The sequence below is a fragment of the Oncorhynchus keta genome, chromosome 21 (genome assembly GCF_023373465.1).
Source record: "Oncorhynchus keta strain PuntledgeMale-10-30-2019 chromosome 21, Oket_V2, whole genome shotgun sequence".
NCBI lineage: Eukaryota > Metazoa > Chordata > Actinopteri > Salmoniformes > Salmonidae > Oncorhynchus > Oncorhynchus keta.
In genome coordinates, this window is record NC_068441.1 from 23,441,557 (window position 1) to 23,512,742 (window position 71,186).

Genomic DNA, 71,186 nt, shown 5'->3' on the forward strand with positions numbered 1-71,186 from the left:
TTTCGATTTACCTGATATAGTCAGATGGCTAACATTCGATGTCTGCGGAGGCTTTGTCTTCAAGCCAAGATATGAAATGCAAACATAATTGACTGTAGCGCATATAATGCACACACAACAGCTACCAGTGGTTTCATGATGACTGAAAACACAACCGTGGGATGAACGAGTGACACATTTATGGGCAAGAAAATGTCAAATTCATTCATTCTTTCCTCGCCCCTTGCCCTGCAATTGTCAACTTGTCAGAAGTCATGCATGATATGTCATCAGAGGTGTCCACTTAATTTGAGGGCTGAGGGGAGAGGTTGTGTCTTTCAAGAGTTTGGAATGCAACCTAACTTCCACAAGTTAATCTAACTCTGGGGAAGTGAATAACGGGCCTCATTGCCAAAATCCCAAGTATCCCTTCAATCTTTTTTATCCTTGAACGTTAGGCCAGTAACCGAAGTTGACAAGGTACAAATCTGTTATGCCCCTGAAGAAGGCAGTTAACCCACTGTTCCCTGGTAGGCCGTCATTGTAAATAAGAATTTGTTCTTAACTGACTTGCCTTGTTAAATAAAGGTTCAATAAAAAATAAAAAACAGGGAGACCACAAGATGGACATCTCTTTTTCAAGTGAGCCCTGGCGAAATACAACTCGGAGACAGAACTGCTATAATAGTGAGCAAGCACATTTGGGTAATGAGAGCAGAATGTCTGAAACCTAAAGAACCTAATTAAATAGCAATAAATACCAGGCATATATAATGCTTGTTTTTATGTAGAAAATATATATTTATAATGTGGTAATGATTTCTCTCATCCCATGTCAAAACATAATTTAGAAAGGTAGGCCTACATTACATTCAATGTGCACTCTCTGGTGTCCGTGTTTAAAACGATGCAGTTATTTTTACGCACTGCATTATCTTTATGCAATGACGCCACCTATTGTATATTTACTGCAACTACAGTGGCAGTAATGGGCCCACCGACTGCAGTATCTTCTTTCCACCACCAGGTCGCTGTCATTCTGCAGACAAAGATGGCGGTGCGGAAGAAAGACGGCGGCCCGAACGTAAAATATTTCGAAACGTCTGATACCGTCTCGCAATTCGACAATGTCCGCGTTTGGTTGGGCAAGAATTATAAAAAGGTACTGCCTGTTTTTTTTGCTAAAGTAATAAATACACGCATTCATATTATCATAAATGAAGGAGAGCAACCCTAACAGCAAAACGAGTGAGCAAAGAGAAAGGAGAAGGAGGGTGTGAGATGAGATGGGTTGCAGGATAGTTCAGCGGTTTAATCCACACATTCACGAGACTGAAACAAAAGGATGCTGCGAAAACGTCTTGGGGAAATTCCGCGTTGCAAATTATGAACATAAATCCATGTTTACTACCCCCTTTTAGTAGAGGGGAATGAATGGCCTGTGTTGCAGGTTTTTGTTCAAGGGGAGGAAACCCAACTGGCTATCTAACGGTAATTTCATTGATTGCAGATGTCTATACTCCAGCTCCCGCACCGGCAGCGCAAGTGCACAAATCCAGATGTTGAGCTGTCCTTTTACCGGCGCTTTCGGTTTTATGTTTCACCCCATTGCACGCCATGTTCTTTTAGGGCAATATATGCGCCTTGAGTTTTAATGATCCGCCCCCTTTTACCCCTTCCCAGATGGTGTGCAGAATTTTCTCATTATAGTGTTGCCAAAAAGCCCTGTCTATTGTCTCAGAGCATGCGCTCAGCTCTACCATTCTCAACCTGGCCCAGACAGAAAGAATGCAAAGATTCACGTAAAGAAACCTGTTGTTTCTTTGACCATCAAATGAATTCTGCTTTTGTTAATTGTAGTGTTCAAACTGTCAAAGTTCTATGGTGGATATAGAAAAAAAAATCAAATTCTCTCTCTCGCTGTCGCACATGCACACACAAACTACACTTAAGTTACAATGTCTATTTATTCTGACAATTCCATGTTAATCCTCTCTCTCTCTCTCATCCCTCAGTACATCCAGGCGGAGCCCCCCACCAACAAGTCTCTGTCCAGCCTGGTGGTCCAGCTACTGCAGTTTCAGGAGGAGGTGTTCGGACGACATGTCAGCAACCCACCTCTCACCAGGCTGCCGGTACAAACATACACACACAATTGGGTATTGTGCTTCCCCTATTACACTATTCTAGGGCTCGCGAGTGGTTCAGCGGTCTAAGGCACTGTATCTCAGTGCTAGAAGCGTCACTACAGACCCTGGTTTGATTCCAGGCTGTATCACAACCGCCCGTGATTGGGAGTCCCATAGGGTGGCGCACAATTGGCCCAGCGTCGTCCGGGTTAGGGTTTGGCGGGGTAGGCCATCATTGTAAATAAGAATTTGTTCTTAACTGACTTACCTAGTTAAATAAAGGTTACATATATATATTTTAAAGAATATTGTATCTAACCCTCTGTCTTTCTGTTCAGATGAAGAGTTTCCTGGACTTTAAGTCTGGTGGGGCTCTCTGCCACATTCTGGCAGCAGCCTACAAGTTCAAGAGTGATCAGGGCTGGTAAGAGTTTCAGTAACATCATTAGATTTTGTTTGACTCACTGCACATACATTCCCTTCAAATGAATTGAACCCAGTTGTATAGTTGAAAAGTTCTGTTTAAGATTAAACAAAATAGATTGATCCTTGAGATGTTTTCATTTTAACAATGATGTATTTGTATTGAAATATTTGACGAGGTTCTTTGAGATTTTTTACTCCTGTCTGTCTTCATGGCAGGCGCAGGTTTGACTTTCAGAATCCTTCTCGGATGGACCGCAATGTGGAGATGTTCATGACTATCGAGAAATCCCTGGTACAGGTCAGTCTGCCGTGTTCTTCTTTGGAAAACTATTTATTTATCTATTGTTCTGTGTCCCTCTCTTTCTTATTCACTCTCTTTCTTATTCACTCTCTCTTTCTTATTCACTCTCTCTTTCTTATTCACCCTCTCTTTCTTATTCACTCTCTCTTTCTTATTCACTCTCTCTTTCTTATTCACCCTCTCTTTCTTATTCACCCTCTCTTTCTTATTCACTCTCTCTTTCTTATTCACTCTCTCTTTCTTATTTGCTCTTTCTTTCTTATTCACTCTCTCTTTCTTATTCACCCTCTCTTTCTTATTCACTCTCTCTTTCTTATTCACTCTCTCTTTCTTATTCACTCTCTCTTTCTTATTCACCCTCTCTTTCTTATTCACTCTCTCTTTCTTATTCACCCTCTCTTTCTTATTCACTCTCTCTTTCTTATTCACTCTCTCTTTCTTATTCGCTCTCTCTTTCTTATTCACTCTCTCTTTCTTATTCGCTCTTTCTTTCTTATTCACTCTCTCTTTCTTATTCACCCTCTCTTTCTTATTCACTCTCTCTTTCTTATTCACTCTCTCTTTCTTATTCACTCTCTCTTTCTTATTCACTCTCTCTTTCTTATTCGCTCTCTCTTTCTTATTCACTCTCTCTTTCTTATTCACTCTTTCTTATTCACTCTCTCTTTCTTATTCACTCTCTCTTTCTTATTCACTCTCTCTTTCTTATTCACTCTCTCTTTCTTATTCGCTCTCTCTTTCTTATTCACTCTCTCTTTCTTATTCACTCTTTCTTATTCACTCTCTCTTATTCACTCTCTCTTTCTTATTCACTCTCTCTTTCTTATTCACCCTCTCTTATTCACTCTCTCTTTCTTATTCACTCTCTCTTTCTTATTCACTCTCTCTTATTCACTCTCTCTTTCTTATTCACTCTCCCTTATTCACTCTCTCCTTCTTATTCACTCTCTCTTTCTTATTCACCCTATCTTTCTTATTCACCCTCTCTTTCTTGTTCACTCTCTTATTCACTCTCTCTTTCTTATTCACTCTCTCTTTCTTATGCACTCTCTCTTATTCACTCTCTCTCTTATTCACTCTCTCTTTCTTATTCACTCTCTCTTATTCGCTCTCTCTTTCTTATTCACTCTCTCTTTCTTATTCACTCTCTCTTTCTTATTCACTCTCTCTTATTTACTCTCTCTTTCTTATTCACTCTCTCTTATTCACTCTCTCTTTCTTATTCACTCTTTCTTATTCACTCTCTCTTTCTTAGTCACTCTCTCTTTCTTATTCACTCTTTCTTATTCACTCTCTCTTTCTTATTCACCCTCTCTTTCTTATTCACTCTCTCTTTCTTATTCACTCTCTCTTTCTTATTCACTCTCTCTTTCTTATTCACTCTCTCTTTCCTATTCACTCTCTCTTTCTTATTCACTCTCTCTTTCTTATTCACTCTCTCTTTCCTATTCACTCTCTCTTTCTTATTCACTCTCTCTTTCTTATTCACTCTCTCTTTCTTATTCACTCTCTCTTTCCTATTCACTCTCTCTTTCTTATTCACTCTCTCTTTCTTATTCACTCTCTCTCTCTTTCTTGCCATCTGTCGATTAGAATAACTGTCTGAGTCGACCAGTGATCTACCTGAGCTCTGACATTGAGGCCAAGCTGCTGGGGAAACTGAAGGACATAATCAAGAGGCACCAGGTAGGCTTGTCTTCACTGACCTAGTGACGAAACTGTATATGGAGTACACATACAGTGCAATACAATACAACACAACATACAAACACAGTTAAGCAGAGTTTGTTTGCTGCCAGCAGGGCTCAGTGACTGAAGACAAGACATGCAGCTCCCATGTGGTGGTTCCCATCCCTGCCAGTCTTGAGGATGGTGAGTCAGTCTAACATTATGGATCAACCGTGCCCTTGAGCAAGGCACTTAACCTTAATTGCTCTGTATAAGAGCATCTACTAAATGACAAAAATGTAGTGGCTTGAAAATGAGGCCCCTCCCTCTCTCTCTCTCACCAATCCCCTGGTTGGTTCAGAGGAGTGGGTGCGTCCGGTGATGAAGAGAGACAAGCAGGTGCTGCTCCACTGGGGATACTCTCCTGACAGGTAGGTACTGTCCATACTGGGGCCTCAGCCTGACACAGTCAACTCAATCTTAGCCTTTAGCAGCACAGCATGCTTTAACACCTGTGATACTGACACTATTGAGTAAAGTCAAACAGTGAATGTACACGAACATACCCACAAACCCATACCCACATCTCCTTTACCTATTCATACACCACGACAAAAGCAAACAGTTCCACACTGTTTTTCTCATCCTGTGTCATAGCACCATGTTGTGACATGTAGTGCACTAGGCTGACACTAGTCTCTGACCTCCATCTGACCTCTGTCCCCTGCTGCTCAGCTATGACACCTGGATCTCAGCCAGTGAGGTGGAGGCAGCTGTGGAAGATCCGCCCAGCCCAGAGAAACCCAGGAAGGTCAGCACACATAGCTTTCTTCCTCTCTTTCTGTGTGTAAGGGCTGTGCCCAAAATGGCTCTCTCTGTGTGTAAGGGCTGTGCCCAAAATCGCTCTTTCTGTGTGTAAGGGCTGTGCCCAAAATTGCTCTTTCTGTGTGTAAGGGCTGTGCCCAAAATCGCTCTTTCTGTGTGTAAGGGCTGTGCCCAAAATCGCTCTTTCTGTGTGTAAGGGCTGTGCCCAAAATGGCTCTTTGCTACTAATTACAAACATTCTCTACTATGTACTAACCATACTACGTAGCCTACTATTTAGAACATCCTGATAGTACCCGTCATTCATTCTCTACTATATACTAACCATACTACGTAGCCTACTATTTAGAACATCCTGATAGTACCCGTCATTCATTCTCTACTATATACTAACCATACTACGTAGCCTACTATTTAGAACATCCTGATAGTACCCGTCATTCATTCTCTACTATATACTAACCATACTACGTAGCCTACTATTTAGAACATCCTGATAGTACCCGCCATTCATTCTCTACTATATACTAACCATACTACGTAGCCTACTATTTAGAACATCCTGATAGTACCCGTCATTCATTCTCTACTTTGTACTAACCATACTACGTAGCCTACTATTTAGAACATCCTGATAGTACCCGTCATTCATTCTCTACTATGTACTAACCATACTACGTAGCCTACTATTTAGAACATCCTGATAGTACCCGTCATTCATTCTCTACTATGTACTAACCATACTACGTAGCCTACTATTTAGAACATCCTGATAGTACCCGTCATTCATTCTCTACTTTGTACTAACCATACTACGTAGCCTACTATTTAGAACATCCTGATAGTACCCGTCATTCATTCTCTACTATGTACTAACCATACTACGTAGCCTACTATTTAGAACATCCTGATAGTACCCGTTATTCATTCTCTACTATATACTAACCATACTACGTAGCCTACTATTTAGAACATCCTGATAGTACCCGCCATTCATTCTCTACTATGTACTAACCATACTACGTAGCCTACTATTTAGAACATCCTGATAGTACCCGTCATTCATTCTCTACTATGTACTAACCATACTACGTAGCCTACTATTTAGAACATCCTGATAGTACCCGTCATTCATTCTCTACTATGTACTAACCATACTACGTAGCCTACTATTTAGAACATCCTGATAGTACCCGTCATTCATTCGTTTTGGACAGCTTGCCTCGTCCCCTTGTCAAACACACTTGGGTCTGAAATAGACGATTCTCGTCCTCAATAGCATGCAGCTAATTCGTATTAGATGAAGAGCAGAAATTCATATGACATCCTTACATTTAAAGCATACAACATTTTTGAAATCTCATATACCATAAAACTTTCTATTCGCATACATACAGTAATCAACGTACTATTTATTATGCCGTACTATTTATTATGCAAGTACCGGTATCCGGACACGGCTCTCTCTGTCTCTCATATATACATGTAAGAAATTATTAACATATATACATGTTTATGACCAGAGTGCGAATTACACCGTGATATTCAGGGGGGTCTATATTAATTTGTTTTATGGGCCTAATAATAAAGATATCATTTAATGGTAGAAATGAATTACCTTTCAATGTGGCATGGGCACAACCAGTCATAGTGTTTCCATCTGTTTGTCAAACAAATTACTTCAAAAAGTATGCATGTTCAACCACTCCAAAACAATCCAAACAGTGCATCGCATGTACACTTACGCCATTACAAAACACCAAACAGTGTGCCTAATGACATTCAGCCATTGATAAGACCTACAATTGATGCATCTTGCTGATAAATTAAACTTTTTTGTAGGCTGAAAAGTTGGGACGCTGAAACTGTTCCGGGGAAAACGGGAAGGATCACCCAAATACACACGCTCAATTTACTACTCTTAGGCTACAAATTGTAGGCCTGTTACCATGAACTTCAAATAGGCCTACCGGTAGCCAGTGTTGTAGTGGTATTTGGACACTTTTATTGTAATATTTACCACTGTAAAACATATTTACAACTACATTTTAAGCAAATAGTATAATATTAAATTAGCATTATTTAGAGACCCCTCCAAAGTTGGACTTTTGTTGCATTTAGGAGAGCTAATGTCTCATTCAGAAGAGCTGAGCCCCTCCTGGCTCCCCTGTAATTCACACCCTGTTTATGACATCATATTAAAAACTGTGTTTCTTCAGGTCCATGCCAAGTGGATCCTGGACCTGGACCAGTTTAATGAGTGGATGAATGAGGAGGACTATGAGGTCGGAGAGGGGGGCCCCAAGAGGAAGAGGATCTCAGCCAAGACCCTGACAGACGAGGTGACCACCCCAGGGGACGAGCGCCGGGACAAGAAGCCCGGCAGCGCCAAGAAGAGGAAGCGCTCCCCCTCCCCCTCGCCCACTCCAACATCCCAGGAGATCAAGAAGAAGAACACCAAGAAAGGGTATGTGTGTGTGTGTGTGTGTGTGTGTGTGTGTGTGTGTGTGTGTGTGTGTGTGTGTGTGTGTGTGTGCGTGTGCGTGTGCGTGTGCGTGCGCGTGCGCGTGCGTGCGCGTGCGCGTGCGTGTGCGTGTGTGTGTGTGTGTGTGTGAGTGCTACCCTATTACCCTTTGTTTACTACTGTATAGGCCAGCCCAGGATGATGCCCTTTGTAGAGGTGTCATTGGGAGATCTGTAGATTGCTGACACACACTATGACTAAGAAATACTAGCCTTTAGATGCTATACACTATGACTGACTTTGTGTGTGTGTGTGTGTGTGTGTGTGTGTGTGCGTGCGTGCGTGCGTGCGTGCGTGCGTGTGTGTGTGTTTGTGTAGGCCCACCACCCCGTACACTAAGTCTAAGCGAGGCCAGAGAGAGGAGGAGCCAGAGGATCTGACTAAAGATCTGGATGAACCATCACCTGTACCTGCTGTAGAGGAGGTCACCCTACCTAAGACAGGTACACAACACACACACATGTACATTACATATGACATTTTGTTAGTGAACATTCTAACTCACACATACACTTTATTATGTACGATTTTGACTTATCCTCCTGATATTTATGCTGGTTGAAACATCAGTATTATCATTGTGACTGAAGGTCAGGGGTTGAACTAAAGTCACAGGAAATGCAACCCCCCCCTCTCCCTCTCTGTCTCTGTCTCTCTGTAGCCAACACTAAGAAAGACTCTGAGTTGACACCAGTGAAAGGAGGTACCATGACAGACCTGGGTGAGTTCCCTGAACTACTTCATCAATACAATACTTTCTATATTTGTCCATATGTACAGATTATTTAAATGTTTTGCTGTCACAGTATCCAACCTGATGCACAACACACACATCACATCATAACTTTACATCTCAGTGTATACACTGTCTGCAGGGAGAGGTCACTATATTTTAGCTTAATCTATCCTTTCTGTCCCCCTATGTTCATTATCTCCTCTTTTATCTCTTGAACAGATGAGCAAGAGGATGAATCCATGGAAACTGCAGAAAAGGAGGAGGAGGAGGGCTCTCCGAGTGTGAAAGGAGAGCCAGTGAAAGGGTCGGACCTCCATGAGGACAACGTGACTGAGCAGACCCACCACATCATAATTCCCAGCTACGCTGCATGGTTTGACTACAACAGGTAGGCTAGACATCCCCCCCCCATCCCCGGATCATCAGCCTTATAGTGTTACGCTTTAGAGTTTGTTTCGTGCAATTCTACACATTTGGCCATGGGGTGTTGAGAAGATTTTACAATTTTATAACTAACTTCATGCAATTCTACTCATTGTACCATGGAGTAGAGAGGACAATGAGCTGGTTTAAAGCACATTTCCTACAGTTCTACACATTTTGCCATAGAGTGGAGAGAAATATTTGCAGTTTATAATATAATATCTGAGTGAGACTAACTAAATCAATGTGGGTCCCCTGGGCGGTAATTCGACCATAACAAGTTTAGATAGCTGTCCGCTAAACTAACTTAGCAATCTTAGAACTGTTAGCTGACATGGTTAACTATCAGTGACTGACATAACAAGAAAAAAGCTGCTGATGAAATTGAACCTTGTGTATTCGACTATTCCCTAACTGGGGGGGATTGATCCGAGGGTGGGAGCTGCCAGTTGCCCATCCCTGTTCTAGAGAGATGCTCTTAAATGGTATAGCTAGTCTACTGTATGTTAACCTCGTTCTCTCTTTCCCAGTGTCCATGCTATTGAGCGCAGAGCCCTCCCAGAGTTTTTCAATGGCAAGAACAAATCCAAAACCCCTGAGATGTGAGTAAACCCATGCTAACATGTTATTATATTACATGCCTAGCTTATGCACTCCTCTGTGTTATGCATAAAACAACATCTTTCACACAGCTTTGAGGTTTAGAGTGACTTAACTGTATATTCACTGACAATAATCTCTATCTCTTCTCTATCTCTCCACAGTTACCTGGCCTACAGGAACTTCATGATTGACACGTACAGGCTGAACCCGCAGGAGTACCTCACCTCCACCGCCTGTCGTAGGAACCTGGCCGGAGACGTGTGTGCCATCATGAGGTTAGGAGGACTCGCTGCACACAGGACATTTACAACAGTCACATTACAGTTTACTCCGTTTTGTAATTCTTATAAGAAGAGTATAATACTAGCTTCATGAAACCAGACCGCTGCGCTCAGATCAGGCTGGTTTAACACTGTAGAACAAGGGTGTCAAACAAATTTTGCCCCGGGGGCCACATTCGGTCTTCAACGAGGTCTAGAGGGCCGCACTGAAAATGGATTATATTTCCTTGCCGTCAAAATGTGCAAAAATTAGTCCTCTGGTCATCATGGAATTTTCGATGCTGCCTGACTGTCTAGCTTTCATTTGGTTGATTAGAGAGATGGACACGGTCAAGAAACTGTATGAATGTAGCTCCATTATCATTTCTACACAGTTTCTTGACCGTGTCCATCTCTCTAATCAACCAAATGAAAGCTAGACAGTCAGGCACATTTTAAAGTTTATTGAGTAAAAAAAAAAAAAACTTTAGACCAGATTTGACACCCCTGCTGTAGTACATTGTGTACACACTGTCATTGTTGTGTATTCTTTTCTTTTCATCTACTTCCTGCAGTAACATTTACCTCCTCCTCTCCTCAGGGTGCATGCATTCCTGGAGCAGTGGGGTCTGATCAACTACCAGGTGGACTCAGAGAGCCGGCCCACCCCCATGGGCCCCCCGCCCACCTCCCACTTCCACGTCCTGGCTGACACCCCTTCCAGCCTGGTGCCCCTGCAGCCCAAGGCATCTCAGGTACACACACACACACACACACACACACACACACACACACACACACACACACACACACACACACACACACACACACACACACACACACACACACACACACACACACACACACACACACACACACACACACACACACACATGTGCACGCACAAACACAAATTGTATCTATATTTTGGTTCTAGATGTCTCTATTTGACTGTAGCTTCACTCCACTTACCTTCTCTCTCTGTCCCCTCTAGACTCCGGCAGCCCAGCAGATTCTGTCATTCCCAGATAAGGTGAAGGAAAAGCAGCCAGTCGACCTGCAGAACTTTGGCCTGAGGACAGACATGTACAGCAAGAAGACTGGGCCTCCTAAGGTATGGCTCACAACACTGCAGGACTGATGAGGATCATAATGCACTGTATAGCTAACTATTAAAGAGTAGTGATGTGTTTCAGTGATGTTACTTCTTCCTGTCTACAGAGTAAGACTGCTGCCAATGCCATGCGAGACTGGACCGAACAGGAGACACTACTGCTGCTAGAGGTAACTAACAGCTGTCTCCTCCACTTTATTACCATTCAACAGAATGGTTCAACAAAAGGCCCTTTAAATCCAAATAAACTTAAAATTGAAAACATGTTGAGAGGAACAAAAACACACAAAGCACTTATCCGAAAACAAAATCTAAGGGTTAATATAACATAATTATTAATATCAATCATATCATCCCTCCCCTTTCAGGGTCTGGAGATGTACAAGGATGACTGGAACAAGGTGTCAGAGCACGTGGGCTCACGTACCCAGGACGAGTGTATCCTGCACTTCCTGCGTCTGCCCATTGAGGACCCATACCTGGAGGACATGTCCTCGTCCCTGGGCCCCCTGGCCTACCAGCCCGTCCCCTTCAGCCAGGCAGGCAACCCCGTCATGAGCACCGTGGCCTTCCTGGCCTCCGTGGTGGACCCCCGCGTGGCCTCCGCAGCCGCCAAGTCTGCCCTGGGTGAGGGGTCAACTCACTAACTAACCGTCGGTCAGATCACACAGTAAAGACTGGCCTGATTTGTGTCAGATAACTGTTTCGTTAACCATTATTTACCAGGAGGTGTCTTGAAGTAAAAAAAAAACTAAAAAAAACTTCTCTCAAGAGAGACATTTTAGAGATGGATTGTGTATTGGGTGTAGCGTTCAGCTGTTTCTCTCTTCTCTCTCTCTCTCTCTCTCTCAGAGGAGTTTTCCCGTATGAAGGAGGAGGTCCCAGCAGCACTGGTGGAGGCCCATGTGAGGAGGGTGGAGGAGGCGGCGAGGGCCAGTGGCAGACAGGACCCCCTCTACGGCCTGGAGGGCAGCGGCATCGCAGGCACCAGCCTGGAGGAAGGAGACAAACCTGGTACAGCTTCCATCTACTATTATCTAAAACTATAGTCGTCTTTGGTCATGTTTCCACATAAGTATGTATGTCAATAGTTTATCAATCTGAATTGAAAAACGAGTTGCAGGTGGGGTAGACGTAAGGCTGGCTGACAACTCATCTGTCTTTTCTCTGCCTCCAGAAGAGAGCAGTGAGGAGAGTAAGAGTGACAGCCAATCCAGTGAGGAGAAGAGGGAGACCAAGGTATGGTGTCTGTTTGGACTTCAACTGTACCTGTGTTTGCGTGGTCGAGTCTTCTGGCAAACAGTTCTGAATTGTCTATGTTGTGATGATCGATACTCAAGTATCAGTAAGGACGGCCTCCCGAGTGGCACGGCCTTCCGGGTTAGGGGAGGGTTTGGCCGGCAGGGATGTTCTTGTCCCATCACGCACTATCGACTCCTGTGGCGGGCCGGACGCAATGCACGCTGACACGGTCGCCAGATGCACAGTGTTTCCTCTGACACTCCTCTGACACATTGGTGTGGCTGGCTTCCGGGTTAAGTGGGCATTGTGTCAAGAAGCAGTGCGGCTTGGCTGGGTTGTGTTTCGGTGGACGCACGACTCTCAAACTTCGCCTCTCCCGAATCCTTACGGGACTTGCAGCAATGAGACAAGACTGTAACTACCAATTGGATACCACGAAAAAGGGGTAAAAAAAATCAAGTATCAGTAAAGAGCTGACCTTGATGTCCTTATCCCCATGGTGATAACAGGAGAATAAAGATGGAGCCATGGAAGAGGATGAGAAGCAAGGAGAAAACGGGAAGAAGGAGGAGGAGAGAGGGAGAGAGGGAGAAGGAGAGAGAGACCGAGAGTCTGAGAAGACAGAGACAGAGATGGGTAATGTTTATGTCTGTGACTGAATTTGAATGTCTCTGTAATCTCTGTAAAATAGTGGATTCTGTCTCTCTTTCTTAGATACTAAATTAAGTGTGATTTATATGTTTCCCACTCTGCATTAGGTGAGAGAGAGAAGGAGAAGGAAGGGAAGGAGGCTTTGGAGGAGGGCCAGAGAGAAGGAGAGAGCGAGGGCGAAAGGAAGGCGAAGGTGGAACGGGATGTGGGAGAGGGGAACCTGGCTACCGCTGCTGCCTCTGCTCTGGCTGCTGCTGCCGTCAAAGCCAAGGTCTGACCTCTGACCCTTGTTTAGCATGATGCCCCTAAACATAGATCTAGGATCAGATACTGTATGTATCAAGCTTCTCAGAGTAGGAGTGCTGATCTACGATCAGTTTTGCCATAGTTCATACAATTACATTAGGAGGCACCTGATTCAAAATCAGCTATTATACAGTCGGAAAGTATTCAGTCACCTTGACTTTTTCCACATTTTGTTACGTTACAGCCTTATTCTAAAATGTATTAAATTGTTGTATTTTTCATCAATATACACACAGTACCCCATATTGACAAAGAAAAAACAGTTTTTTAAGGAAATGTAACATCATATTGACATAAGTATTCAGACCCTTTACTCAATAAATCAAATTTATTTATATAGCCCTTCGTACATCAGCTGATATCTCAAAGTGCTGTACAGAAACCCAGCCTAAAACCCCAAACAGCAAGCAATGCAGGTGTAGAAGCACGGTGGCTAGGAAAAACTCTCTAGAAAGGCCAAAACCTAGGAAGAAACCTAGAGAGGAACCAGGCTATGTGGGGTGGCCAGTCCTCTTCTGGCTGCACAGTCAGGTGGACTGGGGACAGCAAGGAGTCATCATGTCAGTTCGTCCTGGGGCACGGTCCTTGGGCTCAGGTCCTCCGAGAGAGAGAAAGAGAGAATTAGAGAGAGCATATGTGGGGTGGCCAGTCCTCTTCTGGCTGTGCCGGGTAGAGATTATAACAGAACATGGCCAAGATGTTCTTGTGAGAGAAGAGGTCCTAATCCAGGCACTTGTCATCTCCCGTCTGGATTACTGCAACTCGCTGTTGGCTGGGCTCCCTGCCTGTGCCATTAAACCCCTACAACTCATCCAGAATGCCGCAGCCCGTCTGGTGTTCAACCTTCCCAAGTTCTCTCACGTCACCCCGCTCCTCCGCTCTCTCCACTGGCTTCCAGTTGAAGCTCGCATCCGCTACAAGACCATGGTGCTTGCCTACGGAGCTGTGAGGGGAACGGCACCTCAGTACCTCCAGGCTCTGATCAGGCCCTACACCCAAACAAGGGCACTGCGTTCATCTACCTCTGGCCTGCTCGCCTCTCTACCACTGAGGAAGTACAGTTCCCGCTCAGCCCAGTCAAAACTGTTCGCTGCTCTGGCTCCCCAATGGTGGAACACACTCCCTCACGACGCCAGGACAGCGGAGTCAATCACCACCTTCCGGAGACACCTGAAACCCCACCTCTTTAAGGAATACCTAGGATAGGATAAAGTAATCCTTCTCACCCCCTCCCCTTAAAAGATTTAGATGCACTATTGTAAAGTGGCTGTTCCACTGGATGTCATAAGGTGAATGCACCAATTTGTAAGTCGCTCTGGATAAGAGCGTCTGCTAAATGACTTAAATGTAAATGTAATGTTCAAATGTTCATAAATGACCAGCATGGTCAAATAATAGTACGGCAGTACAGTTGAAACTGGAGCAGCAGCATGGCCAGGTGGACTGGGGACAGCAAGGAGTCATCATGTCAGGTAGTCCTGGGGCATGGTCCTAGGGCTCAGGTCAGATGAAACTGGAGCAGCAGCATGGCCAGGTGGACTGGGGACAGCAAGGAGTCATCATGTCAGGTAGTCCTGGGGCATGGTCCTAGGGCTCAGGTCCTCCGAGAGAGAGAAAGAAAGAAGGAGAGAATTAGAGAACGCACACTTAGATTCACACAGGACACCGAATAGGACAGGAGAAGTACTCCAGATATAACAAACTGACCCTAGCCCCCCGACACAAACTACTGCAGCATAAATACTGGAGGCTGAGACAGGAGGGGTCAGGAGACACTGTGGCCCCATCCGAGGACACCCCCGGACAGGGCCAAACAGGAAGGATATAACCCCACCCACTTTGCCAAAGCACAGCCCCCACACCACTGGAGGGATATCTTCAACCACCAACTTACCATCCTGAGACAAGGCTGAGTATAGCCCACAAAGATCTCCGCCACGGCACAACCCAAGGGGGGGGGGGGGCAACCCAGACTCAATACTTTGTTGAAACACCTTTGGCAGCGATTACAGCCTTGAGGCTTCTTAGGTATGACGCTACAAGCTTGGCACACCTTTATGGTTAGGATCCAGGCTGTGTCACATCCGACGGTGATTGGGTGTCCCATAGGGCGGCACAATTGGCCCAGCGTTGGCCGGGGTAGGCCGTCATTGTAAATAGTAATTTGTTTTTAACTGACTTGCCTAGTTAAATAAAGGTTACATTTCTCTTCAGATCCTCTCAAGCTCTGTCAGGTTGGATGGAAGCGTTGCTGCACAGCTATTTTCATATCTCTCCAGAGATGTTCCATTGGGTTCAAGTCCGGGCTCTGGTTGGGCCACTCAAGGACATTAAGACTTGTCCCGATGCCACTCCTGCTTTGTCTTGGCTGTGTGCTTATGGTCGTTGTCCAGTTGGAAGGTGAACCTTCACACCAGTCCTTTAGGTGCCTTTTGGCGAACTCCAAGCGGGCTCTCATGTGCCTTTTACTGAAGAGTGGCTTCCGTCTGGCCACTCTACAATATAGGCCTGATTGGTGGAGTGCTGCAGATGGTTAGCCTTCTGTAAGTTTCTCCCATCTCCACAGAGGAACTCTGGAGCTCTGTCAGAGTGAACATTGGGTTCTTGGTCAACCTTTTCCCCCGACTGCTCAGTTTGGTCGGGCAGCCAGCTCTAGGAAGAGTTTGGTGCTTCCAAAATTCTTCCATTTAAGAATGATGGAGGCCACTGTGTTCTTGGGGACCTTCAATGCTGCAGAAATGTTTTAGTACCCTTCCCCAGATCTGCGCCACGGACAATTCCTTCGACCTCATGGCTTGGTTTTTGCTCTGACATGCACTGTCAACTGTGGGACCTTATATAGACAGGTATGTGCCTTTCCAAATCATGTCCAATCAATTGAATATTCCACAGGTGGACTCTAATCAAGTTGTCAAAACATCAAGGATGATCAATGGAAACAGGATGCACCTGAGCTCAATTTCGAGTTTCATATCAAAGGGTCTCAATACTTATGTAAATAATGTTTTTTTGTTTAGTATATTTTTTTCACCGTGCAAGAAAATACAAAAAACAGTATGTTCAGTTCAGTATATGTCTGTGCTATTTTCACATACTAAAGATTATTTTCTCTACCCTTTCTCTCCCCTATGCTTCTTCTCTCTCTCTTCCTCTCCACCCCCCCTCTCCCTCCCTCCCTCTCTGTCTTTCTCTCTCCATAGCACCTGGCTGCGGTGGAGGAGAGAAAGATCAAGTCTCTGGTGGCTCTGCTGGTGGAGACTCAGATGAAGAAGCTGGAGATCAAACTGAGACACTTTGAAGAGCTGGAGACTATCATGGACCGAGAGAGGGAGGCTGTGAGTCAGGCAGTAGCGAAGCATTATGGGGGATCTAGTTTAAGTGGACTAGTTGGTTTTGCTTTGTTGGTTAGACTGCGCATTTACGTGTGTGTGTGTGTGTGTGTGTGTGTGTGTGTGTGTGTGTGTGTGTGTGTGTGTGTGTGTGTGTGTGTGTGTGTGTGTGTGTGTGTGTGTGTGTGTGTGTGTAGTTGGAGTACCAGAGGCAGCAGCTGCTGGCAGACCGTCAGTCGTTCCACATGGAGCAGTTGAAGTATGCAGAGATGAGGGCGCGTCAGCAGCACTTCCAACAGATCCAGCACCAGCAGCATAACCAGACTGGAGGCCCACACCCCTCCCCGGCTCCCACGGGCCCCCCACCCCAGGGCCCCTCAGCCACCCAGTCCCAGCCGGCCCCCAGTATCCCTGCACCACAACCAGCTCCCAGCCCAGCACCCTCTGCCTCCTCCGTCCCCATGACTGGCCCTTCCTCTGCCCAGGCCCAGCCCACTGAGCCCCAGCCGACCCCCAGTGGTCCTCACTCCTCACCTCCCCGCCCGCCAGGCCATTCCAGCACCAACACCACCCCAACACTCCACGGTGAGTCACATTTTGTATTGACCAACTGTGAATTTTCAGTAATTACCTAATACTGTATGAAGGTGATCATGTGACCCATTGGAATTAACTTGAACTGTACTGTTGAATGTTTTTGCACTATGTTTGTGTTACACATCTCAAATTCTTCTCCTCTTTTTGAACCCAGAGTCCAGCGCCCCTGGGGATACACTCCACTCCTCAACTGCTGCTCCCACTCCACAGTGAAAAGAGAGAGAGGTCGGGAGAGAGAGGAGGGAAGAAGTGAGAGAGGTAGGGAGAGAGAGGAGGGAAAGAGAGGAGGGAAAGAGAGAGGGAAGAAGAGAGGGAGACAGGAAAAAGGTCTTGGCAAACTGAATGACATTGACCACTTTGTACCTATGAATTCTGCCTGTATCATCTGAAAAGTCAAACTGAAGGAGATACAACAAACTTTGATCATTTTTAACATTTGGACTGGACGATTGACATGCGAAAGAAAAACAAAACAAAAACATTCCCTACCGGAATGAATATTAGGTGGAAACAACCCCCTTAAAATTACTCCCAACTAAAAAGAAAATGCAAATGAAGAGTTTTCAAACGAACAGTCTTCTTTTAACAGACATAAGTTGCTTAATTACTTTCACCCTTCACATCGGACCCAAGGTTAAACCAAGAGAGTATTGTCATGTAAATACGCCACCTGACCTGAGGATATGAAGAGAACTAAAGGACTCTTGTCTTAGCAGTCCTCTGAATAGTGGTGCTTTTGTTTTCTTCTATAGTGTACTGAGGGTCAGATGTTCCCAGCCATGTTCACAGACATACCTACCTACCTATTCTCCCAAGGTACCCTAGTAGGTACTTAGAATTGAAAGAAGATTTTTTTTTTTTTTTTTTTTTTTAAGATAAAAGATTTGCACTTTGAAAATATGTTTCTCCGGCGGCCATATCTGAAGAGAAATCATTATCAACTAAGGGCTCTATTCAATCAGATCCGCTTTAGACAACATCCGCAAAGCTGTTGTTGTGGCTGTGTCAGAGGTGGAACTGCGTTAGAGCTGTCAAATAACACAAGCGGCTCCTGGCATTATACCTAAAGCGTACATTGCCATTGGCTGCATGAAGTAGCATTAAGGGCTTTATTCAATCCGCACCGCAGAAGTCCAGGTTTACACCATGATTGAAATTTAAAGGCAGTGTTCCCGCATTAGCAGAGACTGTGTTCATGGTAAACACTGCATATGTCGGCTCAATCGGAAAATACCATTACATTTCTATCCTGGAATCTGTAACACTTCAGCTTTACAGATTGAATAGAGCCCTACAAGAATACCATGCAGCGTTGTTTACCAGTTAGAATTCTGGAATGTGTGATGTAATCTACAACTCGATTAGGCTGATAGAAATCCTCATTATTTAGTTGAATGATTTTCAATTTGAGCGTCATTATTTCTATATAGCCCACATTTTCTCGTTCTGAACTTGTAATGTGAGACGGGTATGACTACCTGACAACGATCAAGAGTAGCTGCTCACCGATTTGACAGTTCCACCTCCAACACCGCCAAAACATCAGCTATGTGGGTGTCGGCTATCGCCGCTTAACGCTTGATCTGATTTAATCTAGGCCTAAATTGACCTGAAGCACATAACTGTTTTCTTGTTTTTAACTTTTACTAGGAAGTCATAGTTTCGAAATATGAGATCATCAAGCTTGTTGTCCTATGTTAGTGAATGTGGCGTTATAGAGCTTCGGGGTTGGTCTGTTGGTTAGATGTAACCTAAACTAAAAAGTATGTGTGAGGGCAATGAAAACGAATGGTATTACTCTTTGTAATAATATGTATTCCACTTGAAAACGGTCTCATCTGGCCCTACTGCCATTTCAGTTAGTAAGACTATGTACTGTTAACTGGATTTTCTGTTTACAATGCTGACAAATGATTCACTGCAATTTGAAGGGACAAAATCCCTATATGACTGAGCATTAGAAACCACTTAAAGTATTGATGAAGGGCAACATACTCCCAGAGTTACAGTGCCCCCGAGGACCCACAAGGACCAGGTCACAATGTTCTAAAAGTCCTCATTTTAAAGGGACAGTGCAGTCACAATCTTTATTTTCCCTGTGTTTTATGTTTTCACACTGAGGTTGGAATAATGCTGTAAAATTGTGAAAATTATGATAATGCCCTTTAGTGTAAGAGCTGTTTGAAAATGTAATCTTGTTTTGCAAGGGTGGGGTTTTGGACTACATGGCAACATCACCAGGCGGTTTAAGTTAATAGGCCAATAACAAAGAGAGTTTGCCCTCTGCCAACAATAGCTAGTTTCAGGTTACATGTCCCTCCCATTAGGCTCCTTTAATTAGTCCCCTCACTCATTTACATTTAAGTCATTTAGCAGACGCTCTTATCCAGAGCGACTTACAAATTGGTGCATTCACCTTATGACATCCAGTGGAACAGTCACTTTACAATAGTGCATCTAAATCTTAAAGGGGGGTGGGAAGGATTACTTATCCTATCCTAGGTATTCCTTAAAGAGGTGGGGTTTCAGGTGTCTCCGGAAGGTGGTAGACCACTTCGACAGTCCTAGCAAAATTCTTGCTTGAGAAATTGCTTTTAGCTAAGAAGCTAGTTTTGTTTGTTTTCTAAAATAATCAGGTACTTAATTGTTATCCAGAAATGATTTGATATTGAGATAAAAACATCTTCATTGGCCCTTCAACTCTATTTTGTTGTTGAACATTCATATCTGAAACACTTCTGAAACAGTTGGGCTTTCATAGAGCAGATCGTAATCATAAGACAAGCAGTAACTACACAGATATGATTTGTATTCATGTATGCGTCATATTTGGATTCTGTCAGTATGTCCAGTATGGCTCGTCAGTATCAGTCAATCATACCATTGTAAAGATTATACTCTAAAGTAATGACTGGATGTAGGCTCCAGAAGAACCCTATTTGCAACTTCAGACTTAAGACATCACCGTCACAACTCTTCCTTCATTGATAAACCAACATCCTTTTTAATCATGTTTGCCATTTTCTCCATATAAGTCAGTGGGGTGTAGCCAGAGTTTTGGTTGTTTGGGAAATCCAGATTTGTATAGTTTGTGTTTTTCCAATGACAGGTCCAACTCACCTGAAGTGATTACTATGTAATGGAAGTGGCTTTAATGTTACAAAATAACTGTGCAAGTCAAGGGATCTCAAAAGTCAGTTCAGTTTATAGAGAATTCTGTCCATTAATATTTGTAACAATATCTTTATGTATCCTATTTTTATATTTTTTGACTGTCAGGTTTTCCATCTTGTTTCTTTGATATTACTGTTTGCATCTAATTGCTGTATTTTTGTAACCTCTCTCACTGTCATGTGCGTGGTCCTAATAGGTCACAATGACCTGTCAGTCAGTGTGACTGTGAGCATGGGTGTGAATGCATGCCATGACGATCTCTTTCCCCTAAGAGTTCCATCGCCCCTCCCCCCAGTGTTTGATAAGGGCTGAGGGATTGTGATGCTCATAGTTTGGTATGTCTGTATGAGAACACGCACCAGCACATCACACACATTCTGACAGTGTCATATATATACTCTGATGAAACTTGTCCAGATAGCCAGTGTTAGAAACTTCACTAGTCGTGACGATGGATGGACTGCTTTGGTCTCCATTGTTACATTGTGTGGATTTCGTGATATGAAATACATGTCTGTCCAGTTTGTTTTTCATGATTGCATTGATTACACAGTAGAAATTAACCTTTCCTCAGTTAAACCGTTACCGAATTAGTGTCAGTTGCTCTGCAGTTCGTATTTAAAAAAAATGGTTTTACTTACAAAAAGTTTTTAAAAACCATGTAATAAATGTGACGTGTACAGTTTGGTCATTGTTGCCATCTTGACTGTATCATGGCAAACTTCAAGCTATGACAATTGTCTTCAGTGTAGTTCACTAAGAATTTTTGGCAGTATGACTATGGCTCTAAACACTCATTCCTTACGTGAAGGAAGACATCTTTCACTGGTTGTTACATTAGGCCTACGGAAATAATCCAACGCTCCATCTGCACTGCAGGCACCACAAGGGGGCAGGCACCACAAGGGGGCAGGCACCACAAGGGGGCAGGCACCACAAGGGGGCAGGCTGCACAAGGGGGCAGGCTGCACAAGGGGGCAGGCTGCACAAGGGGGCAGGCACCACAAGGGGGCAGGCTGCACAAGGGGGCAGGCTGCACAAGGGGGCAGGCACCACAAGGGGGCAGGCACCACAAGGGGGCAGGCTGCACAAGGGGGCAGGCTGCACAAGGGGGCAGGCTGCACAAGGGGGCAGGCACCACAAGGGGGCAGGCTGCACAAGGGGGCAGGCTGCACAAGGGGGCAGGCACCACAAGGGGGCAGGCTGCACAAGGGGGCAGGCTGCACAAGGGGGCAGGCTGCACAAGGGGGCAGGCTGTGAGTGGCATCTTCCATACAGGGTCCCCCTATGCATGGGACAACTGCGTCTTGAACGTTACGGTTTATTTTCCACTGAACCATCACCAAGTACTAACAGACACCCTGCAGACTAGAGACCAAGCAATCACCTTACCATACAAGGCCTACTGCCTCAGGGCAGCTTGTAGACTCATACCTGCATTACCATAAAAAGGGCTAGTGTAAGTACTGCAAATACCATTGAAGGCCACTGCAATAAACATACCCATCTTACCATAGCACTACTGCAAAAAAAATAGACTATGACAATGCTGAGTAGGCCTTACATTATAGCCCTGTTGAATAATATTCAAATTACCTTTGAGAGAACGCCAGCAGAGGTTTGTTCCCTGAAGTTGTCAAATGGATATACCACTTCCTAGGTTCCATGGTGTCACCTCAAAACACATGCATTCTAATAGCCAGAATGGTCCTGAACATGTAGCCAGAATGTCTAGGTATCTGGACCATCCCAGACATAACCAGAATGGCTTAAAATGGTCTAGTAAGTGAAGTATCCATTTTTATATTACTGTAATGAAATTCCAGACATCTGTTAAACTAAATGAAGGATGGTTCTTCATACCACCACCATTGTGTTAAAAAGATAAACACCATTTGTTTTCAGAAACTGGGGATTTTTATTAAATATAATTTGATACAACATATACATGAGACAGTAAATCTACCATTCCATAATTGGCCCGGTAAAATCCACATCACAGCTGGTCTCAGCCAATGAACATGCATCTCCTCTGTATAAAAACACAGCTATTGGGCGACAGGGCTGACACGGGTTGAGTGACAGGGTGGGAGATGGGGAACGTATGGAATAATGAAGGGAATGTTATTGCCGATTCTGTCAACGAGCCAGGCGTGATCGCATGCACCTCTGTGGCTTGATGATATTTCGAAGTGAAATGAAAAAAAAGGGGCTCTTCAACTCAAGACACAGAAAAGGCACTTCCGAAAGAAAATATCACAAAATGAGGGCAAACAAGATTTGGATGGGGGTGAGACAGACATTACATATAATAGAAAAAACATTTGGGAATAAAATTAACCGGTTGTGTTCTTGAAATCTTCAACCACTCATCACCATCCGGACAAGTTCTGAGGGAGAAAAAAAATACAAAATCAGCAGCATTAGTCATCGGTGTGAGAAGAAAAGTCTAGAGCAAACTCCACCTCCAGCCAGCAGTGCTCTCCCTATCAATTATAGATTTAGAGGGCCGTATTGTCTATAGGAATTTATACTGACTCATTACTGTGACTCTTGGTTCGAGATGGATTGGCTTGTATAGCCTAGAATCAATTATGGGGGGTGTATTCCATCAAAAATATACATTTTGACAAACACTCAGACGTCACAGCCCAGACATCACATTGAGACAAATTCAAGTCATCAGAGAGGTAAGTCCACTTAGTGACTTGCTCCCACATGGTTCTCTAGGTGTTCATCCCCAACATGAGACAGCTTTCTGCTGGAGCTGCAGCCTGATCCACAGACTCCACATGCCAGTCAGAAGAGAATCTGCATTAAAGAGGAGAACATTAGAGGCAGGAGCAAGGGATTAGAGGGGGAAACCATAGAGCAACTCAGAAGATCCATCTCCTAGCGAGCCAGAACAGCCAAGGGTTTGCTCAGCCAGGCCTCAGAACCTGAAATGTGTTAGGATAAGCAACCACCTCTTTATTTGGGCTGTTCTAACAGAGGAAAAAGGAGGAGCGAGGGATCTGTCAGAAAGGGTGGAAGAAAAGTAGCACACCTACAGTACCAGCTTCCATGGGGAGAGGGGATGGAGGGAAGAGCTGTCACCAGCCAAGGAAATGCAATTCTCTATTAGTATGAAGTGACTATGGTATAAAGACTAGAATAGTTGAACCCTTAAAGCTTTATTTTACAGCACTTCATTTGTGTTTACACCCCCAAACACACCCTTATGCATTCAGAGTTGAGGAGTCACACCTCTAGTCTAACAGACCCCCCCCCCCCATCAGTGTCCTGCCCTCATCAGGTTGGAGAGTCAGTGTCCATGGGGGTCACTCAGGAGCCACATGCAGAGAGGCTACATGCAAACTATAGCCAGATGAGGGGGAAGGGCAGGAGAGGGAGAAGTGCTCTGTAGGAGAGAAAGTTAAAAAGAACAGATCAAACCATAAATTCAAACCAGACTCTACCACAGGAATCCAGGAGCCTCTGACAACACCATCACGGCACAGAGAGATGTCCTACTCTACATACGCCATAAGTATCATAGCCTTTACTACGCATCTCTTCAATAGGACGCCATCTTTTGAATTTGTGTGTTTGAGCAAGAACCCCACACTCAACCAGAAACAAGAGTAAACTGCGTGTTAACTACTTGCTTAAAGTAGGAGTAGGAGCATTCTGTGCAGTGATGGTTAAAGAGAGGGCCCCCCCTCACCACTACACACATCTCCCAGTGCAGGTGAGAGCCCACTGCTGGGGTAGGTGCTGACCGAGGGGGGGGCTTTTGGGGGTCTGCTCGTACCCGCTGCTCAGCCAGACATGATGTGGCGGACAAAGACTGTGGGAGAGGAACAGGGAGGTCAGTGAAGGGGGGGGTGGGGAAACCCACACATCTGAAATCAAATGCGCACAACCTCCACCCAGTCAGACACAATCCTTATTAATAACCACAAAAATCACAGGAATTTGTGTTTACATGAAACTCGAGTACATACCATTCAAGACCATTGCCATTTTATTTTGTTAGAATTCACATCTTATCCACATGATTCTTCCATTATTCCAACACCGAAATGGTCAATCCTAAAGCATTGTGATATATTCTACTGTACAAGTCCAATGTTCTCCCTTTACACCCACATACATCCAGTTCACCACGCTGCTTTACCTTCGTAATTGATGCAGCCATTGGCGTCTTCGTGTCCCGCTAAGAGAGTCTCCACCTCCTCTTCTGTCATTTTCTCACCTGCAACAAAAAAAATTAAACACTTACATTCTCAGATAGACAAGACACGATAGGAAGGGAATCTCATCTTTCCTATACCTAACACCGGTGCAATTAAAAAAAAAAAAAAAAAAAAAAAAAAAAGAGCTGAACCCCACTACCAAGCAGACATTCCCAGAGGCATACTGATACAGTTAAGTGAGACCATCAAAACCATGTCTTATGTGTTGCTCAATCCTCTTACAAGACAGATGTTCCGGATGTAAATGATGAAGATTAATGTGGATAAGGTAGGGCATTGAATCACTAGTTTAAGAGGTGATATCAGGAATGTAATCAGTTCAGTGACAATAATGACCTTTTGTTCCCCAGTCAGGTGAGGTTGACAAGGAAAAGAGGTAAACTATCAGGACCATGCAGTTCAAGCTTTTCTCTTGGTCCAAATTAAAATTCAGGTAAAACCATCAAGAGCAGAATGTCAATGATTTATGTCGCCGACATTGTCACAAGGCAGGTTTCAGTACTGTTTGTCTGGAATGTTAAGCTGAAGTAGAGCTCTCAAGCACAAGAAAGAAATTGTTGGCTAATATACTGTAATATTAACCATGGACTAATACAAGAAATAACAGTGACTGCAGTTGGATGAAAATGAACTCTTCATGAGGAGAGATGTAAACATATTCATCAGGGGTTGTGAGGCATTACCAAGTGTTGTGAGGACATGGCGCAGCTCAGCGCCCATCACTGTGCCATTGCCCTCCTTGTCGAAGACGCGCAGACCCTCCACAAAATCCTCAAAGGAGCCCTGGTCCTTGTTCTTAGCGATGGCCTGGAGCATGGGCAGGAACTGCTCAAAGTCTAGCATCTTGTGGTTCATCTCTGGGGAAGGACGAAAACATATTTTTTTAAACACTTAAAAACACTTTGCTAGAAACTCACTAGCTGTTACTTTGCTAGAAGACAGAATAACATACTGAACAAAAATATAAAGTGCGACATACAATGAATGACTTAAGATTTTACTGAGTTACAGAAATCTGTCAATTGAAATAAATTCATTCATCTATGGTTTTCACATTACTGGGAATACAGATATATCGTTGGTCACAGATGCCTTAAATTTTAAAAAGGGGACGTGGATCAGAAAGCCAGTCAGTAGCTGGTGTTACCACCATTTGCCTCATGCAACATCTCCTTTGCATAGAGTTGATCAGGCTGCTGATTGGCCTGTGGTTGTCCCATTCCACTTCAATGGCTGTGTGAAGTTGCTGGAGATCATACACATTGATCCAGAGCATCCCAAACATGCTCAACCGGTGACATGTCTGGTAAGTATGCAGGCCATGGAACTGGGAAATGTTCAGCTTCCAGGAATTGTGTACAGACCCTTGTGACATGGGGCAGAGATTTATCATGCTGAAACATGGTGATTGTCGTGCCATTCATCCACCACAACGCTACTCAGAATCTCTTCACGGTATCTGTGATTTCAAGTTGCCATCAATAAGATGCAATTGTGTTCGTTGTCAGTAGCTTATGATTGCCCATACCATAACCCCACCATGGGGCACTGTTCACAACATTGATATCAGTAAACCGCACACCCATGCAACACCATACATGTGGTCTGAGGGTGAGAGAACGGTTTGATTTACTGCCAAAATCTGTCAGACGAAGAAACATTCAATTCTCTGGTGGACAATCCTGCAGTCAGAATGCTAATCACACTCAACTTGAAACTTCCATGACATCTCAATGTGACAAAACTGCACATTTTAAAGTGGCCTTTTGTACCCAGCACAAGGTGCACCTGTGTAATGAGCATCCTGTTTAAACAGCTTCTTTATCATCCATCCAGCTGACAGGTGTGGCATATCTTGGCAAAGGAAAAACTCCGATGTAAACAAATGTGTGCACAACATGCACAAAAAGCTTATTTCTCATTTGGAACATTTGGGATATTTTATTTCAGCTCATGAAACCAACATTATTTGTTCAGTATATACAAAATAAACTGCATCTGCTCCATTTAAAACTAGACCTGCATACTGAGTGTAAACTCAACATGGCATGAAATGTATTTTACTCCCAAGAGTCAATTGACAAAAAAAAAAAAAAAAAAAAAAAAGTCAGTTTCAGATAAAGTTAACTTTGTTGTTGCATTGGACAAGTCAATTCATGTCGCACTCCTGCATCTGTAGTGAAAGGTGGCAGAGCTAGAGCGGTGTTAGTCAGCCCATGAGACATCCCGAAAATCAGTCTTCGTGAACATCTGTAGCGTCTGACCGGTTTGGCCTACAAACTATTATGACCACTATGGAAAGAAGAGACTCAAACATGGTTTTCCTCTATGGCACCCATAAGTGTCACATAATTCCACTGAAGGAAAGCAGTACACGTTTGGACACGCCAAACACCTTTTTTACATTGTCGAATAATAGTGAAGACATCAAAACAGAGTCACGTAGTAACCCAAAATGGTGCTCAACAAATCAAAATATATTTTTGATTCTTCAAAGTAGCCACCCTTTACCTTGATGATAGCATTGCACTCTTGGCTTTTTTTTTCTTTTTTTTTTTTCTGTTTCAACAGTCTAGGAGTTCCCACATATGCTGAGCACTTGTTAGCTGCTTTCCTTCACGCCGCAGTCCAACTCATCACAATTGGGTTGAGGCCGGGTGATTGTGGATGTCAGGTCATCTGATACAGCACTCCATCACCCCCCTTTGTCAAATAGCCCTTACACAGCCTCGAGGTGTGTTTTGGGTCATAGTCCCACTATAATTAGTTTTCAACAGGACAAAGTGCAAATCAGATGGGATGACGTATCGCTGCAAAATGCTGTGGTAGCCATGCTGGTTAAACATGCCTTGAATTCTAAATAAATCAGACAGCACTCCCCAGCAAAGCACCTCCATGCTTCACGATGGGAACCACATGCAGAGATAATCCATTCACCTACTCTGCGTCTCAAAGACGCGGCAGTTGCAACCAAATATCTCAAAATTGAAATCAAACCAAAGGACAGATCTAATTTTCCACAGATCTAATGTCCATTGCTTGTATTTCTTGGCACAAGCAAGTCTCTTATTATTGGTGTCCTTTAGTAGTGCTTTCTCTGCAGCCATTCGACCACAGAGGCCTGATTCACGCAGTCTCCTCTGAACAGTTGATGTTGAGGTGTATGTTACTGGACTCTGTAGCATTTATTTGGGCTTCAATTTGTGAGGCTGGTAAATCTAACGAATTTATCCCCTGCAGCAGAGGCAACTCTGGGTTTCCATTCCTGTAGCGGTCCTCACGAGAGCCAGTTTCATCATAGCGCATGATGGTTTTTGCAACTGCACTTGAAAAAACTTTCAAAGTTCTTGACATTATCTGAATTGACTGACCATCTCTTAAATTAATAATGGACTGTAATTGATCTACTTACTTGAGCTGTTCTTGGTCTTTTACCAAATAAGGCTCTCTTCTGTATACCCCCCTACCTTGTCACAACACAACTGATTGGCTCAAACACATTAAGAGTCAAATATATTTTGATTTGTTTAACACTTTTTTGGTTACTACATGATTCCATAGGTGTTATTTCAAATGATTTATTTTTTTGAGCAGTAGTAAATACAAGGGAACATTTAAACACAATGTAACTCCAAGTCAATCACACTTCTGTGAAATCAAACTGTCCACATAGGAAGCAACACTGATTGACAATCAATTTCACATGCTGTTGTGCAAATGGAATAAACAGGTGGAAATTATAGGCAATTCTGCAGGTGGTGACCACAGACCACTTCTCAGTTCCTATGCTTCCTGGCTGATGTTGTCACTTTTGAATGCTGGCGGTGCTTTAACTCGTGGTAGCATGAGACGGAGTCTACAACCCACACAAGTGGCTCAGGTAGTGCAGCTCATCCAGGATGGCACACCAATGCGAGCTGTGGCAAGAAGGTTTGCCGTGTCTGTTAGCGTAGTGTTCAGAGCATGGAGGCGCTACCAGGAGACAGGCCAGTACATTAGGAGACACGGAGGAGGCCGTAGGAGGGCAACAACCCAGCAGCAGGACCGTTACCGCCTTTGTGCAAGGAGGAGCACTGCCGGAGGCCTGCAAAATGACCTCCAGCAGGCCACAAATGTGCATGTCTGCTCAAACGGTCAGAAACAGACTCCATGAGGGTGGTATGAGGGCCCGACGTCCACAGGTGGGGGTTGTGCTTACAGCCCAACACCGTGCAGGACTTTTGGCATTTGCCAGAGAACACCAAGATTGGCAAATTCGCCACTGGCGCCCTGTGCTCTTCACAGATGAAAGCAGGTTCACACTGAGCACATGTGACAGACGTGACAGTCTGGAGACGCCGTGGAGAACATTCTGCTGCCTGCAACAGCCTCCAGCATGACCGGTTTGGCAGTGGGTCAGTCAGGGTGTGGGGTGGCATTTCTTTGGGGGGGGCGCACAGCCCTCCATGTACTCGCCAGAGGTAGCCCAATTGCCATTTGGTACCGAGATGAGATCCTCAGACCCCTTGTGAGACCATATGCTGGTGCGGTTGACCCTCGGTTCCTCCTTAATGCAAGACCTCATGTGGCTGGAGTGTGTCAGCAGTTCCTGCAAGAGGAAGGCATTGATGCTATGGACTGGCCCGACCGTTCCCCAGACCTGAATCCAATTGAGCACATCTGGGACATCATGTCTCGCTCCATCCACCAACGCCACACCACAGACTGTCCAGGAGTTAGCGGATGCTTTAGTCCAGGTCTGGGAGATCCCTCAGGAGACCATCCGCCACCTCAACAGGAGCAGGCCCAGGCATTGTAGCGAGGTCATATAGGCACGTGGAGGCCACACACTACTGGGCCTCATTTTGACTTGTTTTAAGGACATTACATCAAAGTTGGATCAGCCTATAGTGTAGTTTTCCACTTTCGAGTGAGACTCCAAATCCAGACCTACATGGGTTGATCAATTTGATTTCCATTGATAATTTGTGTGATTTTGTTGTCAGCACATTCAACTATGTAAAGAAAAAAGTATTTAATAAGAATATTTCATTCAGATCTAGGATGTGTTATGTTAGCATTCCCTTTATTTTTTTGAGCAGTGTATAATTCTAGAATATAGTAAAAATAAAGAAAAACCCTGGTATGAGTAGGTGTCCAAACACTTCACTGGTATAGTATTTATTTTGATTTCTTTGGGGATACCTAAAGGGGTACTGAAATACAAAAATCAAATAGCAAAATGATCCATAGTATGACCATCTTAACACAATTCCATACGTCAACTTAGCACCTCCCCCCCAACGTCATAGAAGACGTAAACCAAAAGAGATATTTGATACACATTCCTAAATACTGTACTCATGCCCAGTATGTGTAGCCTTTCAAATTCAAAGTACGTGCTGCTCTTGCACATTTAGAAAAAAATAGAATATTTACAAATCTTATAAATTCCAAGAAGAATGCTTGTGTTTCTCTTTAAGTTGATTATCAGCTTTACATTATCAGATCTAGTTGACATGAGCTGCGTATCTGAAATGCATGTGTTTTGTTTAACACATGTAAGAACAAAACACAGATTGTTTGGAGAGTGAACCCTGTGCAAGAAGAACAATTTCCCTAATAATCCTGTTTACATAGACACATCTGAAATCAGACCTGATGGCAATAAATATTCAGAAAACCAGCACTCAAAATAAACATTCTACAACAGTGAACATGTTATTTTGGGGGAGCATATTTGATTCAGAGTTAAGACATAAAATTCAGTTGTTTACGAACACATTTCACTTGCACTAAAGAGGGAGACTGGTCGGCTGGTGCTAGCAAATGCGCAGAGGAAATACACAGCTGGAACACCGATCAAGGTGTTTGCATGTCCTAATAATTTGAAAGATTGCTCAGAAAAACAGGTGTTTTAATCAGCGTATGCTTACTTTGATTTTGATCTTATGCCAAATAAGATATGCAGAGTAAAGTATTTATGACTATTGCATAATCTGCCTAGGGCTATAATCAGTTAAATATCAAAATATTAGTGCGCATGCAAACATTCAATGCCTCAGTTCCTTGACTGATAAGGGACAGGCAGCACAAGCACAAGAGAAACAGTTTCACTAGTAACACCCTCTTGATAGGTTAGGACAATGCCTCTGTGGTACTTGACAATTGCAGATTATAAACTAAATTCACTCCATAGGATAGTTGTCATACCCAGAAGAACATTGTTTCAGTTATATCCTTGGATGCTTAATCACAGTTGACACCTTACAAATAACTCAAACTGATTTGGTGAATTTGACGGCAAACAGTAAACAGGCCCATAAATACCAACCCTAAGCGTTGAAAGATATGCCTAAATCAAACAGAACACAATAAAGCTACTCTATGCCTGACTAAAATGGTATTCATTTGTTTACTGAAGCATGTAGTACTTCTATAGGTTTGATCCAGCCAGTGGATTATAATGTCAATGTTCAGTAAACATCTAGAAGCATGGCTGACCTTCTGACTTGGGGTTGCCCAGGACCTTGAGGACCTCAGCGTTGACAGGGTTCTGGCCAAGGGCCCGCATGACATCACCACACTGGCTGTAACTGATCTTCCCATCGCCTGTCCTGTCAAACAGCAGGAAGGCCTCCTTGAACTCTGACAGACATGGAGAAGGGTGTTAAAAAAGCAGAGTTGGATTTAGAGTGTGAGGGGGGCTGTAAATGTAGAAACAGGTTGAAAATGGGGGAAAAAAGTCTGAATAATTTCTTAAGAGTTATTACATAAGCTATTCAATTTGTTATCTACAGTAAATGCGGTGGCCTCTAATGGAACGCTTTCTGACATCTGGGTAATTTCCACGGGCCATTGTTATGGTGCTTGCCTCCCATCGCTGGTATGCGGCGCATTCCGAGACCGCTCGTCTAAAACTACACAGCAGCCACTCATTTACCCATATATGGCAATGACAGCAAACCCTGGCCGAGTAATCTTTCAACCAGTCAAACGAGCAAATTAAATCGACCGTAGAACAAAACTCAAAACAGCCCATTGAGCAAGGGGAAAAGCCACATGCGATAGGTGAGTACAGTAACGCCATATCGGTACATATATCATTGCTAAATGGATACATTATGCTTAGCTAACTTTATTTCAAAGTGTATGCCTGAGGTTTAGTTGGGCCACGCCTTCAACACGTAGAACTCAAAAAGTGGTTGAGTCATTTCCCTTTGCCATCTCTACAATGTCTGAGTCAGCGGTGTCGGACTGAGAACAAATTACAAGTGTCTTGACTGCCTCTATAATATATATACACATATTTTAAACAGTTCTGGCACACGTAGCTAGCTGAACTAGGCCAAATCACAACAAACGGAACAGATTAATACCAAAATTGGTGTTGAAAAAAGTTACCTCAAACGAAAAAATGTTTCATCCAAGTATCTAGGCTTTTAAACACTAATAGCTAACTATGCCATGTTGAAAGATGGCCCTTTCATGTCTGCATGCATCATTTATTTATTTTTAAATCAGAACGCAGTGCAAAATTAGTTGGGCATCCATTCAACACAACCTTAATCTGTTTAGGCAATTCAATCAAACCCGTGGTGGGGATCAACCAAGGGGATTAACCACATTATATGGGATTGACTGAGCCAATAGACACCCGTGAATCAATATTTTAGTAAATGTTTCACTATTCGTTGCTGGTTGTTTGTCTGACAATTCCACCATTCATGCATGGTACGAAAACGTATGCACGCACAACTGTTAGTCACTCTGCATAAGAGCGTCTGCTGTGCTAATTGTCAAAAAATGTAAACGTTTCCCAAGATGGTTAGCCCACACAAAACCTGGACCATCAACAAACTCACCATAGGCTCCAGTTTTAAATCAACTTGTCAGTAGGGAAACTGCTTCTCACAACAAGACAAACATGAGGACAGGAGAGAAGAAATACAGCTATTCCACATTCAAAGAATGACGACAGTGAAGCAAGGGATAGTCTAGTAGCTAACAATTTAGCTAGGTAGCTAACTGGCTAGCCTTCAAATAGCTTTACTGTCACAACACTCACCGATGATCTGGTCTTCTGAGAAATCAGACTGGTAGAGAAGCACGGCAAAGATGAAAACATAGAACACATCCTTTAATATGATTATCGAAGATGAGGAAAACAAGCAACGTTAGCCAGCAAACATTGCCCAGCCATGTTTTGAAAATCCAGCAATGCAATGTTTTCGTTGGATCAGTTTACTGGCTTTAATCTACACGAATTTAAAATGACATTTGGCTAGGCTAACATTCTACACTTCACATACAAATATCTTTCAAACAGAACAGAGTAAAGGCATTTACCATTTCTGGGCTTGGTTGGAGTCCCGTCTGCGGTCGGAGGTCAGGCGAATGTGAACGGACAGGGGCGAACGTTGACAAGAAAAACTATGCTCGTGACGTCATCATTCTTAATTAATGCACTGCACAGGCCAATCACATCTCGCAGGCGTTGGCTCTTCGAATTATTTACTTTCATTCAGGAAGATAAGCGCAAAAAACGCTCATAGCATACATTTATTGGAATCTTGACCATTCTTTAAAAGCGAATAAATGAATATCGGTGTATGTATGCTGTGCTGGGGGAAAAACAGAAATAGTTTTTCCCAATTCCATTGAAGCTTTCATGTGGACGATTGTTATGAGCCATATGTATTAGTGAAAATGTACGCCATCGTGTGGTATGAAAATGCAAACTGTAGCTAGAATCATGATCTTATGAGAAATTAGTGAGATAAGATCGTCATAAATGTACAGCAGACATGGTAATGAGCTTCAAATATATTTATTGCTGGGGGGGATAAGCTGTTCCTAATGTTTGGTATACTCAGTGTATATTAGGCTTCACATACAGCCTTAAAACATGAGACACTGAAATTGATTGAGTGCATTTGCATGACATCGACTGAGTGTCTGCACTGTGACCTAATTCATAAACAAAAAAAGGCAGATAACAAAACATGTAAGGTCTTTGAGATGCTCTCCTCTCCCTTTCACTATGCCCCATCACTGCCCGCCTCCCAACACTGAACGCAAACAAAGTCCACAACTCAAGCCTCCTGCTCTGTCAGGTACTGGGCAACTGTCCTACTGGTGTGTCTCCGTGTCCCGACAGGGCAGGTCATCCGTGCTGCCCAGGGATATGGGGGCCTCTCCCACAACAGGATGCCTCAGCTTCCTCCCAGTGTGTCCTGCGCCCCGTCCTTGCCCCCCCTGGAACACCACGAGGGCGCCATATCGCCCATGGCCATGTCAGACTGGCCTGCCACGCCACTGTGGATGTAGTAGCTGATGTGCAGCCCACCGTCACCGCCCGCTTCACTGACATGTCTCACCCAGACAACCTGACAGGGGACGGGGCAGGAAATTACAGGAAACCACAACTTCACTAACAGAGCAGTCTTCCATTTCCAAACACTTTCAATCAAGAAATAATGCTGGAGATAGAGGCTCTCAAAGTTCAAATCAAGTAAACCCTCTTTGATACATTTAAAATCATATTTGAATAATGTTTGGGCTACTTTTATTAGTCACTCACCTACGGTAAGAGCCAGCTGATCAGCCAGAGAAGCACCTTCACCCAAGTTCAGTTTAGAGAGGTCTTCTGCTGCCAGGAGACACTGGAACAAACAAAGATAAATGCAATTTTACATATTCCAACAGGCATATTCGGGTGATGTGGCTACTGAGTGGGGGTGGTGTGGTGATGTGTTATACCTTCACGTATCCAGTGTGACTCTGGTTTTTACTGCGGTGGTGAGCCATGGTGGCAAACGCCACATCCTTCACCAGCTGCTGGAACCTCTCATTACGGGCAGAAAGTCTGTTTCACAGTTCACCTACAGCACACACAGACATGGAGGACATTGAGATACAGCTACATCTGATCACAGTGGAATTACTACTATATTTAAGTTTACACAAAAGCCTTTATCAAACTAAACAAAGTAAGATGACTATCAAACTTCATAACATTCAACTTAAATATTGCTTGCAGACAGCATTGAGGAGGATGAGTGATAGGATCTCATTGAGTGAATGAGATCTGCTTACCTCCAACATGACAGCAGCTTTGTCTCCTACAAACAGACTGATCTGCCCCTCCATGGCCCTCCTCCCCTCCTTTTGGGCCTTCTCATGTAACCATCTGTATGCCTTTGTTGGAGAAAAAGGGGGAATTACACATACACACTATCCTAAATATACATTACATTTAAGTCAGGGGTTGCCCAATCCTGGTCCAGGAGGCATGTAGTATGTGCAGGCCCTGCAGGGCAGGCTTTTGTTCCAGCCAAGCACTAAATCATAACATACTATTAACAACATTTTTCGTTAATGTTGGACTGGAACAAAATCTTGCACATTCACCACCTCTCCAGGACAAAGTTTGGACATCCATCCCTGCCATGCTTAGCCAGGGAGACTACAGACAGAAGACATGTTTACCTGTGTGATGTCATTATCACATTTTTCAATGATTTCTTGCAGTTAATAAACAGTGCTTGTGCATAGTTTCATAAGGAGAGCTTTCTCTGCAGCATTAATAATAATAATAATATATGCCATTTAGCAGACGCTTTTATCCAAAGCGACTTACAGTCATGTGTGCATACATTCTACGTATGGGTGGTCCCGGGGATTGAACCCACTACCCTGGCGTTACAAGCGCCATCCTGTGTGTAAAGACTGTACCTGCTGCAAATCAAAGCTCAACAAAGCTCCTTATGAAAGACGGAATGTTATTGAACCACGCCGGGTACTACAACGAGGGTTACATATGTAACCATGGTTATGTGAGCTATATGGACCACTCCAATATATTGGTATCACTCCGCGATGGAGGGATACATCCAAGGTGAGAATTTACAGATGTACTCCCGGTGCTGGGGTCCGCCCCTATATACACACTGTAGACCCCATGGCCGCGACACACGTTCTCTACATAATTTGAGGCGCCTCGAGCACCGTAGAGGATTGGAGTGATCCATATAGCACACATAACCATGGTTACAAATGTAACCTTCGTTATGTTTCACTATATTGGACCACTAATATATTGGTATACAGTGGGACAAAAAAGTATTTAGTCAGCCACCAATTGTGCAAGTTCTCCCACTTAAAAAGACGAGAGGCCTGTAATTTTCATCATAGGTATACTTAAACTATGACAGACAAAATGAGAAAAAAAATCTTAAAAATCACATTGTATGATTTTTAATGAATTTATTTGCAAATTATGGTGGAAAATAAGTACTTGGTCAATAACAAAAGTTTATCTCAATACTTTGTTATATACCCTTTGTTGGCAATGACAGAGGTCAAAAGTTTTCTGTAAGTCTTCACATGGTTTTCACACACTGTTGCTGGTATTTTGGCCCATTTCTCCATGCAGATTTCCTCTAGAGCAGTGATGTTTTGGGGCTGTTGCTGGGCAACACGGACTTTCAACTCCCTCCAAAGATTTTCTATGGGTTGAGATCTGGAGACTGGCTAGGCCACTCCAGGACCTTGAAATTCTTCTTACGAAGCCACTCCTTCGTTGCCCGGGCGGTGTGTTTGGGATCATTGTCATGCTGAAAGACCCAGCCACGTTTCATCTTCAATGCCCTTGCTGATGGAAGGAGGTTTTCACTCAAAATCCCACGATACATGGCCCCATTCATTCTTTCCTTTACAAGGTTCAGTCGTCCTGGTCCCTTTGCAGAAAAACAGCCCCAAAGCATGATGTTTCCACCCCCATGCGTCACAGTAGGTGTTGTGTTCTTTGGATGCAACTCAGCATTCTTTGTACTCCAAAGACGACGAGTTGAATTTTTAACAAAAAGTTATATTTTGGTTTCATCTGACCATATGACATTCTCCCAATCTTCTTCTGGATCATCCAAATGCTCTCTAGCAAACTTCAGACGGGCCTGGACATGTACTGGCTTAAACAGGGGGACACGTCTGGCACTGCAGGATTTGAGTCCCTGGCTGCGTAGTGTGTTACTGATGGTAGGCTTTGTTACTTTGGTCCCAGCTCTCTGCAGGTCATTCACTAGGTCCCCCCGTGTGGTTCTGGGATTTTTGCTCACCGTTCTTGTGATCATTTTGACCCCACGGCGTGAGATCTTGCGTGGAGCCCCAGATCGAGGGAGATTATCAGTGGTCTTGTATGTCTTCCATTTCCTAATAATTGCTCCCACAGTTGATTTCTTCAAACTAAGCTGCTTACCTATTGCAGATTCAGTCTTCCCAGCAGGGTGCAGGTCTACAATTTTGTTTCTGGTGTCCTTTGACAGCTCGTTGGTCTTGGCCATAGTGGAGTTTGGAATGTGACTGTTTGAGGTTGTGGACAGGTGTCTTTTATACTGATAACATGTTCAAACAGGTGCCATTAATACAGGCAACGAGTGGAGGACAGAGGAGCCTCTTAAAGAAGAAGTTACAGGTCTGTGAGAGCCAGAAATCTTGCTTGTTTGTAGGTGACCAAATGCTTATTTTCCACCATAATTTGCAAATTAATTAATTAAAAATCATACAATATGATTTTCTGGATTTTTTTCTCATTTTGTCTGTCATAGTTGAAGTGTACCAATGATGAAAATTACAGGCCTCTCTCGTCTTTTTAAGTGGGAGAACTTGCACAACTTGCACTCATAAGAGCACGCCTGCCCACCAGAAGGGTTCAGACGATCTTATCTTGCCTCGACCACTTTCGGCAGGGGGGGTATCTGACCTGACCTGCCCACACCTGCTGGGCTTGCTGTCGATGGCCTCATTGCTGATTCCCCTGGGCCTGCATCATCTCCGGCCTCTTCAACAGTTGTTCAACTCCCACCGGCTGCACCCGAAGCACCACCGTCACCGCCAGGTGCGGGTAACCGCTCAGGGCATTGTTGAGGTGGCACTGTCACTCCTTTCTCTCAGGTGGGGTGGAGATGCTGTTCGTGTGACCAAGGGCAGGTCAGCCAGCAGCTGTTGGCTACCCCTTTGGAGCGGCAGGCACATCACTCCACTAGAGCTCTGAGCTGTACTTCTGGCCCTGCGGTCATTCACCAGGGAAGACATGTCCTGGTGAGAACGGACAACACCACAGGGTGGACTGAGGTACCACCGACCATCTTATGACATGGGAGCTCCTTCTCTGTGCTCAGGGATGTCTAGCGTCTCTAAGCGCAACACACGTTCCTGGCATCCTGAATGTGGCAGCGGATATGCTGTCGAGGGATGGCCCGCCACCTTTGGACTAGAGCCTACATCCCAAGGTGGGGCAGCAGTTCAGTAGGGAGCAGGGGGACCTGTTTGCCTCCCTGGACAATGCACACTGCCCCCAGTGGTGCTCCATGTCGGAGCCACCAGGGCTTCTGGGCTTGGATGCTCTGGTGGCGATTGCTGACTCAGGCCGGGGAACTCTGTGGCATCCGAGACCGCACCGCCTCAGTCTATGGGCTTGGCCGCTGAACGGCACCAATAGTCCATGTTAGGACTACAGGAGAGTGTAATGAACACCATGCAGAGCGCAAAGGCACCAGCTGCAACCACAGCATATCAGTTGCGCTGGCGGTTGTTCTGCTCTTGGTGCACTGGTATTGAGGTTGTGCCCGAGTCATGTGGGGTGCAGTATGTCCTCCAATACCTTTGCAGCCTCTACACAGAGGGTATTTGGTCGCTATATCTGCCTGCCATGTGGGGTGGTTGGACAGGCCAATGGGGCGCCATCCCTTGGTCTCCAGGTTTATGAAGGGGGTTTGTCGCCTACGTCCAGCTAGGCCCCGCTCAATGGAGAGCTGGGATCTGGATGTGGTCTTGGCAGCTTTGGAAAAGCAGCCTTTCGAACCGTTGGAGTCTGCCTCCCGGAAACACCTCTCTATGAAGGTGGCTTTCTTGGTAGCGAATACTTCCATGAAGAGGGTGGGTGAGCTCCATGCTCTGTCGGTAGGTTCTGAGTGCTACTGGATGGACCCCGGTGGGAGGAGTATATTTCTCTGCCACAACCCTTCATTCCTCCCAAAGGTTCTATCAGACAGGCATGAGTCCAGTTCCGTGCCAATGAAGGCCACCCTCTGGGTGGGTGTCAGATGACTCTTCTTGTCGTTTACAGTAATGCCCAGCCCGTCGATGTGGGTCAGGAGCATGTCTCTGTTTGACAGGACCTGGGCCCTGATCGGGGCACAAATCAGCCAATCGTCCAGGTAATTGAGGATCAACAATCCTTGGGACGACAGAGGTGCCAGGACAGTGTCCATGCACTTTGTGAAAGTGTGGGGTGCCAAGGAGAGGCCGAAGGGAAAAACCATGAATTCCTAACCTGTCTCTTCAAAAGCGAATTGGAGATACTGCCAATGAGCTGGGTGAACAGGAACATGAATGTACGCATCCCTCAGGTCCAGCATCACAAACCACTGGTCCCTGGACATGGCTTGCAACACGAGGCTGGGGACAGCATGTGGAACCTCAGTACCTTCAAATACCCAGTTGTTACCCTCCGTCTTTTTTGGGACCACAAAATAAGTGTAGTAGAACCCACCTAGCTGTTCTGATGTCTCGATCCTGCAGATGGCACCGTTGTCCAGGAGTGAGGAGATCTCCAGCCTCAGGGTTTTCTTCAGGCCCCTGAAGGACGGGAGCCGGCACCGGAATTGGAGTCGTTACCCCTTGAGCATTGTGGACAACACCCAGGGGGACTCCACACCGTCCTCCCACTTTGCCCTTTGAGACCGGGTGAAGCTGCGGGGAAAAGGGTGTGTCAGAGATCTTGCCGGGGCCTGCCTCTCCTCTGGTAACCCGAGCGCCTGGGTCCCCCAGGCACATCCGTATGGCGGTGACGGTTGACAGGTTGTTGCCCCACAGCATGCTGTGCCCCTCCCCGCTGTCGTCCCCCCAGCTCTCCTGCAAGGCCTCGTGGAACTCAGCAGAGATGGGGACAGAAGAGTCCTCACTGTCCACACATTTTTCATTGAGCTGGGAAATGTCGCTATAGTTTTTGTTTAGCGCCATCTAATGTACTGGAATACATATCACACTTAGCACACAGGGCAGCACTTCTTTGGGATACAGTTTGATGGTACAAATCTGGTCTATTATTTTCGTTATTATATATCTTTTTACTTGTACTATAGGTTTTTTATTTTGAGAGATACTGTTTGACACATTGGCCTATACTGCTATGAGGTGCAAGTTGTTTACATACAGTGGGGCTCATTCTACACAGTGACAGGCCCCAACATCACAACATAAACCATTACATTGTATAGTATTTCCAAGGGCAAGATATGGCTGTGTCCCACTTACATTCACCCCTGTTGTAAGGCACGTGCCTATGGAGCTGAATGCAGAAACAGTTTTCCACTACGACATTGCACAATGGCAGCAGGTGTTCTGGATGTGCTACAGGCTGTACTGCAGAAACCATGGGAAGTGAACTACACCAGATGGCTGACGACCGAATATAACTGGCCCATTTCAGACTTGGAGTGGAAAGGTCCAGGAAAGGGAGTAGAACATTGTTTGCAGAAATATGTAGAAAGTGAGAGATCCACACAATATGTCAGTGTCTATGCATTATTATGCATAATGGACATAGTACCACATTTGAAATGGTTCAGACGTTTATATCATGATACAGTAATCCATTTATGAAGTTTATTAATATGCAATATGCATGAACGCAGACAAAAAATATGGCAGGTGTTTCTATAACACAACAGAATCTGATAAGATGCTATTTTAAAAACCAGACGTGTTCAACAGGTGTGAGTGTGTGAAATTTCTCTGTGCCTGTAGTATTCATTAACTCCGTCCCTCCTACATGTTAATACAAGTCCACTCTATATTTTTTTAGGAACGTTATAAACAACTCAGTTCTCCCATTCCCATGTCACCTCAGCATATTTGCACCATGTCAAACCTTTTGTATGGATGCATCACTAGCGTCCTTCCACATCAACCACTGAATAGGTCATAGTCATATGTTTTACAAAAAGCTTTCGTAACAAATGGGTTACAAATGAGGACACATTGGAAACACATTTGTGAACAGTATGTTCAAACTGGGTCTAACTAGTACAAATGCTATCCTCAAAATGTATTAGCTGCCAATGCTAACCCCAGATTACTGTACTTAAGATGATTGGAAGACTGACTATAGGGAGGAGCTTTCATGGATGCTAGAACTTCTGTTTGGCTCTGCTAACTTGCTATATAAGGAAATACATCTTTGGGACAGTGCACCTAGTTATTGGATCTTTGCTGGGCCATAATGAAGATCATTCTGCTTATCATTTTGCTTGTGACCCTGTTCTTTCAGGGGTACAGCAGTAAGTATGAGCCCTCCTCGGGGTGTTATGGGGCAAAGGATAATCTACTAGATAATTATTATTTTTTAACTTCATTAGTATCACTTGAAATTAAATGTAATATACCTGTTAGAATATAATATTATCATTGAGAGTAAGGCAGACCCTAACACAGCCTGTGAGTGCCATGGAGACTGTTGGTCTGACTATGAAAGCCTCTGTAAATGACAGTTACAGTAGCAACCCTCTCTGTCAGTTTATTTTTTATGAGTTAACTCCTTCAAAGCTGTGCTGAAAGTTATGTGTCATAGAATTAGTCTCCAACCGCATTCTAAGCGCTCCACCTTGTAAGTCAGATAGTAAGAATAGTTTATCATCCACTAGGAAATTATTGATTTGTTAATTGTCTCAAAGCCTAGTTAAAATGTGTATGAACTTGACCAAAATAGCCCAAACGAAGCACAGCGTAGTCTTTACATGTCAACAGAAGCAGGGTGTGAACTTTTCACTTTTGTTCCTTTTCTCCAGCTGGATCCACATCCTGCCAGGGCCGCTGTGACGAGAAGTACAACTCTCAGAACAAGTGCCACTGCAACTCCAAGTGCTCCCAGTATGACAACTGCTGCAGTGACTTCGAAGCCCTCTGTAATGGTGAGAGATGCCTGTGTCATTCTGATCTGGAGGCATGCAAACCATGTCCCTGAAACATATCCCACGGTCGACTACACCTAGGCACAGTTAGTTATTCATCTGTTATCTGTTTGAGCTGCCCTTCTTTCCATCTCGGAAAATTAACCACAACACCTGGTGAAATTCACATAGTGGTCGAAGTCAATCACAGTGCACCATTCAGATACTCCTGTATCATATGTGAAAGAGTCTTCACGACACAACCTTTGTGAACTAAGTAAAAATCAACATACTACATGTAGCTCAATATTAGACAATAGTCAGTCATTGGCATTTCTGATGGCTCACCACCAGTGTTTGAATCAGGGTGCCCTTAGTCTTTTTTACAGCTTGAGAATGCATTGGTGTGCTTGGCCAGTAGAGGTCATTGGTGTGCAATGTAAGGTGTTGCTCATCAAGCACAGCACAACAATCCTTATGCATAGCACAACAATCCTTAGGCTCTTTATGTGAAACACAGTACTCTGCAGTTGAAGTCCTAGCTTACACATTAATGTTAAAATGTAAATTGAAGCTAAAACATAATAATAATGACTTGTCCACTTAGCACCCGCTCCAGGATTGTCCTGCCAGGGCCGCTGTGGGGAGAAATACAACTCTCAGAACAAGTGCCACTGCAACACCAAGTGTGGAGACCACAACAACTGCTGCAGCGACTACACCTCCCTCTGTGGAAGTGAGTTAACTGTCACTCAAACTGTTACACCAAAAGTATTATATCCTTGGTATTTGTCCTGACGCACACTACTGTTCAAAAGATTGGGTTCACTCGGAAATGTCCTTGTTTTTAAAAGAAAAGCAAACATTTTTAAAAAATATTTTACTTTACTTTTAAAAACAAGGACATTTCTAAGTGACCCCAAACCTTTGAACAGTAGTGTACAAAATAACATTGTTTATGAGCCACAACAGCACTAAATCACCAAAATATTATTAAAGCCATGTCACTACTTCTCTATGTTACAGCAGTACAATGATTGTTAATGTAAACTGTTCCCCATGTCTCTGATACTGTTTGTTCTATGGGTGGTAGGCTATTATAGGTTCTATAGGTTCAATGGTGGTAGTCCCTAAAATAAAGTGTTCCTTTCACGTGTCTGTTAGGCTCTGGTGGTGGAGATGGAGGCAGTGACATCACTGATGCTGAGATCAAGTCTATGTCTGAGGCTCTGTATGCTCTGGACTCCAACAAGCCCTCTGCATCAGAGCTGATCATTGACTCCCAGGCCAGAGTGCCCAACTCCGAGACCAGCTCCCAGAACGACCTGTCCCCACGCCCGTGAGATACTTGCCTGAAAAAACAGTTATATTTTGTTTCTCTTTTCTCTTTCATTCTCTACGTCTCCATTTCCAACCACCTATTTGTTCTATTATTCCTTCTTCTGTCTCTCTCTTATATTATTTTTCTCTCTCTTTCTCCCTCCTTATATCTTCATCTTTCTTTCCCTGTCACTGTCCAACCTCCCCATACTCTCTGCCCGCTGCTCTATCTCTTCCTCTCTCTCTGACCTACAGTATAGATATACAGTACCAGTCAAAAGTTTGGACACACCTACTCATTCAAGGGTTTTTCTTTATTTTTACTATTTTATTACATTGTAGAATAACAGTGAAGACATCAAAATTATGAAATAACACATATGGAATCATGTAGTAACCAAAAGAGTGTTACACAAATATATTTTATATTTGAGATTCTTCAAAGTAGCCACCCTTTGCCTTGATGACTGCATTGCACACTTTTGGCATTCTCTCAACCAGCTTCATGAGGAAGTCACCTGGAATGCATTTCAAATAACAGGTGTGCCTTGTTAAAAGTTAATTTGTGGAATTTCTTTCCTTCCTAATGCGTTTGAGCCAATCAGTTGTGTTGTGACAAGGTAGGGGTGGTATACAGTAGATAGCCATATTTGGTCAAAGACCAAGTCATATTAGGGCAAGAACAGCTCAAATAAGCAAAGAGAAATGACAGTCTATCATTAATTTAAGACATGAAGGTCAGTCTTTGAAAGTTTCTTGAAGTGCAGTCACAAAAACCATCAATCGCTATGATGAAATTGGCTCTCATGATGACCACCACAGGAAAGGAAGAACAAGTTACCTCTGCTGCAGAGGATACGTTCATTAGAGTTAACTTGCACCTCAGATTGCAGCCCAAATAAATGCTTCACAGAGTTCAAGTAACAGACACATCTAAACATCAACTGTTCAGAGGAAACTGTGTGAATCAGGCTTTCATGGTCGAATTGCTGCAAAGAAACCACTACTAAAGGACACCAATAATAAGAAGAGACTTGCTTGGGCGAGAAACATGAACAATGGACACTAAACTGGTGGAAATCTGTCCTTTGGTCTGATGAGTCCAAATTTGCCATTTTTTGTTCCAACCGCCGTGTCTTTGTGAGACGCAGAGTAGGTGAACGGTTTATCTCTGCATGTGTGGTTCCCACCATGAAGCATGGAGGAGGAGGTGTGATGGTGTGAGGGTGTTTTCTTCCATTAGGTTGTTCAAGTTCCTGGACGAGGCGTCTCTGTTCTCCAAGCCATCGTATGCTGCCTTCGTGGCCCTGCTGGACAACTACGAGAGAAACACAGGCACCACAGAGGACTTCACCCCCCAGCAGCTGGCTGAGCAGGATACCTTCCTCAAGGAGGCCATGTCCAACACCGAGCTGGGCAGAGAGCTCTACGCCTTCCTCTTCACCAAGGGTATGGTAGTGTAGACATCTACTCTGTGGCCTACTGAGAAAACATAAACCAGTCTTTATATCATCATCAAGTCTCTAAGAGCCCGTCTATCATTAATATGCCATCACATACAGTACCTTCCTAGCTTGCACCTACAGTTCATGTTACAGTATATCTATGATACCACCCCTTCAAATTTGTATCTCAATATTGCTCACTATCTCTGATGATGTCCAAACATCTCCATGTAAAGAAGGTGTACCAAACTGGATTCAGCCCAGCTTGAACAAAAAAAGTGAATCAGGTGCTCGACTGAGGGACTTGAAAATCCCCAAAACATTCCATACTCCTGGAGTAAGGAATGCTGTTTGGATCTATCTCCATGTGTAATGTGTCAGTTTGCTGTTCTCTCTTCCCCAGGACGCTACAGCTCTGAGGAGGAGTTCCTCCATGACCTGAAGATGATGTGGTTTGGCCTCTACTCCCGCTACGCTGGCAAGATGGACTCCAGCGGCTTTGAGCACATTTTTGCAGGTATGATATGTATGTGTGTGTGTGTGTGTGTGTGTGTGTGTGTCTGTGTGTGTGTGTAAAAGTGTGGTGCGTATCTAGTTTTGTTAGTGTGCAAGCATATGTGTGTGTGTTTATAAAGTGAATGTATGTTATTCTAGGTGAGATAAAAGGTGGGAAGATATCTGGCTTCCACAACTGGCTCCAGTTCTACCGGTTGGAGAAACAGGGTCTGATTGACTACTACAGCCACAGCTTCGATGGACCTGTAAGCACCAAACAAACCATCACATTCACAACACAACTCTGCAATCATAACATAATCATAACACAAAGTCTCCAAAAATTGAGATTTGACTGAGACCTCTCTCTCTCTCTCTCTCTCTCTCTCTCTCTCTCTCTCTCTCTCTCTCTCTCTCTCTCTCTCTCTCTCTCTCTCTCTCTCTCTCTCTCTCTCTCTCTCTCTCTCTCAGTGGACTTCCTACCCTGATGTTCTGGGGATGCAGTTTATGTGGGATGGCTACTTCAAGCAGGTTGGTTCTTCCATCATTGGCTGCAGTCCTGAGTTCGACTTGGCCGTGTACAGTCTCTGCTACATCACCCGTCCAGGGAAACAGTGAGTACTCCATTTGTGTGTGTGTTCATTGGTTCATTCCTTTTTCATGATCTACCAAAGATGATGCACTCACAATACATCGCCATTGCTGTTCTGCACTTCCATCCATTTTGGAACGTGTGTCACGTGTCACACTCATTATGTGAGTGTGTGCTTGTTGCCATTTTATGTTATGTTTTCATCTGGTTTTCTGTGTGCAGGTGTAAACTGAGCCTGGGAGGGAAGCCACTGGTGATCCAGACCTACACCTGGGATAAATCCTCCTATGGGAATGGGAAGAAGTACATCGGCTCCGCCTTCCCTGCCACGCCCTAGAACTGAAGCACACAGTGGCCACTCAGCATTCAACAGTCTGTCATCCCATCCCACATCGAACTAAACCATGTCCAATTTTAGTCCTGATACGCAGGAGCATTTCAATCAGATCTTGTATTTGTAAAAGAGTCACATTTTTGTCAATGGGACAATTCATCCTAATTTAAGTTAATATAGTATGAATGTATTGTCTCACTATAAATGTAGGTGCAAAACATAGATGTTGTAATTTTACAATTTAGTAATTTAGCAGACGCTCTTATCAAGAGAGGCTTACAGTAGTGAGTGCATACATTTTGTAGTAATAAAGCAAAGGTGGCATACCATTCTATATTGGGACATTTTTGCTCATGATTATTTGTACAATTGGGATTATTTTTTCTCAAAGAATGAAGATTCTAATAAATCAGGTGAGCTCAAAAAGAAGTTCAGGTTGTAATGTTTTACAACCATATTTGCCAGAACATGTCCAAGATGATCAAGAATAGTCCAACACCAAGAAGTTAGTCAAGCAATGAAAACATGTGTAGGGTATGAGAATCCTATGCACTTCTGAGGGCAAGCTCAAACTATGCCCAACGGGGCTGAAAATGGGCATTTACACGCCCCTAGAGCCGGCACAATGGTGACACCCCACCACTAAAGCATGTATGTATATGACACAATCGCTTACTGTCTTACCCAAACAAAAACCAAATGCGGTCTCCTGCACCCCTCACCAACAAACAAATGTAAACGAATAGAAACAAAAACAGATTTAGCAGATCCTATTCTGCTTGACCTACTCCAAACAGTACCCACTAGCTAAACCTTTTCCTATCAGCTGTCCCACCCCAGCTGGGTGTGTGGATCTGCATGTGTGTAAGGCTGCTTCCAGCTGGGATGGGGAGATCGAGTTTACCCTTTCACTCATCCAGGGTGACTAACGGGATAAACTCTGGGTCTGCCGACGGAACAGGAGCACACGCTTGCATCCCTGTTTAAAGAAAGTATTAGAGGAGATGGATCTGCCTTAGATCCCATTGTCCCCCGGTATGTTAGCGTCCGTGCCAAGCGAGAACACAAGGCCAGTGACTTCATGCTAAAAACACCGCCTTTCAGGAATTCATCTGATTTGGACCTCCACAAACAGTCTCAGTCTCACATCAATTTGACAAGAAAGATTTTCTCTGTGAGGAATTTCTCCGGGTCAGTTTTGTCAGACCATGTTACATTTTCTGGGCAGGTGACTCTGCAAATTAGAAGAGTAAATGTCCTCTGTTTTTGAACCCAAGATGGAATCAAAATAAACCACACTGGGGCAAGAGAGAGAAAAATATTCAATTGTTTCTTTTGTCGCTCTTAAAACTTCATAATCTAATTATAGCTGGCCACCCGCCAACCCCTCCACACATAGCCCCCCAAATGGGCTCCCCCTGGCAGAACTACTAGCCACCTGACTTTTGTTTTGTAATTATATTATCCCGCTCTCTTTAGCGTGTCGTGGCTAATGGCTGAGCGGGATGGTCCAGCTGCCCACGCAGAAACAAAGCAGCTTACTGGGCCAGACAATGGGCCCGTGGAAAAGGGACGCCTGAAGGCGATCGGCCAATGAGCGCCCACCGCAGGGGGCCAAGGGAGGGTTAAGGGAAGGGTTAAGGGGGTTTGGGGTGTAGCTGGGGGGGTATCTATTTTTGTGGCCCCGTGGAGCAGCCTCATCAATAGAATGGTTGGTATAAAGACACATGGTCCAGATCACCAGAACGTTTAGGGCTTGGGATGGAGAGAGGTTCAAGTGTTGCTTAGTGGAACTTCCAAGCTGATCAGGGACCATGAAACTCAGAGTAACTTTCATTCTCTGGAGGTTTGTTTGTCTTTCTGAATGCTCTATAATTAACAATATGATGAGCCTATTGTCGTCCCTATTCAGAACATTAAAAGTATTTGAAGATAATTTAGGTAATGGGACAGTGAGGGCCACAAGTATTATGTGAAGTGGTGATTGTGATATGTTACTGTCAAATAAAATGTGAAAGAAAATCAATTTTACACATAGCATAATTGTAATAGCATAATTTCTGATATGTGATATTGTGAATAAAAGCATTTAAAACTTAGGCCTAATTATAATTACACATGCAGTCTTTCCAGACCAATCACGACCCCCAATCCCCAACCCTCCACCAACACACACACGCGCACACACACGCGCACAAACACACAAGCACAAACGTGCGCTCTCCTCCTGCCTCATTGGGGTATTGGGATCTCTCATAGGACTCCCAGTCTGACAGATGGACACAGCCCCCTCTCCCCACTGTAATTGTAAACAGGACTGCTGGGGATTCAGGAAGAGGTCGTGTGCCTAGGGGGTGTATGTGTGTGTGTGTTTGTGTGTTAGAGAGTGGGGATTGTGCTCTGCTTTCTGCAGCTGAAGCCGCTGCCCTCTCAAGCAAACATACAAACATACCTACACAAGGTGAGTAGGGAGGGTCCTTAGGGATCAATGTTAGGTCAGATGAGAAGTGCTGAGCAACTATCAGATAGTTAATGAGAGAAAATGGGGGAGAGGAAGGAAGTATGAGCCATCTGTCAGAGAAGTTCATAGTGCATGACCAACACTAAGGGGACCAGGGGACATGACAGCAATCATAGATACCTTTTTACCACTTGTGACATAGGGATATTTATCCTGCTTTATTTTGCTCCAGGTTTATTCTGCTCCAGATAAATTAAGTCTTTATTTTCTCTTAATCTGTGTTACCCATAGTTTTCTCAGGTGTCTGCCAAAGTGAGGCTATTTGGAAGCGTGAGGCCTCAGATAGGATATTTCCAGGTTATACCCACTCTGGGGAAGAGCAAGGCCTGGCTAAATTATTCCCATTCTGGGTTGCAGGTGTGGAGTAGGACAGGCGGGACCCAGGGGGAGGTGAGGGAGATTGGCGGGGAGGGGGGTTCGGCTGGGGAGTGTGAGACACATCCATTGGGTGCACAGACAGGCCCCCATGCAACCCCTCACTCCCCACCTCTCCAACATGAGCACATGTGATCATTTTTCTCATGGGATGGTAGCACTTCCCTCAATGTCTTTCTATCTGTCCCTCACACAATCACACACTGTATCTATTGAATGTAAAGTCTATACAGACACAGAAACGTGTTTTCATGGATGCCAAGGGAAGACAGGCCTCCCCCCAAAAATGGATGAAGAAAACGGAAAAGACATACATACTAAATCATTTGTCTTTCGTCTGTCTCTCTGTGTTTCATAAATGTCCTTCGATTCGAAAGAGGCTGAATGTACACTACCGTTCAAAAGTTTGGGGTCATTTAGAAATGTCCTTGTTTTTAAATAATACCCGCAAAACACCAGTCTCAACGTCAATAGTGAAGGGGCGACTCCAGGATGCTGGCCTTCTAGGCAGAGTTGCAAAGAAAAAGCCATATCTCAGACTGGCCAATAAAAATAAAAGATTAAGATGGGCAAAATAACACAGACACTGGACAGAGGAACTCTGCCTAGAAGGTCAGTATATCCCGAGTCGCCTCTTCACTGTTGATGTTGAGACGGGTGTTTTACGGGTACTATTTAATGAAGCTCTCAGTTGAGGACTTGTGAGGCATCTGTTTCTCAAACTAGACACTCTAATGTAGTTGTCCTCTTGCTCAGTTGTGCACCGGGGCCTCCCACTCCTCATTCTATTCTTGTTAGAGCCAGTTTGTGCTGTTCTGTGAAGGCAGTGGTAAACAGCGTTGTGTACGAGATCTGCAGTTTCTTGGCAATTTCTCACATGGAATAGCCTTCATTTCTCAGAACAAGAATAGACTGCCACGTTTCAGAAGAAAGTTCTTTGTTCCTGGTCATTTTTAGCCTGTAATTGAACCCACAAATGCTGATGCTCCAGAAACCCATCTAGTCTAAAGAAGGACAGTTTTATATTGCTTCTTTAATCAACACAACAGTTTTCATATGTGCTAACATAATTGCAAAAGGGTTTTCAATTAGCCTTCTAAAAGGATAAACTTGGATTAGCTAACACAACGTGCCATTAGAACACAGGAGTGATGGTTGCTGATAATGGGCCTATGAACTTACCCTACATTATTCATCTCATATGCATACGTATATACTGTACTCTACATCATCGACTGCATCCTTATGTAATACATGTATCACTAGCCACTTTAACTATGCCACTTTGTTTACTTTGTCTACATACTCATCTCATATATATATACTGTACTCGATACCATCTACTGTATGCTGCTCTGTACCATCACTCATTCATATATCCTTATGTACATATTCTTTATCCCCTTACACTGTGTATAAGACAGTAGTTTTGAAATTGTTAGTTAGATTACTTGTTGGTTATCACTGCATTGTCGGAACTAGAAGCACAAGCATTTCGCTACACTCGCATTAACATCTGCTAACCATGTGTATGTGACAAATAAAAATGGATTTGATTCGATTTGATTTGATTTGTAGATATTCCATAAAAAATCTGCCGTTTCAAGCTGTAAAAGTCATTTACAACATTAGCAATGTCTCCACTGTATTTCTGATCAATTTGATGTTATTTTAATGGACAAAAACAAGGACATTTCTCACTGGGGAAAGCACTCTGTCGCAGTACTTTAGGTGTAGCCCAACTATCTGATGCTGTCTGGTCAAAAAGAGTATGACATTGTTGCTGCACATAACTAGCATTGAATGCAAGGGAAGCCAGCGAGCATTTGGCCTCCCTTGATTAAAATAAAAGTATAAAAAAATTGCCAATTAGCAGTGAGCTAAACTGAGTGAGCTCAGCTGTGAATGGTCCTGGCTCACCAAAAGAAGGTGTCATGGGAAGTCAGCTTGGATTTGGCTTCACACCAATCACATCACCAGAATCCAAACGTCATTGAAATAAAATACAAATATTGTTGCATCTCGTTGTGTCGTTGTCCTCCGGTGGCTAGCTAGCTAAAATTGTCGCTTTCCTAAATCAGCCATGGATTGAGATAGGGATTTGAGATTTTAATTCTCCATACTGGCTAATGATTATAAAGATGATTTTGATCCAACCATGAATTCATACATTGTGCCCCTGGACTGAGAGAATGGAAGTTCAATATGTAGCTAGATGTAGTAGGCCTGGCACATCATTGCCCATGTAAGGAAGTCAGGCTAGCAAGCATTTTTGCCAGGTATCCTAGGACACCAAAAACTAAAAGTGTGTACTGTAAGACAGTATCATAAACCATTTAGGCAACATGAAAGGGGAGTATGGATTTGCTGGCATCTCTCTACAACTCAACTAGTGTGAGTCAACATGTTTTTGTTCTACTTGCACACACACACACACACACACACACACACACACACACACACACACACACACACACACACACACACACACACACACACACACACACACACACACACACACACACACACACACACACACACACACACACACACACACACACACACACACACACACACACACACACACACACACACACACACACACACACACAGAAATCAGTACCATGGACAGCCACAACATATTTAGCTTATGATGATTGGACTAAATCGTTTTTGGTATATTTTAGTTGCCACTGTATTAGACTAAGCATAGGTGATTAGATGATGTTGAAGTTGAAATGGTGCTGGATTAGTGGAGGCAGCGAATGTTTTCTTTGTGACTTGTGGTAACTCTCCTTTGTTCTAAATCAATAGTTTAGCAGTCCGGAAATATTGGAAAACTTAACTTGTTTGACCATGCTGTAGGTCATGTAACTGTTTGTCCACAAAGCATGCAATATGCTTTGTGGACTTCAGGAAGGTTGTTGAATTTATTCTGTCACTTTGTCTTCTTATTGTCTCGGCCTTAGGGCTGCCTAAATACTGTATCATGGTGTCAAGGCATATGAACTAACAGGTTACACTGCAAATCTTAATAGCAGAAAGCATTTTGTCTGCAGTTTTCGGTTTGGCTATTTGTTTCAAGTGTATGTGGCGGTTCGAGCTTGTATGACGCCTGGGTGAAACACCCCTTCAGCGCCCGCACCCTCCCCCGTCCGTACCCGGGGGCGCCCCGTGCCCATGTCGCTCGTACCTAAATCCGCTACTGATTTTGTATTAGTCTATAAATACATGTCTTTGCCAAAATTCTTCATCTCTCCTATGTCTTATTCGACTAGTATTTCTGAAAGTGTAAGGATAATAATTCAGCCATAGTTCTGAAATGTTTATTGCTTGCCAACATTTTACTCCCTCTGTTTAATTTAACACACATACATTAATTATTCATTTCGGTTGCCTATCCTGACGTGAAGTTCGTTCTATGGAAAGTATGTGACTCTGATGTGTGTCACAGAAAGTATTTGACTCTAGCCACAAAATTAAGGAAATGATAGAGGGGTGGGGGGGTTCTGTCAGGTGGGAGATTTTCGGCCCAACACTGGCACCCAAAACGAGTGGGCACCTATTCAGTCCAAGTTAAGCAATGTGCACAATTAATAGCCCACTTGTACCGAAACAGCCTGCCTCCATTCGGTTAGTTTCACTAAGGCACAGCGCATGTCCCGTCTCGCGAGGGGTGTCTCTGGAGCCCTATTTAATGAGCGTTATTGGGTGCAATGAGCGCACGCCGGACGCCAATATTTGCTCAGCACACCAGGATGGAATGGCGCGAACACTGCTCATGCGCAACCGCAAACTCTCTTAATCGGTTAAACTCATTATACAGAGCGTGCCGCTCCATCTCTCTATGCAAAAGTTGCGCTGCTTATTTTGTCGAAACAGACTGATGATACAAACAATACAAAACTAAAAACGATTGCAACGATGAAAATATTCTAATGTAGATAATGTCACGAGCTATAAGAGTTCAGGCCTACAGGCTATCAATCTAATCAAAGCTGGTTAACTATTTTTGTTAACGATCACGGGCCGCCCACGCGCGCTCTCGAGAGCAGATGAATTGGATGCGAGAGGATGAGAGAGTTAGAGGAGGAGCCTGTGCATGGGGTCGGAGCCTTAAACACCGGACCCCGGCCGGGTGACCCGCAGAGATGCTACACTCTGGGATGGAACACTGACAACAACTGTATAGGAGACGCAGGGGAGAAAGTTAATAAAGACTGAGTGCTTTAGGCTAGTTGATGGATAGAACGTTTTACTCCCTGTAGAAAGGTGAGATAGTAGTAACCTATAGACTACGCCTGCTCAACAGCCAACAAGAACACACAGGAGGTCCTTAGGAGCGTTATTTCAAACAGCAGGTAGGCCAACCTCATCTTTCTCATTTTAATTAATGTCAATGTTTTACTCTCATAGGATAATCGTGTAATTTGAATAGCATAGCCCTATTGAATATTAAAATATTTGGATCATGTTTATGTGAAGTTGTCCATTTATACATTGGTAGGGTAATAGGTTATGATTTGATTTTTCGAAATGTTGGGTTAGGTTATGCTAAATAACAGGAATGAGGCATACAGCTGCAACTGTGTTAAGGCATTATAGGCTACAGACATGAATACATTGTTATAATCGATTATCTAATTTAGGATTCCAAAAACTGTGACATGATTATCAGACACTAGGTTTACTGCTCCTAAAATGTGCCTGGCATAATCTTAACGGGAACATTTTATCAGGTGTAAACCTATACTTAAATCCGTAATTATTTATACAAAGACAGTTACCCCACCAGCTCGTCATGCTTCAGAATCACTTTGGTCATAAGATTGTTGCTATAAAGATGGTCCAAATGGCTAATTAAGTGTACGAAATTATGCTATAGGTTATCATTCAGCAAGCTAAATTATGATCCGGAATAAACATCTATGACACACACAGTTGTGGACAAATTTCTTAAAACCAATAAATAGTTTCAAATAGGCCTATAGGTCAGCATCTAATAGGCTCAATAATACAATTCATTTTCCACAATGTTCAAAATATGGGCAGACCTACAATGAAAAGTCCTAATGAATCCTATCCTGAATCCTAATGAATCATTACCGTAACCATAAACACAGAACACAATCAGCCGAGTACAATTTGTCGCAGAGTTATACTGTACATGAATTATTCTGCGTTCCCTGTCACTGATCCGGGAATGTAGTCTAACCTTGAGTTAATCCCATGTTGCCGCTTCATCCACGGAGGGAGCAAATCCCGCAATGGCCCAGATTGAGAGTCCATCCCGGAGCCCGTCGCGACCTAAAAGCCTGGAATTACAGAGTTTAGAAGTCCCCCGAGATCAAGTTTCCCCTCGGATTAAAACCCTCTAAAACCTTTTTAGGGGGAGGGTACGGGTTTGATTCGGGGTACATTTGTTTTTAATGGTTTAAACGCTCATAGGCAGACTGTGTATCCTACAGGCTCATAGCCATTCAGTAACATGTTGATCCTCATGTGCAGTATAATCCCTTCATTAGCGGTGATTGACACCTGAAGCACGAGAGCGGCAGGACCTGAGCAGGAGAGAGTAGCACTATAGGAGCTGTCCACTGTCCACGTGACCATGGTGCTGAATTTTTTTCTTCGTCACTTGCTTCGTAAACAACAGGTGTGGGCTAACAGTGAAATGCTTACTTAAGGCAACAATGCATAGAGAAAGAAAATTGAGAAATAATAGAAAAATGTAACACTAATCCTTGTAGGCTAATCAAATCACATTTTATTAGTCCATACATATATTTAACAGATGTTATTGCAGGTGTAGCGAAATGCTTGTGTTGCTAGCTCCAACAGTACAGCAATATCTAACAATACACAACAATACACATAAAGTGTAAAAGTAATTTTAAAAAGTAAAAGAATGGAATTAAGAAATATAGAAATATTAAGATGAGCAATGTGGGAGTCCACGGTATATATATATATATATAATGTGATGGGATGGGATGTATAGTCAATATGGATATACTATGTAGTATATCTGAAGTATTACATATGACAGCAGCATGCTTCAGGAGAATCATCAAACTAAAAATCCCTAAAATATTCAAAGAACCCCCAATGTACTGTTACAAACTGGTCATTAAGGCCTTAGCTTAGATAATTGCTCACAGTCTTAAGTAGATTGTAGAGTAAGCAGGCTGAGGCTATAGTCCTGACCTAATCTCATGGACAGACTAGTAAACATACAACCAAATTACCCAAGATTTTAGTTCTGGGTTAACGAAGATCAGTCATGACCTAGCTCTCATCTCATCTTAAGACTAGTCGGCCACACAAGGTCAGTAGAACTCATTAGGCTGCGGGACAAGACTGCTATAAATAGACTGGTCCTGGTCTGGTCCTCAAAACCAGCTAGGGTCAATGTCCCAGCATCTGTTGGTCTACACAGTCAAAGAAAACCTACTCTCAATTCACTTAGCTTTGGAAAGTATAGACAAAACATGTAAAAGGGTAGAGTTGTGATAAGCCTCATTTGGCCTCAAAATCTTCATAAAAAAATTGTATATGTTAAGGTCAAAACTGTTGCTAATGTTAGTGTGTTTTCGTTTCCAGGAGACCATGATGGCCAAGTTGTACGGGAGGCCCAGCGAGGGGGCGGAGCTAGTCAGTTCTCTGGAGTGGATGGATGATGACGTGAGCTCCCCAGACGGAGATGAGCCAATCACAGCAAACCGCTACAGACCGGGTGGAATGGGCCACCTGGGCAGGGAGCTGGGCAGTGAGGACATGGAGGAGGATGAAGAGGAAGGGGAAGAGGAGGACCATGGAGACGGGAACGCTCCCAAACGCAGAGGGCCCAAGAGGAAGAGGATGACCAAGGCCCGGCAGGAGCGCTTCAAGGCACGGCGTGTGAAGGCTAACGCCCGGGAGCGCTCGAGGATGCATGGGCTGAACGACGCTCTGGAAAATCTGCGCAGCATCATGCCCTGCCACTCTAAGACCCAGAAACTGTCTAAGATCGAGACCCTGCGGCTGGCCCGCAACTACATATGTGCCCTGTCTGAAGCCCTGGAGGGGGACCAGTCAACGGAGAGCAGGGCCTTTATGGAAACCCTGTGTAAAGGCCTCTCCCAGCCTACCAGCAACCTGCTGGCTGGCTGTCTGCAGCTGGGGCCTGGGGGGCATATCGAGGAGAGGCCTGAAGACAGGCATGGGGGGAGAGGAGGACCCACAATCCTGGGAGGGGTGGGGATGGCCGTTGGACCAATCAGCTACTCCTCCCCCGGCCTGCCCAGCCCGCCTTACGGCACACTGGACTCCGCCCACCTACTCCACCTGAGAGGGATGAAGGGAGGGGCTTACGAGAGCCACTCCCCTAATGACTGTAACAGTGGGGTAGGCACCCCTCCCTACGATGGCCCCCCCACGCCCCCGCTCAGCATTGGCAGTAACCTAGTGCTCAAGCAGGAGTCCTCGCCCCACTATCTTCCCCCTCACCACTACCCCCCCTCCTCCATCGGCCTGACAGGCCCCCAGGGACAGGTTTTGTACCAGAGCGCCCGCTACCAGGTGCCCCTGGAGATGCCCTATGATTCATACCGCTCTCCTCACATGGCACCCCCACAGATGGGCACTGTCTATGGGGATTAAGGCGTAGAGAGGACAGATGGGGCAGATGAGACTCTCCCCAATAACACACTTCCCCAACTGGCTCCATCTTGACCAATGACTGAGATGTTGGGAGAAATCTGACTTTGATATGAGAGACCCATCTTAGTACTAAACACTGTGAAACCAGCCCATCGTTGTGAACAACTGGGTAGTTACTTAGTAAAAAGTAGAAAGTGGATTGTTGTTTACATTTGTGTACTGTAAAGGTTAGTGCTCAACACTGTCAAAATCAGCTCATGATTGACATTAAACCGCTTGTTTGCTGTGGTTGTTTCTGAACACCAATTAAGCTAAAAGTCACCTCACTACTTGACCATTTCCAAGGGATTCACAAGAGGAGTGCGTCCTATAGGTGGAAAGGCTGACTTGAAGAAAGACCTCAACTTGAGCACTTCTGACCAGCACTCGGAACATGAAACACATCATTCACATGCATTTATTTATTCTCTAATGTAATATTTATATGAACTGCTGTTAGTCATTTTGTGTCTATCCTTTATATATGTGTTTGGTCTTGGCCTTCTCTACTTGTGCTGTCCCTGTTACATTGTTGACTGACTCTGATAGTGTATCTGTTTTCTCTCTTCTGTGTCCATTTCTCCTTTGTGGTCAGTTATTCCCTGTTACACACGGAAAAATATTCTCATATATATTGCTAGTGTAGCTGAGGACCAGAGAGAAAACTGCCCATGAGGAAGTGAGAAATGTCTGCTGTTGTAATGACAAGAACAAATATCAATTACAAAATCTGATCACGGTGTAACTTATTAGAGATATCATTCTGTTCAGACACTTTCTCCATTTTGCCAAATATAAAAAAATGCAAAAATGTTCCTCAAGATGATTACCTTTGGATTGAATTTTTGAACAAAAACGTTATCCATTAAAACCATTTAAACTAAGTTTTCTGTTTGAAATTCTATAAGTGGGTTTGCTTTAATGAATCAGTCTTGCTATGTCGAAAGACAGTCAAGGACCAACTGCTGCAATTATGGTGGTTGTGGGTAGTGGGTGGCAGTGATATGTAAGAGGTTGTGAGACACAATGAGAGAGGTGAGAGGGAGCAGAGAAGATGACGGGACGGGACTATGTTTCTAATGAGAGTACTTCAGTGACCACTGTTATTATGCTACCACCCCCTGACACACACACACACGCACGCACGCACACACGCACGCACGCACACACGCACGCACACACGCACGCACGCACACACGCACGCACGCACGCACGCACGCACGCACGCACGCACGCACACACACACACACACACACACACACACACACACACACACACACACACACACACACACACACACCCCTCTAGGCCTAGAGAGACATGAAACATGGAAAATGGAGTTTGGTTGTGAAATGGCCAGCGTGGGTCCATTGTAAACGCAGCCTGTTCTTTCTCTTGACCACTGACCCTGCATTATGCTGAGGTTGCTGGCTCTGGAGGGAAAGACAGCTGGGAGAAACTGAGGGGATGGACATTTCTCTGACGGGCATCTAGGGAGCCAAATGCAGGGGAGGGTGAGCTACACCCCCTCATATCCCCGCCTCCAAACAATCCCATTCCTCTTCATTAATTATTGGAATGACACATAACTTTACACACACGCACGCACGCACTTGCACACACACACACACACACACACACACACACACACACACACACACACACACACACACACACACACACACACACACACACACACACACACACACACACACACACACACACACACACACACACACACACACACACACACACACACACACACACAAAACATAGACTGGTGGAAGATGGTGATGCAGCAAGTGCTGTTCTCATTTGACAAGGGTTTGTGTGTATTTATTGGGGGTGTGTTGCTGGGAATACATTATTCAGAATCTGACCGACATTTAAAAATTGAAACCTCTAAAAAGCTGTGGGTTTCTCAAGAAGACAAAAGAGGTTATCGTGGGTTCCACTGTTGGTTATCTTTTCTAGCTACATTCAACATTCAAAACCGTAAGCTGATGAATGGAACTAAAACCTGGCAACAGTATTAGAGAAGGTGGAAATAAATAGTCATGCCTAGTCCAAGAGTAATTTACTACGTCCAGACATACAGTATATAGTTGAATACAGCCAGGGAAGGTTTAGCATCTTACCCCAGTTAATCACCCCCACTATGACTGGAATGGAATAAGTGGAATGGTATCAAATACTGGTGTTTGATGCCATTCCATTTGTTCTGTTCTGGCCATTATAATGATCTGTTCTCCCCTCAGCAGCCTCCTGTGAATTCCACTCTATTTTAGCTTACAGTACCTGAGTATGTCTAATTCAATGATAATGTCCAGGCTTTATCACAGGACTGTTATGTAGAGGCACATGTGCTCTGATTCAGGCTCAGGGTGTGTGACCTGTAGCTACTTCCCAGGAGAGATGGAGAGATGGAGAGAGGGTGAGAGGGTGAGAGGTAGAGGGAGAGAGAGAGAGAAAACAAAGAGAGAGAGAGAGAGAGTCTCTGCTCACTCTTCCCTGAGAGACACGATGTCATTATCACTAACAGTGGAGTCCATCTGCCCTCACACTCAGTGTATAGAGATCTTAGACCTCTAGTGAACAAATATTTTATACAGAGCAGACAAAATATATTATACTATACCTTTATTGTTTGTCTCACAGAGAAATATCAACAGACAAGCCCTCTTTATTTTCTTTCACCTGTTCAACACTCCAACTCTACCCCTATCCCCTCTTCCTACCCTCCACTTCATCTCTCATCTCTTTCTCCATCTTTTGTTTTAGCTACACTAATCCATCGGCTGGCTCTTAATGAAAGAGTGGATGTGTGGAGGCTGGATTGTAGTAGGATAAAGGTTGGTGATTAAGGTGGCTGGCCTCATAGGGCAGGCAGGCTTTCCTCACTGAGTCGCTGTTATAATAATCCTGTACAATTCAACTGGGCTCAGTTCTCTCTCTTTCCCTCACACACACACACATACATACACACACACACACAGAAACGTAGGCATGCACACACGCGCGCGCACACACACACACACACACTCTGGGCGGATGATGTAGTAGAGGCTATTTGGAAAGACAAGCGGATGAAGGGAAGGGGTGGGGGCAACACAACACAGGGATGAGGCAGGAGGGGGGAGGGATGATGTGTAGGATGTGTGTGTGTGCATGTGGGGTGAGAGGTTTTAGTGTTGGGTTGTGGCAGCGGGCGTGTTGACTCTGACCCTGGTAACCCCCTCCACCTCACAGTTCCTCCACTGTAGCAGTGACAGAAAATGGAACAGGAGAGGAGGGACAGATGGGCTCTTTTACTCGAGGAGAGCAATGGAGAGACATGAGAAGACCCAAGAGAGAGGTAAAGTTAACATGAGCACTGTGGAGATTAGAAACAGAGAGATGAGTAAAAGAGAGATAGAAGAGAGACAAAGAGAAGAGAGAGAAAGTGAGAGAAAGAGAAAGAAAGAATGGAAGATAGGGAAAGAGTGGATAAAGTCTACATATTTACAGTAGTGGTGCATGGGTAAAATCACTGGAGAAGCCAAACACCCCCCCCCCCTCCAAAAAGCCATATTGCAAACTATGTGTTGTGATAATTGTGTTGTTTGCTGTATTACCTGTTAGTTCATATGCCTTGCCACCGTAATATATAAGTCGAAGGCTGAGGCAATAAGAAGGTACAGTGGCAGAATAAATTCAACCACACCTTTGTTTCATCACAAAACCAGAGAGCAACATCTGTCCGGTGAAGTCCACAAAGCACATTGCATTTAACAAACAGTTACATGACCTACAGAATTATCAAGCAAGTTAATGTTTCCAACATTTTCGGACTACTAAATAACTATTCATTTAGAACCAAGAAGAGTTAGGCTACCGCAGGTCAAAGAAAACAAGCTGCCTCCACTATTCCAGCACCATTTCAACTTTAACATTTCAACATCATCAAATCACCTCTGCTTAGTCTAATACAGTACCACTAAAATATACCCAAAACAATTTAGTCCAATCTAAGCTCAATATGATGTGAATGTCCATGGTTCTGATTTATGTGTGTGTGTGTGTGTGTGTGTGTGTGTGTGTGTGTATGCATGCGTTCGTGCAAGTAGAAAAAACATGTTGACTCACCTGACTTGTAGAGAAACACCGAGGCCATCCCCTCTCTTTGATGTTGACAAAATGATCTATGACTCTGTCATACAGTACACTCTTTTATTTTTTGTTGTCCTATAGGCTACCTGACTAAAATGCTCAACACTGATTGGCTATTATTTTATACTAGCTGTGTGTGGTAACAATGTCATACTCTTTTGGACCAGACAGCATCAGATAGATGGCCTACACATACAGAGACAGAGGGGCGCTGTATTACTCGCTCTGATTCTTTCTTCGGTGAGATACATTCAGCCTCTGACAAATTAAAGTAAAATTATGAAACACAGAGAGACGAAAGATAAATGATGTTATATTTATTTACATTTTTTCTTGGTATACTGTATAATTTGGGGAAGCCTGGCTCCCCTTGGAATCCATGAATACACGCCACTGTATATTTCTGTCCAATAGGTTGCCCAGTGTTCTCTCTGTCTATCTGTCTATCCACCCTCTGTACTGGCCTGAGATAAAACCACCCATTGAGAAGTCAGTTTACTGTGGTCATTAGATCATCTGGGGTCAGGGGTCAGAGGTGGGAGAGGTCTAAGAGCTCCTTAGTGGTCAGTTGCCTCACATCATCCACTAGTACCAACAACTTGTGCTGCTACACAATTTTCACACCAAATGTGCACCCAGTCCAATATAAATGTCAGTTCAGTGTTGGGTTGTTCCACAAAATGAGTGCATTATGCGTCCCTTTGATATTTTAAGTAGAAATTCAATATTGAATTATAAAAGCCTGTTACATTAAATGAAGTGCCCTTTAATATAGACCACACGGAGAATTCAATCAATCAGATTCTTTATATGAATAAATAATTTCTAAAGTGCCAAAATTCCACAAGTTGACATTTCCCTCCGTACACCCTCTGTGACTTCTCTGAAGATTTTAACCCACTTAACCCTAACATATCTCCAAGTTTTCACCATCATGGTAAATGTCTAGTTATTTTGTTGCTTTGACAAAGTAATTTCTGAAAACGATTATTCATTTAATGTGATTAGTTATTACCTCTGTACCTCATTTTAAGCTCAACTCTGTTACGTGAACGGAACTCTTGTTTTAATATGATAAAACTATTCCATTTGAAAAATGTTTTTTCAAAAGAAACAAATATAAATAATTACATCTAATAATCAAATCATTGTGTAAAAGCAGGTGAGCTGAATCTAGGCTTCTTGGCCTTATGATTAACGAGACGTGGTGTGATCATAACAACATACAGTAACTCCTGTCCTTCTGTTCACCTGACTTAGAATTCCTCACAATCAAATGTCGACCGCATTATCTACCAAGGGAATTCTCTATATATCCCGTATATATTCCCCCCCAAGCAGACACATTGATGGCCCTGAACAAACTTTATTTGACTCTATGTAAACTGAAAACCACATATCCTGAGGCTGCATTCATTGTAGCTGGGGATTTTAACAAGGCTAATCTGAAAACAAGACTCCCTAAATTCTATCAGCATATCGATTGCGCAACCAGGGCTGGTAAAACCCTGGATCATTGTTATTCTAACTTCCGCGACGCATATAAGGCCCTCCCCCGCCCTCCTTTCGGAAAAGCTGACCGCGACTCCATTTTGTTGCTACCAGCCTATAGACAGAAACTAAAACAAGAAGCTCCCGCGCTCAGGTCTGTTCAACGCTACAAGACTGCTTCGATCACGTGAATTGGGATATGTTCCGCATTGCGTCCAACAACAACATTCACAAATACGCTGATTCGGTGAGCGAGTTCATTAGAAAGTGCATCTGCGATGTCATACCCACAGCAATGATTAAAACATTCCCAAACCAGAAACCGTGGATTGATGGCAGCATTCGCGCGAAACTGAAAGCGAGAATCACTGCTTTTAACCAAGGCAAGGTGACCAGAAATTGACCGGAAACAATACAAACAGTGTAGCCATTCCATCCCCAAGGCAATCAAACAAGCTAAGCGTCAGTATAGAGACAAAGTAGAGTTGCAATTCAACGGCTCAGACACAAGAGGTATGTGGCAGGGTCTACAGTCAATCACGGATTACAAAAAGAAAACCAGCCCCGTCACGGACCAGGATGTCTTGCTCCCAGACAGACAAAATAACTTTTTTGCTCACTTTGAGGACAATACAGTGCCACTGACACGGCCCGCTACCAAAACCTGCGGACTCTCCTTCACTGCGGCAGATGTGAGTAAAACATTTAAACGTGTTAACCCTTGCAAGGCTGCAGGCCCAGGCGGCATCCCCAGCCGCGTCCTCAGAGCATGCGCAGACCAGCTGGCTGGTGTGTTTACGGACATATTCAATCAATCCTTATCCCAGTCTGCTGTTCCGACTTGCTTCAAGAGGGCCACCATTATTCCTGTTCCCAAGGAAGCTAAGGTAACTGAGCTAAACGACTACCGCCCCGTAGCACTCACTTCCGTCATCATGAAATGCTTTGATAGACTAGTCAAGGACCATATCACCTCCACCCTACCTGACACCCTAGACCCACTCCAATTTGCTTACCGCTCCAATAGGTCCACAGACGACGCAATCGCAACCACACTGCACACTGCACACTGCCCGAACCCATCTGGACATTAGGAATACCCATGTGAGAATGCTGTTCATCGACTACAGCTCAGTATTTAACACCATAGTACCCTCCAAACGCGTCATCAAGCTCGAGACCCTGGGTCTCGACCCCGCCCTGTGCAACTGGATACTGGACTTCCTGATGGGCCGCCCCCAGGTGGTGAGGGTAGGTAACAACATATCCACCCCGATGATCTTCAAAACTGGGGCCCCACAAGGGTGTGTTCTTAGCCCTCTCCAGTACTCCATCTTCACCCACGACTGCATGGCCATGCACGCCTCCAACTCAATCATCAAGTTTGTGGACGTCACTACAGTGGTAGGCTTGATCACCAACAACGACGAGACGGCCTACAGGGAGGAGGTGAGGGCCCTCGGAGTGTGGTGTCAGGAAAATAACCTCACACTCAACATCAACAAAACAAAGGAGATGATTGGGGACTTCAGGAAAGAGCAGAGGTAGCACCCCCTTATCCACATCGACGAGACAGTAGTGGAGAGGGTAATAAGTTTTAAGTTCCTCTGCGTACACATCAAGGACAAACTGAATTGGTCCACACACACAGACAGCGTTGTGAAGAAGGCGCAGCAGCGTCTCTTCAACCTCAGGAGGCTGAAGAAATTTGGCTTGTCACCAAAAGCACTCACAAACTTCTACAGATGCACAATCGTGAGCATCCTGTCGGGCTGTATCACCGCCTGGTACGGCAACTGCTCCGCCCACAACCGTAAGGCTCTCCAGAGGGTAGTGAGGTCTGCACAACGCATCACCGGGGGCAAACTACCTCCCCTCCACCTACACCACCCGATGTCACAGGAAGGTCATAAAGATCACCAAGGACAACAACCACCCGAGCCCCTGCCTGTTCACCCCAATATCATCCAGAAGGCGAGGTCAGTACAGGTGCATCAAAGCAGGGACCGAGAGACTGAAAAACAGCTTCTATCTCAAGCCCTTCAGACTGTTAAACAGCCACCACTAACATTTAGTGGCCGCTGCCAACATACTGACTCAACTCCAGCCACTTTAATAATGGAAATTGATGGAAATTGATGGAAAAAAGGTATCACTAGCCACTTTAAACAATGCCACTTAATATAATGTTTACATACCCTGCATTACTCATCTCATATGTATATGTATATACTGTACTCTATATTATCTACTGCATCTTGCCATCTTTATGTAATACATCTATCACTAGCCACTTTAAACTATGCCACTTTTATGTTTATATACCCTACATTACTCATCTCATACTGTATGTATATACTGTACTCGATACCATCTACTGCATCTTGCCTATGTCGTTCTGTACCATCACTCATTCATATATCTTTATGTACATATTCTTTATCCCTTTACACTTGTGTGTATAAGGTAGTAGTTGTGGAATTGTTAGGTTAGATTACTCGTTGGTTATTACTGCATTGTCGGAACTAGAAGCTCAAGCATTTCGCATTTCGCTACACTCGTATTGATATCTGCTAACCATGTGTATGTGACAAATAAAATTGGATTTGATTTGATTTGGCTAGTTGCTGGTGTTTTGTGGTGGAAAACAGAACAGGTCGATGATAACACGTCAACAGATTGACAGGCTAGAAATGTTTTAACAATTTACATTTTATGCAGCTTGCATTCAACTGCCACTCCCTGTTGAACACAACAAAGCTTCCATTCCCTTTTCAGAAGGGGATTTATGGCTGATTTAAAATTAAATTGTCAACCCCGTTATGGTCAACCCTGTTACTTTATTTGTCACTTAACAGGCACCATAGTCTTTTTTTTAATGGGAAAACATTTTTTTATTGAGTTGAACTTGTGCTCTTTATGACAGAATGTTAAAATTAGGTGAAATCAAATGTATATTATTATCATTTGTTTTTACCAAGTTGCACTTCTCAAAAGGCACCGAATTGGTGGAACGACCCATTAGATAATGTTGGAGGAGATAAATTTGAAAATGAACCTGTAATCCTGATGTAAATGCTGATGGACATCCCACGCCTGACTTATACAAAGGAAATATATTGCTTTGTTTTTACAAGGATTAACATAATCCATGATGTGTGTGTGTGTGTGTGTGTGTGTTTTTGGTTTTACTATACTTGTGGGGACCAGTTGTCCTCACAAGGATAGTAAAACAAGGAAGATTTGGAAAAGTGGTGACATTTCACCGGTCCCCACAAGGAAAAAGAGTATTTTAGGTTTAGGTTTGTCTTGCCCCTCAACGTGAGCAAGACAAAGGAGCTTATTGTAGACTACAGGAAACGAGAGTGCGAACGGGGTGGGGCGAACGGGGGGGGGGGGTTACTAAACAACTATTGATTTAAAACCACAGAGCGTTACCGCAAGTCGCAAAGAAAACAGGAGCTGCCTCCACTATTCCACAACATTTCAACATCATCAAATCACCTATGCTTTAGTCTAATACCGTGACAACTAAAAGATACCAAAAACAATTTAGTCCAATCAACGTAAGCTAAATATGATGTGGCTGTCCACAGTTTTGATGTGTGTGTGTGTGTCTGTGTGTGTGTTTGTGTGTGTGTTCATGCTACTAGAAAAAACATGTTGACTAACTCTACTTTTAGCTAGCTCGCCACCAGAGGACAACAACACAACGAGATGTAACAAAATAAATATTATCTTTCAATGACGTGTTTCTCTTGATGCGATGTGATAGGAGTGAAGCCAAATCCAAACTAGCTTCCCTTGACACTTTTTTTTGGTGCACCAGGACCATTCACAGTTAAGCTCACTCAGTTTAGCTCCATGCTGATTGGCTACTATTCTATACTTTTTTATCAAGGGAGGCCAAATGCTCAATGCTACGGGCTGCAACAGCGCCATACTCTTTATGACCAGACAGCTTCAGACAGATGGCCTAGAGACAGGGGGAGCTGTTTAACTCGCTCGGCTGCTTTCTCCGGTGAGATACATTCAGCCTCTCGCGAATTTAAGGAAAATTATGAAAATACAGAGAGACAAAACATAAATTATTTTATATGTTTTTGTCTTTTTCTCTTGGTAAATGTTTTGGGGAAGCCTGGCTTCCTTTGGCATCCATGAATGCACGCCACTGTTCAGCAGCAAGCAGTTTTGCAGTTACAATGGCGGGCCCCAGTGGCAATAAACTAATAAAACCAAAAACTTACCTTGACTTGGAAAAGTTTCAGTGTTGGATAGCCATAGCCAGCTAGCTAACATAGCGTCCCTCTCTGTTTGAGCCAGGTGTTTGAGTAGGCTAAACTACTGTAGCAAACTGTATTCGCTAGCTAAGTAATTGAAAGTGAAAAAAAAATACAACTACATATAGCTAGTTCTCTCTTGCTTCTCCTTCATTTTTGAAGAAATTAATTTGTTCAAAACTGTTCAACTATTATTACATTTACATTTACATTTAAGTCATTTAGCAGACGCTCTTATCCAGAGCGACTTACAAATTGGTGCATTCACCTTATGACATCCAGTGGAAACAGCCACTTTACAATAGTGCATCTAAATCTTTTAAGGGGGGTGAGAAGGATTACTTTATCCTATCCTAGGTATTCCTTAAAGAGGTGGGGTTTCAGGTGTCTCCGGAAGGTGGTGATTGACTCCGCTGTCCTGGCGTTGTGAGGGAGTGTGTTCCACCATTGGGGAGCCAGAGCAGCGAACAGTTTTGACTGGGCTGAGCGGGAACTGTACTTCCTCAGTGGTAGGGAGGCGAGCAGGCCAGAGGTGGATGAACGCAGTGCCCTTGTTTGGGTGTAGGGCCTGATCAGAGCCTGGAGGTACTGAGGTGCCGTTCCCCTCACAGCTCCGTAGGCAAGCACCATGGTCTTGTAGCGGATGCGAGCTTCAACTGGAAGCCAGTGGAGAGAGCGGAGGAGCGGGGTGACGTGAGAGAACTTGGGAAGGTTGAACACCAGACGGGCTGCGGCGTTCTGGATGAGTTGTAGGGGTTTAATGGCACAGGCAGGGAGCCCAGCCAACAGCGAGTTGCAGTAATCCAGACGGGAGATGACAAGTGCCTGGATTAGGACCTGCGCCGCTTCCTGTGTGAGGCAGGGTCGTACTCTGCGGATGTTGTAGAGCATGAACCTACAGGAACGGGCCACCGCCTTGATGTTAGTTGAGAACGACAGGGTGTTGTCCAGGATCACGCCAAGGTTCTTAGCGCTCTGGGAGGAGGACACAATGGAGTTGTCAACCGTGATGGCGAGATCATGGAACGGGCAGTCCTTCCCCGGGAGGAAGAGCAGCTCCGTCTTGCCGAGGTTCAGCTTGAGGTGGTGATCCGTCATCCACACTGATATGTCTGCCAGACATGCAGAGATGCGATTCGCCACCTGGTCATCAGAAGGGGGAAAGGAGAAGATTAATTGTGTGTCATCTGCATAGCAATGATAGGAGAGACCATGTGAGGTTATGACAGAGCCAAGTGACTTGGTGTATAGCGAGAATAGTAGAGGGCCTAGAACAGAGCCCTGGGGGACACCAGTGGTGAGAGCGCGTGGTGAGGAGACAGATTCTCGCCACGCCACCTGGTAGGAGCGACCTGTCAGGTAGGACGCAATCCAAGCATGGGCCGCGCCGGAGATGCCCAACTCGGAGAGGGTGGAGAGGAGGATCTGATGGTTCACAGTATCGAAGGCAGCCGATAGGTCTAGAAGGATGAGAGCAGAGGAGAGAGAGTTAGCTTTAGCAGTGCGGAGCGCCTCCGTGATACAGAGAAGAGCAGTCTCAGTTGAATGACTAGTCTTGAAACCTGACTGATTTGGATCAAGAAGGTCATTCTGAGAGAGATAGCGGGAGAGCTGGCCAAGGATGGCACGTTCAAGAGTTTTGGAGAGAAAAGAAAGAAGGGATACTGGTCTGTAGTTGTTGACATCGGAGGGATCGAGTGTAGGTTTTTTCAGAAGGGGTGCAACTCTCGCTCTCTTGAAGACGGAAGGGACGTAGCCAGCGGTCAGGGATGAGTTGATGAGCGAGGTGAGGTAAGGGAGAAGGTCTCCGGAAATGGTCTGGAGAAGAGAGGAGGGGATAGGGTCGAGCGGGCAGGTTGTTGGGCGGCCGGCCGTCACAAGACGCGAGATTTCATCTGGAGAGAGAGGGGAGAAAGAGGTCAGAGCACAGGGTAGGGCAGTGTGAGCAGAACCAGCGGTGTCGTTTGACTTAGCAAACGAGGATCGGATGTCGTCGACCTTCTTTTCAAAATGGTTGACGAAGTCATCTGCAGAGAGGGAGGAGGGGGAGGGGGAGGAGGATTCAGGAGGGAGGAGAAGGTGGCAAAGAGCTTCCTAGGGTTAGAAGCAGATGCTTGGAATTTAGAGTGGTAGAAAGTGGCTTTAGCAGCAGAGACAGAGGAGGAAAATGTAGAGAGGAGGGAGCGAAAGGATGCCAGGTCCGCAGGGAGGCGAGTTTTCCTCCATTTCCGCTCGGCTGCCCGGAGCCCTGTTCTGTGAGCTCGCAATGAGTCGTCGAGCCACGGAGCGGGAGGGGAGGACCGAGCCGGCCTGGAAGATAGGGGACATAGAGAGTCAAAGGATGCAGAAAGGGAGGAGAGGAGGGTTGAGGAGGCAGAATCAGGAGATAGGTTGGAGAAGGTTTGAGCAGAGGGAAGAGATGATAGGATGGAAGAGGAGAGAGTAGCGGGGGAGAGAGAGCGAAGGTTGGGACGGCGCGATACCATCCGAGTAGGGGCAGTGTGGGAAGTGTTGGATGAGAGCGAGAGGGAAAAGGATACAAGGTAGTGGTCGGAGACTTGGAGGGGAGTTGCAATGAGGTTAGTGGAAGAACAGCATCTAGTAAAGATGAGGTCGAGCGTATTGCCTGCCTTGTGAGTAGGGGGGGAAGGTGAGAGGGTGAGGTCAAAAGAGGAAAGGAGTGGAAAGAAGGAGGCAGAGAGGAATGAGTCAAAGGTAGACGTGGGGAGGTTAAAGTCGCCCAGAACTGTGAGAGGTGAGCCATCCTCAGGAAAGGAGCTTATCAAGACATCAAGCTCATTGATGAACTCTCCGAGGGGACCTGGAGGGCGATAAATGATAAGGATGTTAAGCTTGAAAGGGCTGGTAACTGTGACAGCATGAAATTCAAAGGAGGCGATAGACAGATGGGTAAGGGGAGAAAGAGAGAATGACCACTTGGGAGAGATGAGGATCCCGGTGCCACCACCCCGCTGACCAGAAGCTCTCGGGGTGTGCGAGAACACGTGGGCGGACGAAGAGTGAGCATTATTATCTTTCTCTATTTGAGTCAACTACTCACCACATTTTATGAACTGCACTGCAGTGCTAGCTTGCTGTAGCGTATGCATTTAGTACTAGATTCATTCCCCCGATTATTTGATTGGGTGGACAACATCTCAGTTCATGCTGCAAGAGCGTTGATAGTTTGGAGGACGTTCTCCAGAAGTTGTCATAATTACTGTGTAAGTCTATGGAAGGGGGTTAGAACCACACGCCTCCAAGGTTTTGTATTGAAGTCAATATACCCAGAGGAGGACGGAAACTAGCTGTCCTCTGGCTACACCATGGTGCTACCTTACAGAGTGCTGTTGAGGCTACTGTAGACCTTCGTTGCAAAACAGTGTGTTTTAAACAATTATTTGGTGATGTGAATATATCTAAAAAAGGATAACTATTTTTATATTTCACTATTTTTATTTTTATGAAATTCAGTGAGGAGGAGGATCCTCCCCTTCCTCCTCTGAGGAGCCTCCACTGGTCCAAACACACCAATACAGTCGTGAAGAAGCCACGACAAAGCCTCTTCCTCCTCAGAAGGCTGAAAAGATTTGTCATGGGCCCTCAGATCCTTAAAAGGTTCTACAGTTGCACCATAGAGAGCATCTTGACTGGCTGCATCACCGTCTGGTATGGCAACTGCTTGGCATCTGACCTCAAGGCACTACAGAGGGTAGTTGGCCAAATTCCCTGCTATTCAGGACCTCTATAACAGGCAGTGTCAGTGGAATGCCCTAAAATTGTTAAAGACTCCAGCCACCCAAGTCATAGACTGCTCTTTCTGCTACCGCTCAGGAAGTGGTACCGGAGCGCCAAGTCTGGAACCAAAAGGCACCTGAACAGCTTCTACCCAAAGCCATAAGACTGCTGATCAGTTAATCTCATGGCTTCCTGGAATGTTTACATTGACCCCCTTTATTATTTAATTATTTATCTGAATGTTTTGCACTAACTTCCTTGCACTGGTTCTATGTACACTCACCTCTACCCACACACTCACACATACAGTACTACTCAGACACTCCAACACACACACACACACACACACACACACACACACACACACACACACACACACACACACACACACACACACACACACACACACACACACACACACACACACACACACACACACACACACACACACACACACACACACACACAGCTACTGCTACTCTGTTTATTATATAACCTGATTGCCTAGTCACTAGTCACTTTTACCCCTACTTACATGTACTTACTGTATTACATCAGCTTCCTTAACAACCTCGTACCCCTGTACATTGACTCAATACTGGTTCTCCTTGTATATCGCCTCATTATTGTTTTTTCCCGTTACTATTTCCTTTTTATTGAGCAAACTTTTTAAAAACTCTGTATTGTTGGGAATGGGCTCGTAAGTAAGCATTTTACTGTAAAGTCTATACCTGTTGTATTCGGCGCATGTGACCAAAGACATTAGATTTGATTTGATTTGATTTTAGGGTTAGGGTTACAATTAGGGTTAGTATTAGAATTACGGTTAGTAGTTAGGGCTTTGAATGGGAATCAGTTGTTTGGTCCCCACATGGATAGTAAAACAAACTTGTGTGTGTGTCCCTCTGCGTGCCTAGGTGTGTGTGTTTGTGTGTGTGTGTATGTGCAAGTGTGTGTACAGATTAAATTCAGGAACTTGTAGAGTAGGTTTCTGAAGATTGTAATTTCCTGACTTGATTTTCCCTTAAAACAAAATGTCCATGAATTATAATCCACATCATAATTCAAATTTAATGTTGCTGCAGAATGTTTTCTGCTGTAGCAAACTGGCTCAAATTAAGATCCTACATCTGTATGTCACGAATACCACTGAAGGTGCCTCCCCTTCCTGTTCGGGTGGCGCTCGGCGGTCGTCGTCGCCGGTCTACTAGCTGCCACCGATCCCTTTTTCCTTTTCGTTTGTTTTTGTCTAATTGTTTTCACCTGTTCCTTGTTGGGGTTTTGGGATGGGTGTTATTTCAGTTTGTTTT

At 44.3% G+C, this 71,186-nt stretch overlaps 4 protein-coding genes and 1 pseudogene across 9 annotated transcripts; 3 read left to right on the plus strand and 2 right to left on the minus strand.

The window, feature by feature from the left end:
• Positions 1–1,012: 1,012 nt before the first annotated feature.
• LOC118372462 (SWI/SNF complex subunit SMARCC2-like) lies at positions 1,013–20,974 on the plus strand. Of its 3 annotated transcripts, none has more exons than XM_052473542.1 (25): positions 1,013–1,141; positions 1,995–2,114; positions 2,447–2,532; positions 2,751–2,832; positions 4,429–4,521; positions 4,635–4,707; positions 4,865–4,934; positions 5,239–5,314; positions 7,548–7,795; positions 8,171–8,295; positions 8,514–8,573; positions 8,808–8,976; positions 9,542–9,613; positions 9,776–9,889; positions 10,476–10,629; positions 10,869–10,988; positions 11,096–11,158; positions 11,357–11,615; positions 11,841–12,002; positions 12,166–12,227; positions 12,740–12,866; positions 12,989–13,152; positions 16,388–16,522; positions 16,714–17,101; positions 17,268–20,974. In XM_052473542.1, the coding sequence occupies exons 1-25, from the start codon at positions 1,031–1,033 to the stop codon at positions 17,324–17,326; spliced, it is 3,192 nt and encodes a 1,063-aa protein (XP_052329502.1). In that variant the 5' UTR covers positions 1,013–1,030; the 3' UTR covers positions 17,327–20,974. The 3 variants fall into 3 exon arrangements, with proteins under 3 accessions (XP_052329502.1, XP_052329503.1, XP_052329504.1); XM_052473543.1 differs by having other exon boundaries at positions 4,638–4,707; XM_052473544.1 differs by lacking the exon at positions 1,013–1,141 and adding an exon at positions 1,229–1,470.
• A 1,207-nt stretch (positions 20,975–22,181) lies between these two features.
• Positions 22,182–32,992, minus strand: LOC118372461 (myosin light polypeptide 6). Of its 3 annotated transcripts, none has more exons than XM_035758379.2 (7): positions 32,854–32,992; positions 32,573–32,600; positions 31,009–31,152; positions 25,209–25,382; positions 24,447–24,524; positions 24,081–24,116; positions 22,182–22,677 (listed from the first exon to the last, which is right to left on the minus strand). In XM_035758379.2, the coding sequence occupies exons 1-6, from the start codon at positions 32,854–32,856 to the stop codon at positions 24,088–24,090; spliced, it is 456 nt and encodes a 151-aa protein (XP_035614272.1). In that variant the 5' UTR covers positions 32,857–32,992; the 3' UTR covers positions 22,182–22,677; positions 24,081–24,087. The 3 variants fall into 3 exon arrangements, with proteins under 3 accessions (XP_035614272.1, XP_035614274.1, XP_035614271.1); XM_035758381.2 differs by having other exon boundaries at positions 24,049–24,116; XM_035758378.2 differs by lacking the exon at positions 24,081–24,116.
• A 553-nt stretch (positions 32,993–33,545) lies between these two features.
• On the minus strand, positions 33,546–35,554 carry LOC118372465 (elongation factor Ts, mitochondrial-like; annotated as a pseudogene).
• A 5,125-nt stretch (positions 35,555–40,679) lies between these two features.
• Positions 40,680–45,976, plus strand: endou (endonuclease, polyU-specific). Its single transcript, XM_035758386.2, has 9 exons — positions 40,680–40,847; positions 41,355–41,477; positions 42,064–42,192; positions 42,621–42,795; positions 44,020–44,225; positions 44,625–44,738; positions 44,876–44,982; positions 45,188–45,330; positions 45,531–45,976. Exons 1-9 carry the CDS (start codon positions 40,790–40,792, stop codon positions 45,643–45,645), a joined length of 1,170 nt encoding a protein of 389 aa, XP_035614279.1. The 5' UTR covers positions 40,680–40,789; the 3' UTR covers positions 45,646–45,976.
• Positions 45,977–52,382: 6,406 nt separating this feature from the next.
• On the plus strand, positions 52,383–57,093 carry LOC118372470 (neurogenic differentiation factor 4-like). Of its 2 annotated transcripts, XM_052474597.1 has the most exons (3): positions 52,383–52,899; positions 54,047–54,194; positions 55,142–57,093. In XM_052474597.1, exons 2-3 carry the CDS (start codon positions 54,150–54,152, stop codon positions 56,177–56,179), a joined length of 1,083 nt encoding a protein of 360 aa, XP_052330557.1. In that variant the 5' UTR covers positions 52,383–52,899; positions 54,047–54,149; the 3' UTR covers positions 56,180–57,093. The 2 variants fall into 2 exon arrangements, with proteins under 2 accessions (XP_052330557.1, XP_035614280.1); XM_035758387.2 differs by lacking the exon at positions 54,047–54,194.
• Positions 57,094–71,186: the final 14,093 nt, after the last annotated feature.

Excerpts from the sequence above, each read along its gene's own strand:
- LOC118372462 (XM_052473542.1), top strand. The coding sequence starts at position 1,031 with ATGGCGGTGCGGAAGAAAGACGGCGGCCCGAACGTAAAATATTTCGAA. Across the intron at positions 4,708-4,864 it reads CCCTGCCAGTCTTGAGGATG|AGGAGTGGGTGCGTCCGGTG; the intron begins GTGAGTCAGTCT and ends TGGTTGGTTCAG. Across the intron at positions 7,796-8,170 it reads AAGAAGAACACCAAGAAAGG|GCCCACCACCCCGTACACTA; the intron begins GTATGTGTGTGT and ends GTGTTTGTGTAG.
- LOC118372461 (XM_035758378.2), bottom strand. Across the intron at positions 25,383-31,008 it reads GGGCAACCCCAAGTCAGAAG|AGATGAACCACAAGATGCTA; the intron begins GTCAGCCATGCT and ends GTCCTTCCCCAG. Across the intron at positions 24,525-25,208 it reads CCATGTCCTCACAACACTTG|GTGAGAAAATGACAGAAGAG; the intron begins GTAATGCCTCAC and ends TTTTTGTTGCAG.
- endou (XM_035758386.2), top strand. The coding sequence starts at position 40,790 with ATGAAGATCATTCTGCTTATCATTTTGCTTGTGACCCTGTTCTTTCAG. Across the intron at positions 41,478-42,063 it reads CTTCGAAGCCCTCTGTAATG|CACCCGCTCCAGGATTGTCC; the intron begins GTGAGAGATGCC and ends TTGTCCACTTAG. Across the intron at positions 45,331-45,530 it reads ATCACCCGTCCAGGGAAACA|GTGTAAACTGAGCCTGGGAG; the intron begins GTGAGTACTCCA and ends TTCTGTGTGCAG.
- LOC118372470 (XM_052474597.1), top strand. The coding sequence starts at position 54,150 with ATGGTGCTGAATTTTTTTCTTCGTCACTTGCTTCGTAAACAACAG. Across the intron at positions 54,195-55,141 it reads ACTTGCTTCGTAAACAACAG|GAGACCATGATGGCCAAGTT; the intron begins GTGTGGGCTAAC and ends TTTCGTTTCCAG.